Source organism: Anoplopoma fimbria, chromosome 14, assembly GCF_027596085.1.
Source record: "Anoplopoma fimbria isolate UVic2021 breed Golden Eagle Sablefish chromosome 14, Afim_UVic_2022, whole genome shotgun sequence".
Lineage (NCBI taxonomy): Eukaryota > Metazoa > Chordata > Actinopteri > Perciformes > Anoplopomatidae > Anoplopoma > Anoplopoma fimbria.
The window spans coordinates 9,137,103-9,208,848 of record NC_072462.1 but is presented as its reverse complement, the minus strand read 5'-3'; the positions used below and the strand labels follow the sequence as shown (position 1 = coordinate 9,208,848).

The 71,746-nt window shown below is 41.4% G+C and overlaps 4 protein-coding genes across 5 annotated transcripts in view; 1 reads left to right on the top strand and 3 right to left on the bottom strand.

Moving 5' to 3' along the window:
- Window positions 1-17,070: 17,070 nt before the first annotated feature.
- Window positions 17,071-21,363, bottom strand: dpm2 (dolichyl-phosphate mannosyltransferase subunit 2, regulatory). Of its 2 annotated transcripts, none has more exons than XM_054612743.1 (4): window positions 21,283-21,356; window positions 19,773-19,882; window positions 18,417-18,519; window positions 17,071-18,260 (listed from the first exon to the last, which is right to left on the bottom strand). In XM_054612743.1, exons 1-4 carry the CDS (start codon window positions 21,347-21,349, stop codon window positions 18,205-18,207), a joined length of 336 nt encoding a protein of 111 aa, XP_054468718.1. In that variant the 5' UTR covers window positions 21,350-21,356; the 3' UTR covers window positions 17,071-18,204. The 2 variants fall into 2 exon arrangements, with proteins under 2 accessions (XP_054468718.1, XP_054468719.1); XM_054612744.1 differs by having other exon boundaries at window positions 17,072-18,260; window positions 19,773-19,862; window positions 21,283-21,363.
- A 7,807-nt stretch (window positions 21,364-29,170) lies between these two features.
- On the bottom strand, window positions 29,171-48,610 carry LOC129102297 (early estrogen-induced gene 1 protein-like). Its single transcript, XM_054612372.1, has 12 exons — window positions 48,295-48,610; window positions 47,664-47,952; window positions 37,230-37,350; window positions 36,958-36,987; window positions 35,620-35,736; window positions 35,421-35,467; window positions 34,799-34,959; window positions 33,903-34,004; window positions 32,052-32,265; window positions 30,074-30,195; window positions 29,916-29,985; window positions 29,171-29,820 (listed from the first exon to the last, which is right to left on the bottom strand). The coding sequence occupies exons 2-12, from the start codon at window positions 47,807-47,809 to the stop codon at window positions 29,775-29,777; spliced, it is 1,176 nt and encodes a 391-aa protein (XP_054468347.1). The 5' UTR covers window positions 47,810-47,952; window positions 48,295-48,610; the 3' UTR covers window positions 29,171-29,774.
- naif1 (nuclear apoptosis inducing factor 1) lies at window positions 48,603-52,336 on the bottom strand. Its single transcript, XM_054612370.1, has 3 exons — window positions 51,790-52,336; window positions 51,088-51,129; window positions 48,603-50,004 (listed from the first exon to the last, which is right to left on the bottom strand). Exons 1-3 carry the CDS (start codon window positions 52,232-52,234, stop codon window positions 49,454-49,456), a joined length of 1,038 nt encoding a protein of 345 aa, XP_054468345.1. The 5' UTR covers window positions 52,235-52,336; the 3' UTR covers window positions 48,603-49,453.
- Window positions 52,337-64,003: 11,667 nt separating this feature from the next.
- slc25a25b (solute carrier family 25 member 25b) overlaps window positions 64,004-71,746 on the top strand; it is a 15,364-nt gene continuing 7,621 nt past the window's right edge. Inside the window, exons 1-2 of the mRNA XM_054612206.1 lie at window positions 64,004-64,840; window positions 70,896-71,022. Of these exons, the coding sequence (XP_054468181.1) occupies window positions 64,514-64,840; window positions 70,896-71,022 (454 nt within the window). The 5' untranslated portion in view covers window positions 64,004-64,513. The remainder of the gene's footprint in view (window positions 64,841-70,895; window positions 71,023-71,746) is intronic.

The following is a 71,746-nucleotide window of genomic DNA, read 5'->3' as shown; positions in this document are numbered from 1 at the left end:
TGTCTGAGCTCCTCAACCAATCTCTAAGGCTAAGCCAAGCCTTCCTATGAAGGAGGCTCACTTCAGCCCTTGCATCCGCAATCTCATTCTTTCGATCACAACTACTACTCAGTGACCTGGGCTGCTGTCGAAACATGGAGGTGCAACATGAATTCACTAAGTTAAAGAATTTAAGTGATACATTTAAAGCGGCACTGATCAGTGGATGAAATTAGATTGGGAAAAATCTTACAGTTAGTGACTTGACTCTGCAGGTCCCCTCAGCCTTATGTAGCTTTTTATGTCTTTCAGTTCATTGTTTTGGTTTTACGGCCTGCATCTTTACTGTTCAACTGTATAAACATAGTGAAGGATTTAGCAAATTAAAAAACAGATGTTTCCTTCAGGAGTCCCTCAGTGGTTGGTGGAAACTCAATGCAGAGCTGAAGAGTGTAAGAATTACTAGAATTAATACTTCTAAGGGGGCTAGAAACACAGCTTCAAACAAATGCTTATTCAAATCAAAACAGCAGTTATCTCGAGGCCATTTTCATATACAAACCCCAGCAGAAGACAGGTCTGTAATAGAACTGGCAAGAGAATATGTTACTGCATGTCCCTAAGCAAAACATTTAAAAATGTATAACGCTTTTTTTTAAATTTTGTTACTATCAATGCTATTTTCCTTTTATTTTGTTTTGTCATTCACAACTTATGTTTGAATGTTTTTATGTGTTAATGTGTTCATGTGTTCATCACTTTAATGTTGCAGCTGGTAGAGCTCATTTTAATTACTTTATATCCTCCCAATAGCTTAAATGAACTTAATATATAATCTTCATCATTATATTTCATATTAATATTGTTTCAATAATTGATCATTAATAATAATTTCAACATCAAAACAGCATTACATTTCTTAGCAATAGAAACATGACTGTTAATAAAATGAGTTTCGTACCACAGACAGGTTTCATATTAACATTGTTATTGTAGCATCATAAACATTTAAATGGGGAATTAAATTAAATTCTGGGGAAAGATTGATGATCTTTGAACTCAACACCCAAACAAGTACGCCACTCCAGATTTACCATCCCCCTTGCTCACATTGTCCGTCCAGTCATTTAGACGGACTGGAGGCCTTGGAGCGCGTCTGTGACTAGGGGTCGCATGCTGCTGGATTTAACAACAGTGAAGCGTGTTCTTGCAGGATCAGGAAATCCCCTGTACAGTTAGTTTGCAAGGTCGTCTCTCTCATCTGCATTTACGACCATAGTTCTGCACCCATTATTAAACCATGATTTCTTCAGCTGACATAGGTGGAGCCAGAGGCCCTCAGCTTAGTCTTGTAGTTTATTTCTCCTCACACATGCTCACTCATAATATTCTCCCTGTCATTGTTCGGGCCGTCAATCATGATATCAGCTGTTTAGATCAGCGGGTCTCCTCTATCCAATAGCACAGCGACACAATTACATCGTTAGCCTATCATCTTGCTGCTGTCTCTTTTTAAATATGATTGTCTCTCTACATTCAGTACGTTCATGCTGCCGCTACATGCCCCTCCACCACCCCACCTCTGCAGATTCATCAGCTTCATCAACTCATCATTCTATCAGCCTCATCAGCCACCACCACCACCAGTGTCTGGACTCCACGGGGGGGATTTAGCTTGCTGCTGCTCAGGGCAGACACCACTTGATAACAAATCTCCCCATAGAGTCCAAGCGCCAAAGACTCTGTCAAGATCATCACATATCATCTGTTAATAATAAACAACTATCTTTTCCTCATTGAATGGTCTCTCCTGATTTAAATAAAGTCTAGCCCCACTGTAAAGCCAAGGTCCACAAGCAGACAGCATACACCAGTTCACAAACCATAAATGCATAACAAGACAGGGAGGCTCCGACTGCCACAGTTTAGACCATGTCAGCCCTGTGTGGAGGAATCACATCTGTTGCAGAAGAGTGGGGTCTTCAATTCTGTACCTGGTGGTCTCCATGCAGCCCCGCTAAGCAGTTGTGATGGGATTAGAGGTCCCCCATTTCATACATGCGTAAAAATGCCAGATTGACAACAGTTTACCTGCCGTCTAGCACATTTCATATTAAACTAGTTTTGGATGATTCGGATACTTCTTGCAGATAAAAACAGATGAAAGAGCAAGGAGAAGCCAAGGACTCTGCTGCACAGATGTTTTCCCCTGTCACACCCCTGAGGAGAGCCATGCATGAGGATAAAGCTCTTGTGCAGTGTGCCCCGGACACATCTGAAAGGAGGTGGTTAAGACTTTAGTTGTAGTTGAGTGATTTTATTGTAATGCTGCTGTGCTTCCGTTCTATAATAAAAAGGGAGGACAGCAAGACAAACAGCAGTGACTATCTTATTCTATGTCCAGGCTCAGAAGAGGGCTGTCTTGAGAGAAAGCATCTTGAGAGAGATTTGGGCTATTGGCTCAAAAGAGCGTGTAGCACCAACAAATAATCTCACTTTTGTGCTGGATAGCACTCAATGAGTTTCTGTTATCTGACTCCCTTAAAAAAGCTCTTCACCAAAGGATGAACTAAAACTATAGCCTTCGCGGCAGGACGAAATGGCTGCAGCAGACTCTTGAACTAATGATGGGCAAAATTATTATAACCAATGTTTGAAGGTAGGTCAACACAAGCACCATTGAACATGGCATAGGATGCCAGCCTCTCTCCACACACCAGCACTGAAAAGAGAACAATCTATGTTTGTAACATGCTGTAGTAAAATGGACTCTGGTAGCCTGGAGATTGGCCAGGCCCACAGCCGCTGGCCTTTCTCCAGCAGGTGGATGAGCGCACAGTTCCCTGTCATGGGAGAGACCCTGGCAAGATATTAAACCACAGGCATGGTTCAGTACCCAATGGGATGACCAGCGCTCTGATGGGAGTAGGTGCTAGTGAGACCACTGCAGACGGTTCCTGGCTATTTTTAGCAGCCTGGCTGATGTATGCTGTAGCTGTGATGTTGTCTGTTCTCACCATAACATGTCTGTTTATTAGCAGAGGCAAAAGTGGTTTTACTATCTTAATAAAAAATTGGCTTATATTTACGATAACAGAATATATAAGTGGCCACATGCCAAGCTGAATACATTTTGTATAATTGAAAATACCAATAAGAAGAAGTTGGAAAAAAAATGTGCCTGGGGATGTTCACATACGAGCACCCTCATTTAACAGGATGTCACATATATGCAAATATTTTGCTATAATGTTCCATTTGCATGTTTTTCAGCGGACTATTTGACATTAGGTGTAACAGCATGTTGTCCATGTTGTCAACACCGTCCCCTTCACTCAGTCAGCCAGTGATGCTGAGTATGCAGCTTGTTGACAACATCACAAAGGCTGTCTTTTCAAGTCCTGGATGACAGGTTTGATGTGGGTTAAGCCACCAACCTCATTTTGCCCACCATTATACAGTACTCAGTTAATAGTTTATGCATATTTACAAAAAAATATATATTAACAACACATCTAACTTCAACAAAAAGCCAAAATCAGACTCTGTTTGATGACATCTCACACTGTGACACAACATGTGGACCGAATATCAGAGAATGCTCAAAACTAAATAAAAACAAAAAAAAGAATTTATAAAAAGATGCATCGCAATGCAATTCAATGTTGAACTCTCTTACCCGTACCACTGATGGAAAAATGTAACACTCGCCCATGCCAACATAAAAAAAAAATGTATATTAAAGCTCCGAATTTACCAGTTAGATACCCATTAAAGTTGCATATGTACTTGCCTTAGTGTGGCTCGTGGACGCAGAGAAGAGCAGGTCGATGCTTGGTCGCTGGACTCTATTTGCGTGTGTTTGTTTGTGTGTGTGTGGGTGTGTCCTCTGGTCACACCCACACACACACACAAACAACTTGCCGCACTGCACTAGCAGCGAAACCACTGGTGCAGTGATGAAACAGGAAACACAACTTCTGACTTCTATAACATCACGTTTCAAACAACTTTGTCTCCTAGCCCAGCTGTACAAATGAAACAGAGACACATAACAGTGTTTTTTTAATAATATAACCAGAGGATTACCAGTATTGTTGAACAGGATTACATTATTACATTACAGTCATTTAGCAGACGCTTTTATCCAAAGCAACGTAGGTCAAAGATTTTATTACATATCATTACATATCATTCACCCATTCACACACGGATGACAGGCTACCATGCAAGGTGCCAGCTGCCCATCAGAATCTAACTAACATCCATACAACATCCAGTCCACACCGATGGCAAGCCTTCGGGAGCAACTTGGGGACTGCCGAAGCCGGGTAAATGGATGCAGGATGCAATTGAAGACATGGCTGTGTGGGTTTAACGCTCTGGACCCCTAACCCACCGCCGGATTTGAAAAGCTTGTTTCCTTTGAAAAAAAGGGACGAAGAAAAATACACCGTTTATAATTGCTAGAAGCTGTAAAAACAGACATATTTCAACTTTCCGACGGTCTTTGAACACTGTGTCGCTTCCGTCAGAAAAGGCAACCAAAGTCGAAGCTTAAAGGGAGAACTACGGTGGCCTTCAGGAAGGGATTGGTTATCTTTAGGATTTTAGTACAACTAGGAGCTACTCTTATCAATGATCTGCTCTTCTACAGGAAGAAATATTTTTTTTTTTTTTAAAAACATATTTGGAATTTTAAAAACAAACACATTTAGAAAAGGATGAGCAGCCTGGCTGATTTTTTATAAAAATATCTAAATAATGTTTTTAGAGCAGCAACAATAATGTTAACACAGCAAAGTCACTTTATAAAGTCACTAATATCTCACTGGAAACCAAGGTTAAATGTTTATAATATAAAAAAACATTCCTGAGTGAAGATTATAAAGAGTCATTCCTCCTGTGGTCTGTCCTCCTGTCCTCTGTTCTTCTGGCTGCTTTGTCTTTGCCAATAGAGAAGTTTCCCCAAAAAACATAGCGGAGATGGCTGGTTAAATTAGGTTTCCCACTTGTTTACATGGCCGTCCTTGTTGAACAGGCGTATGGGGGGCTGTGGCTCAGTAGTACAGCAGGGTCGGCCTTCAATCAGTGAATTGGCGGTTCAAGCCCCGGCTCTGCTAGTCCATGTTGATGTGTCTTTGGGCAGACAATTAACCCCAAATTGCTCTTGCAGGTTGTCCCTGGGTGTACGAATGGGTATGAATGATTAGATCAGGTGACACCTTGCATGGTGTATGAGTGTATGAATGGGTATGAATGGGTGAATGATGACATGTAGTATTAAAGTGCTTTGAGCGATCTGAAAACTTGAAAAGTCCCATACAAGTACAGAGCATTGTTAAGTATTTACTTTTTACTCGCAAATATTTTATTGCAGGTACAGTAACAAACTTAGTCGCCGTCAACTCGAGTATCCTTCACATCACCTGGTTCACTTAACCACAGCAGCCTCTCTGCTCGCCCTCCGTCTGTGTGTGTGTTTGTGTCTATGTGATTATGTGTGTGTAGCTGGAGGAGCTTAGCCCGACAGAGAGAACAGAGCAGATGTGCTATGCGGTGTGATAATAAATGGCATCAAAACATTAAAAAGTACTAATACAAACATCAATAAAAGCAGTGCTTTACCATACTACGATCATGAATTATTAAGCACCGGGCCCGTTTAACACCGGGATTCGGAATGCATCCCTACCTTCAGATAACGTTAAAGCACAAAAAGCTCTCGTCAGAGTCAGTGTCCATTAGTGTTTTCCTGTTCTGGGCTGCTGTAGAAACATGGCGGTGCAAGATGGTGGACTCCATTGAAGGCGACCTGCTCCCTACGTAGGTATAAATAGATTTTTCTAAGCTAAGCTAGTTTACACCCCTCCTTCCCTTACCCTCCATCCCTTACCCTCATCCCTTCTTCCCACGACCCCTTCCCTACATCCCTTCATTCCTCGACCCCTACCCCTTCATCCCTCGACCCTTATCCCTTCATCCCCTCATCCCTCCAACCCCTTCCCTAACCCATCGCTCTGACTCACATTCGTAATAAATCAGTCATAACCTATCTCGTGATAAGCGTGGTCTTTGTTAGTGAAATGAAGTTTTAAATAACGTAGTTCGGGAACAATGACCACGCCCTGAACACCTAATTGTCTCTGCACAAAGTATTTAAGCATGACGGATCCATCCACTTCCTCCTTGACTCTGTTTCCTCATCCCTCCCCCCAACCCTTTTTTAAAAATTATTTTTATTTCTTTACCATTCATCTTTCTCCCTCTTCTCTCCTTCCTTCTCTCTCTTTCACAGGATTACAGGAACAATGGGGGACTCTGCGCCACCTGACCTTCCGGAGAGACAGCCCCCACCCAAGAGTCTCCAATCCCCCTGTTCCTGCCAGCCACCGGACACCATCTCGTGATAAGCGTGGTCTTTGTTAGTGAAACTGAATTGAATTGAATTGAATGTCCAGTCAGTATTGATGGTAAAAGCAGGCCATTGAAGCAAATATTCCTCAGTGTGTGTTATATTGTGGCACTGTGGAATTGCTTTCAGTACAAACGTGTTGAGAAAACAGCAAGTCCATGTATGACCACCCTAGACTAAGGTTAGCTACTTTGTCAGCCAAAACATAGCGTTTGGTGACAAAAATTCTCATTTAATAGTCATCTGCCCTCTGGGTCCTGCTGTTCTTTGTTGTCTTATCCAATTCATCTTTCGGACCTTCATTAATTTGAGGAATAAAACTTTCATGCAAAGTAACACACACAAAGCTCGCTCTCTCTGGGTTTGTGACAGAGCAGCATCTAAAGCACAACCTCCAGTTACCCGGAGGCGGAGAAATCCAAGCTGAAACAGCTTAGATTTACTTCACTGTCACATCACCAGTATACAGAAGAACAACAGATTTTGCAGGTGCACCCCAGAGACACAGAAAACCTCAGTAGCATTTTTTTAACACTATACCTAAATCTGATAGATAGAAATAAGGTTTAAAATCTGTGAAACGTGGCTGTACCTGGACTGTGGTTGTGCCTCCTGCTGTGGCCCTGCTGACACCAAATGCTACTACCATTATTATTATTATTAGTCACATTACTATTACTATTACCTGTACCATTACGCATATTAGCTTTGCTTCCACCCTGAAGCCCTTTTTGCTTTCTCGCCTCGCAGGTTTCCACGAATCGTTGTGGTCCCTGAACCGTGGTCGTGCCTCCTGCTGTGACCCGGCTGACACCCACTGCTACTTCGATTATTATTATTAGTCACATTACTAATACTATTCCCTATATCATTATTTTAATTCCACTATAGTCATTGCTGCTTTTATAAGTAGTCTTAATTTTTCCCTTCGCTATTCTGCTTACTACTCTTATTACATGAATAATTTATGTCATATACATTGAATGTGTTGTATCTCTGTTATGCTGCTCATTCTGTACACATGACATCTATTGCATTCTGTCCATCCTGGGAGAAGGATCCCTCCTCTGTCGCTCTCCCATAGGTTTCTTCCTTTTTTCTCCCTCGTAAAGGGGTTTACGAGTTTTTCCTCTGTGAGGGTTCTGGGACAGAGGATGTCGCATGTGTACAGATTGTAAAGCCCTCTGAGGCAAATTTGTAATTTGTGATTTTGGGCTATACAAAATAAACTGAATTGAATTGAACAGAATTTTCCCTTTAATATTGAGATATTTCATCAAAATCACTTTTGACTACATGTCTCATTTACAATTTCACCCCCAAAAAATAAACCATATGCATTAACCAGAAGCTTGTAAAGAACATTTCTCAAAAGTGGGAATTAAACACAAGACCCACATATTGTGCTTGAATGAACAATGTGGCCGAGTTTTGTTTCCCATAACTGCAGTAAATTCAGTCGTCATGTTGGGATTACCTGGAACTGTCCAAGAGCGTTGCTGTTCACCAATGAAGAATTTATGAAAATAAGCTAAAACATAAGCTATAACATTAATTAGACAGAGACAAAAGTCTGGGTGCGGCAGCTGATCTTTAGTTAACATTGAACAGCAAGTGTGCCCTCTAGCGACTCTTATATGTAATGCAGAATTGTTGTCAACAGGCGTCATCAAGTGCTGGACATAGTGGACAAATAACAGCGTCTGTATGGCCTGAGGCGCCTAGAGAAATTTGGTCTGAGGCCCCAAATCCTTGAAGACTTCTACCGGGGCACTATAGAGAGCCTTCTAACATTTCTGCTTCATCACCTGGTATGGCACCACAAGTGTGCAAGGCCCAGCACAACACTGAATGCCAGCTGCCCAGCCCACAGCAGCTGTACACCCAGCGGTGAGTCAGGAGGTCCCTGAGGGCCATTAAGAACCCAACACCCGTTTTGGACCTGCCAGTACATGATCACTGGATGGAAATTCTTTTCTCTCAACTCTTTAGTCTTGTTGGTTTGATGGTTGGGGTTGGTGGGGAGCTTAATGAGAAGTTCTGCAGGATCAACCTTGTGGGACATTTCTGTAGGACAGCAGGAAGCTGTTCTGCTGTTGGTGGAGGTAGCCCTGTCCCTGTGAAGCCTCCAAAGCATGTTACAGGCTCTGAGCAAATTATTGGATGGCAAAATGGAGCTATATAAATGTGTTGCACTCCATTTACTGAATGTCTCTCATTCTTGTGTTATCAATCCCAAGTTGGGATCCCAACATTCAACCCAGTTTCTCGATGGTTTATGTGTTTAGGTAGATCTCATATTGACACCTCTGGCCATTTACTATGTGTATCTACTCTCACCTGGAACACCCTCTCTTTGAATGGGCCAGCACAATCAACATGAATGCGTTGCTACAGTTCTTTTGGCAATCCCACGGATGGAGAGGGGCTGGTTAATGCAAACTTGTTGTTCTGACTGCCTCTTCAATTTACTCATCTAGTCCAGGCCACCAGAAGTAGCTTCTAGCAAGTTCTTTCATGCAAACTATCCGAGACTGACCAACATGCTCTGCTGTAGTAGCCTTTTCAGCAACACCTGTAGAATAATCACTGTGCTTCCCCATAGGAGAGATTCTGTTTGTGCAGAGTTTTCTCTCCACAGCCACTTCATCCGATGATCATGACATCCAACAGCACCAAGTCATTCTGGGTGTGCAGTATCACTTGAGCAGAAGTAATGGGTGCTTCCTCCACTTAGCTGAAGGAGAAAATGTCGGCCTGCAGCAGCCCACAATGATCAACATGTAGGGGAAACCAAGAGAGTCCGTCTGCATTTGAATGCATCTCAAACTTCCGGAGCTTGCTGTCATGAAGCTTGGCAGAAGTTCCGTCAAAGAGACTCTCTATGCTCTCTTTCATTCATAAATTCTCTGTCCCCTGCTCTCCAGCTCCTACTCCATAAGCTTGTTCACTCTAAATTTAACAAACCACATTTCGTCACTGTGTCCCTAAGCTTTGCTTTCAAACTTTACAAGTGTTCTCCTCTCTGGTGCCACCACTTCCAGTCTTCAGACATTTTATTGTGCATTTTATATGCATGTAATACATTTATAATTCACTCGAAATAAATTCTCTCCTGATTGAAATAGGTGTGAGCACACAACACAAGGCCTATCTTTGCATTCAATTCAATTCAATTCAATTCAGTTTATTTTGTATAGCCCAGAATCACAAATTACAAATTTGCCTCAGAGGGCTTTACAATCTGTGCACATGCGACATCCTCTGTCCTTCCCTCACATCGGCACAGGAAAAACTCCCCTAAAAAACCCCTTTAACAGGGAGAAAAAAGGAAGAAACCTATGGGAGAACGACAGAGGAGGGATCCTTCTCCCAGGATGGACAGAATGCAATAGATGTCATGTGTACAGAATGAGCAGCATAACAGTTCTTAGATACAACACATTCAATGTATATGACATAAATTATTCATATAATAAGACTACTTATAATAACAGCAGCAATTATTACAGTAGAATTATAGCCATGAAAATAGGGATAGTAATGTGACTAATAATAATAATCGAAGTAGCAGTGGGTGTCAGTCGGCTCACAGCAGGAGGCACGACTACGGTCCAGGTACCACAACGATTCATGGAAACCTGCAGAACGAGAAAGCAAAAGGGCTTCAGGGTGGAAGTAAAGCTAAAATGCTTAATGGTACAGGTAATAGTAATAGTAATGTGACTAGTAATAATAATAATGGTGGTAGCAGTCGGTGTCAGCAGGGCCGTAGCAGGATGCACATCCACGGTCCAGGTACAGCCACGATTTATAGAAGCCTGCGAAGCGAGAAAGCACAAAGACTCCAGGGTAGAAGCAAGTCAATAAGCGTAATAGTACAGGCAATAATAATAGTAATGTGACTAATAATGATAGTGGTAGTAGTAGTGGGTGTCAGCAGGGCCTCAGTAGGTGGCACGATGACAGTCCAAATATAACCCCGATTCCTGGGAACCTGCGAGGCGAGAAAGCACAAGAACTCCGGGGAAGAAGCAAAATCAGTAATGTGCATAAATAGGAGATTAATACATAAAGAAGGAGGGAGAGAAGAGGAGAGAGGAGCTCAGCGTATCCTAGGTAGTCCCCGGCTGTCTAGGCATATAGCAGCATATTTAGGGGCTGGACCAAGGCGAACCTGAACCAGCCCTAACTATAAGCGCTATCAAAAAGGAAGGTCTTAAGCCTGCTCTTGAAAGTGGTGAGTGTGTCTGCCCCCGGACTGAAACTGGAACCTGGTTCCACAGAAGAGGAGCCTGATAACTGAAGGCTCTGGCTCCCATCCTACTTTTATATACTCTAGGAACCACAAGTAACCCTGCATTGATTGAGCGCAGCTCTCTAGTTGGGTAATATGGAACTATAAGTTCCTTAAGATAAGACGGTGCCTGACCAGTTAGAGCTTTGTAGGTAAGTAAAAGAATTTTAAATTCTATTCTTGATTTAACAGGGAGCCAGTGCAGAGAAGCTAATACTGGAGTAATATGATCTCTTTTCTTAGTTTTTGTTAGAACACGTGCTGCAGCATTCTGGATCAACTGTAAAGATCTAAGAGACCTATTAGAGCAGCCTGATAATAAGGAGTTACAGTAATCTAGTCTAGAGGTAACAAATGCATGAACTAGTTTTTCTGCATCACTTTGAGACAGGATTTGCCTGATTTTCGCAATGTTACGTAAATGAAAAAAGGCTGTCCTTGAGATCTGTTTTATATAAGAGTTAAAAGACAGATCCTGGTCAAAGATAACTCCAAGGTTCTTAACGGTAGTGCTGGATGCTAGAGCAATGCCATCTAGAGAAACTATATCGTTAGATAATTGAATTCGAAGGTGATCTGGACCTAGTAGGATAACTTCTGTTTTTTCAGAGTTTAACATTAAAAAGTTACAGGTCATCCAGGTTTTTATGTCCGAAGACATGCTTGAAGTCTAGAGAACTGGTTAGTTTCGTCTGGCTTAATTGATAGATACAACTGGGTATCATCTGCATAACAATGAAAGTTTACTGAGTGTTTTCTGATAATATTCCCCAAGGGAAGCATATATAAAGTAAATAAAATAGGTCCAAGAACAGACCCCTGTGGAACTCCGTGACTAACCCTGGTTTTCATCGAGCTTTCATTGTTTACATATACAAACTGAGATCGGTCTGATAAATACGACTTAAACCAGCTAAGTGCGGTTCCTTTAATGCCTATTAGATGCTCCAATCTCTGTAATAGGATTTGGTGATCAATGGTATCAAATGCAGCACTAAGGTCTAGCAATACAAGTACAGAGACAAGTCCTTTGTCTGAAGCTATTAGAAGGTCATTGGTAATTTTCACCAGTGCCGTCTCTGTGCTATGATTCACTCTAAATCCTGACTGAAAATCCTCAAATAAACTATTGTTATGCATAAAGTCACAGAGCTGATTTGCTACTGCTTTCTCAAGGATCTTAGAGAGGAACGGAAGGTTAGATATAGGTCTATAGTTAGCCAACACCTCTGGATCTAGAGTAGGTTTCTTAAGAAGAGGTTTAATTACAGCTAGTTTGAAGGCCTGTGGTACATGGCCCGTCAGTAAAGACAGATTGATAATTTCTAATAAGGAGTTGCTAATTAAAGGTAAAACTTCCTTAAGCAGCCTAGTCGGAATCGGGTCTAAGAGACAGGTGGAAGGTTTAGACTTAGAAATAGTTAAAGTCAATTGTTGAAGGTCGATGGGAGAAAAGCCATCTAAATATATTTCAGGTTCTACAGCTGTGGATCGATCGGTACTGGTTGAGGGCAGTAGATTATAAATTTTTTCTCTAATAGTTAGAATCTTATCATTAAAGAAGTTCATGAAGTCACTACTACTGAGGTTTATAGGAATACACGGCTCAACAGAGCTGTGACTCTCTGTCAGCCTGGCTACAGTGCTGAAGAGAACCCTAGGGTTGTTCTTATTTTTCTCTATTAATGCTGAATAATAGGCTGCTCTAGCATTACGGAGTGCCTTCTTATATATTTTAAGACTGTCTCGCCAGACTAACCGCGCTTCATCCACATTGGTGGAACGCCATATCCTTTCAAGTTTTCGCGATATTTGCTTTAAATCGCGGGTTTGAGGATTATACCATGGAGCAAACCTTTCTTTTATTAGCTTCTTTTTTAGAGGAGCTATAGAGTCTAGTGTCATTCGCAGTGAGCATGCAGCACTATCAACAAGATGGTCAATCTGAGACGGACTAAAGCTAGCGTAGGAGTCCTCTGTTATATTGAGCAATGGTACTGAATAAAACCCTGAAGAAATCGCTTCTTTAAATTTAGCTACAGCATTATCAGATAGACATCTAGTGTAGAAACTTTTGCCTAATGGCGTACACTCTGGTAGAACAAATTCAAAGGTTATTAGAAAATGGTCCGATAAAAGAGAGTTCTGTTGAGAGACAATTACATTTTCTACTTCAATACCATAAACCAGAACAAGGTCGAGGGTATGGTTAAAAGAGTGAGTCGGTTTATGTACACACTGACAGAAGCCAATAGAATCTAGTAATGAACCAAACGCAGTACTAAGGCTATCATTATACACATCCACATGAATATTAAAATCCCCTACAATAATAACTTTATCTGTCTTAAGGACTAAACTAGATAAAAACTCTGAGAATTCAGATAGGAATTCAGAATACGCACCTGGTGCACGATACACTATAACAAATAAAATTGACTTTAATGCTTTCCCGCTCGGGTTTGAAAGACTAAGAACAAGGCTTTCAAATGAGTTGTAATTTAATTTAGGTTTAGGGTTTATTAATAGGCTTGAGTCAAACATAGCTGCTACTCCACCTCCTCGGCCTGTGCCTCGAGGAATATGAGTATTAATATAACTTGGAGGAGTTGATTCATTAAGGCTAACGTACTCTTCATGACACAGCCAGGTTTCAGTAAGACAAAATAAATCAATATGATTATCTGATATTAAATCATTTACAAGTACACCCTTAGATGACAGAGATCTAATATTTAAGAGTCCACATTTAACTGTCCTGTTTTGATGCACTGTTGCATCAGTTGCCTTAACTTTTATTAAGTTATTTTGTATAACTCCTCTTCTGTTGACTTTAAATAATTGAAGTGGCCGTGGGGCAGACACAGTCTCTATAGGGTTTTGGGTGGGTAAGTGGGTGGGTAACTGCTCCAAAGGAAGCGCAGAGAGGTGTGAAAGACTGCGACTCTGCTTCTGCTTCCTGGTCTGAACTCTGGGTCATGGATTAGGTCCACTAATGAACTGGGTCAGATTTCTAGAGATGAGATCCGCTCCATCCAAAGTAGGATGAATGCCGTCTCTCCTAATCAGACCAGGTTTTCCCCAGAAAGTATGCCAATTGTCTACGAAGCCCACATTGTTTGCAGGACACCACCTCGACAGCCAGCGGCGGAATGATGACATGCGGCTATACATCTCATCATTGACCAGATTAGGGAGAGGGCCAGAGAATACTACGGAGTCCGACATCGTCTTTGCGTACGAACACACCGATTCCACGTTCAATTTAGTGACCTCCGAGCGACGTAATCGGGTGTCATTACCGCCGACGTGAATAACAATCGTACGGTATTTACGTTTAGCCTTAGCCAGCAGTTTCAAATGGGATTCTATGTCGCCCGCTCTGGCCCCGGGGATGCATTTGACTATATATATGTCGATTTCCATGTGCAGTGGTTATCCATCCAGCAGTTGAGAAGCCCAGTATCTTCTGGACCCCTAGTAACTGACAGCATATACACTGTTGCCTCATCTGATGAGCTGTTGCACACAGCCGTAGTTTGGTTTTGTTGTACACTGTGTACAGAACCTGCAGCTTTGGCCTTTTGTTGCAGTGTCTTGGGTTTTTGTCAATCTGTGGCCTTACTCCAACACTCTGCTGCAGAAGTTCTATTTTGTCACGTCTAGTACATTTTCTCTGAGCTCCCTTGACTTCAGTGGAGAGCTTGTCAGTTTATAATTTGCACTGAGCTGATGAATCTCTTTGGCAGTTAATTCCATGGACACACACTTTAATTGCTCCAAGGTAATTGCACTTTCTGTTAGCAGGCATTACTGAGCAGCTTCGTTACTGAGCAGCATCGTCACTGAGCATCTTTGCTCATCGTCATCACTTAGTTGTGTCATTTATAGTGTTTCTCCGACTCCAAGCTACAACATTAATCAGAATGAGACAGACAGCTTAGTGCAGTGGTTTAATCGTAAACAGCAAGTGTGCCCTCTAGTTACTCTTATTTCAGGAGTCATAGCTCTGAAGCCATCATTAGAAGCTGCAGTCTTAAAGTTAACATAAGCTGCAGTCTAACTCAGGACTAGGTCTTCCAACTGTCCCATATTAGCTGGGTTTTCCCGTATATTGGGCTAAATTGGTGTGTCCAATAAGAACCCTTCCTAGTCCTGTATTGACTGTTACTGTACTCTGATCAACAGAGGGCACTCATACAGATCCTAGATCTGATACAACAGTAGTATCAGATCATTTGCTGATCATGTCAAAGGTGAGCTTACCTCTCATCCAATAACAGGTCGCCTTATGTACATTTGGTAACAAAGATCTTCAAGGGAGAAGGCCAGGGAGGAGGCCGTGAGTTAATGAATGACAACCCACAACAATGGTGAAAAGCACAGGTGAACTTCTGTGTCTCATGCAAAATATACCTCCGTAACCAGCTACCAGTGTGGCATCTCAAATAGTTTTCGGCACTGCAGGAAATATTGTTTCCCCACAACGCAGTGTACTGCCACACAATTTTATCGATCAAATGATTTTCCTCCAGAAGAATCTTGACAAGCACAAGCATACAAGAATGTCTTTGCTGTGTATGAGGATTGATATTTATATATTGTTTTATATGTATATATAAGAATACACTTTTAATTAGGTTATTATTCACAGTTAAAGTGCTCCTTAACCTCTGTGTTGAGACGCAAGCCGAGGCCAGGCTGCCACTAGTAGAGCTGTTCAGAGAGGGGACTGAATGTCAGGCAGGCCGGAAGTGCTGATCAATCAAAGCTGACTTGGCTTTTTTGGGAGGGGGGCTTAAAGAGACAGCTGTGAACCAGAGAATCGGCAGTTTGATCCTCGGCTCCGCTAGTATATGTAAATGGTAGGGCCTTTTGGAAAGACACTTAATCCCAAATTGCTCCCAAAGTGTGTTCCTGCGGTGTATGAATGGGTATGAATTTAGAGTCCTGATGGGCATGGTATCTCCTCCAATCAGTTTATGAATGGATTTGAGTGGGTGAATGATGACATGTAGTGTTAAAGCCCTTGGAGTGGTCAGAAGACAAACGCTTTACAGTCCATTTACCATTTACTTTTCTATATGTTCATAATTTAGTGTCTGACTCTGTCCTAAAGGAGTGGTAGGCTTTTGGTTGTTTTATTGTTTTCAAATGTTAAAACAGTGCACAGGCAGGGCACACTTGACTGCTATCTGCCAGTGTTCAAAGTAGTGAACAAACAAGGAACCAGGATGAAGAGGTGACCTTTGTAGCAGAAGATTAGGAGGATGGGTGAGAAGGTGAAGGTACACCAAGTGGTTTGACAACCTTCCAAAATGACCTCTTACTTCAAAACAAGACGACGGCTGTGACAGAACTCTGACCGTTTACTCCAGTGAGCAGTGAGTGGGTCTGCGTTGTCATTTAGAGGCCTGACTGGAACGAAGGTCATTTTTGCATTCATGAAATAAAAACAAACTTCATTGTGGTACGGTTAGCAGTTACATTTTTCATTCTAATGTGGGTCAATGTAACGCACAGTGATTCAATCAGAAGTGTCAGCCTCATGGTGGTGCACGAGAAATGCCAGGAGATCACCGAAGTCAGTTGGATTTTGATGTAAGAAAACATCATGGTAATTAATTCAACAGTTGGTGAGATGCTTTAGTGTGGACCAAAGTGAGGGACTGGCAACCAGGTTTAGTGCCTGCTCTGAGGTTGATACAGAACAGAAACAGTTGAGTAATGTTAGGAAGAATTTGCACAATATTCCTTTTTGCATTGGATGAATGTAAGATTTATGGTAAAGTCAGACTCCAAATTCCATTAGCTATATGTACAGTAATACAGCATATTCAATACTAATTATTATTATTTATTAATATTGTTTATAACTGTGTGTGTTTCTTATGTAGAATATTGAAATACAACTGCTCTGTATGGAAGCCCATTAACCAAAATGTGATGAAAAAATAAAGATTATTTTAGTCATTATTATGAGAAACCTTATATCCTCATAATCATGACTTACTATCTCAGAATTATGATTAAGCATCTCAGAATCACAACTTAGTATCTCATAACTATAACTCAGCATCTTATAATTATGAATTAGTATCTCATTCCATAGGCATTGCGATGTGCAACCTGGTAACAATAACAATAAGTGAAAACTTGAACCTTAATTTTGTCTATGCACTGCTCAGCACTTATTTTCCCCCATCAAACATAGTGAGTAAATACAACCCTAGAAAACAGTACTTGGACAAGTCACCGATCCCATTACTAGAACTAGTCTTTGCTACTGCTTCCAACATACGTATAGTTGCTAATGTCAATATTACCATGACTATTTCTATTAGAGCTACAAGTATGAAGATTAAAAAAAACATTTGTTAAAAAACTCAACACATTTCACAGCATCAACATTTTATTGAACTAAGAAAAGGGACCATTGGCCCCATTACCAGTCTTACTGTAAAATGCTGGTTTGCATACAAAACTATTTACAATCAACATCATCCACACTTTCACACACTACAAAAACTGACAATTAAGTCGTTCTTTCTGTAATTTTCCAGACATTCACACAAATTTCACTTCCCTTCCATCCTGCCATATCATTGTGAATTACCGTATTGGCCCAAATATATAATTGATGGAAATCACATTTCAAGTAGTGGGGGTCGTATTATATTATACAACAAGATATTTACGTATTCACAACATCAGATTTTTTTTTTAGAATGGAAGGAGTACTGGTGTAACACCGGCTCCTTCACAGAGTGATGCATTATAGGTAGTTTGAAGCCTTAATGTTACTGGGTTAGTGATTGTCCTCAAGTCGAGTTAATTCTGTAAAGTGTTTCGTTAGTCTAGCTAAACTCTGACTGCTCATGTTACATGTTTAACTGCGACCGGGGCGTTCTCTTATAATCAAGGCTGTCTCAAATTTGGGCCAATACGGTATCTGAACAGGTATATGCAACATCTAAACAGCTGTGTGGTTCAAAGTACTGACAGTGACACAAGCCCTGCCTTTGCAGTAGTTGCTCTGAGGGTTTATATATGGGATCCCAATGAAATCATTTAGGTCTTTTAAATATGACAATGATATAACTCTTCAGCTAAGGAATTTCTGTTCACATTGGAGGTGAGAACACAGTGACGGATCTAAACACTATGGAACAGGAATAGTAGCAGTGAGCTATGGGAAAATTTAAAGTCAATAATTATTTTTTTTACAATACTAAACTGCCACTTGGGGGCACCGACGTCAAAGGTTTTCAAATCGGACCCATAGCAGCTTTAAAGCTTAATTATCAGCTCAAACCAAATTGGAAATAGAACCAAAATATAAAATAAATATCAGGAACTTTCTTTTTAACGAATCCAATTTTTTAAGCATGAGTGTCAGTGGTTCAGTAACCATTATTAGGTGTGATTTTGCCTGCAGCGCCACCAGACAGTTTAGCATCAAGGCTTTTTTCACAGACATTCCACATATTCCACAGCAGTCACTATCCTGAGATCAGTCTACTTTCTTTGGCTTGCGATTCTTCCACATGATAACTGCAGTGAAGGCTCCTGTGGAGACGAGAGCGGTATTAACTTCAACATAGACACGACACACATTGTCACACTGCGTTATCTTTTATATGTAGAGCTTGAGAGGGGTTGTCTGTGGGGTGCATATTTCAATAAGTGTGTGCTTTGTTTCAGAATGCATAACAGTCTACTCACCAATACAGAGGAGCAGTATTACTGCTGCAATGCCAGGCAGAATGACTGAGTACTCTCGAGGAAGAAAATACTTGTGCAGTATGTGATCATTGTCCACGAAAGGCTGGAAAAGGACAAAATCACACATCATTTATTTAATTTAAAAAATATATATTTGATCCTTTTGTGAAAATGAGACATCACTGTTGCTTAACCCTCCTGTTATGTTGTGGGTACTTTTTCAGTATGAAACTTCTTCTACTTGCCTTAATTAGTGTAATAAATGTTTAAAATAAAAATGGTTCATATCATTTATTTTTGAATTGGACAGAAACAAAAGGATGACAGCCCTGGAGGCTCTGGAACACATCCTTGATCATGACAGTGAAATAGAGGAAGATGTGTCAGAAGACGAAGACCATCTTGAAGTCAATTCAGATTATGATGATACTGATTATGAACCATCAGATGAGTAAATTGATATTCCTATTCCTCCAAGCAAAACATTCATGTCAAAAAATGGTGAAATACAGTAGTCATCCTCACCCAATATACTTCAGTCAAGACTGTCTGCCGAAAACATTATAAACAGTGCCAGGGCCAAACACAAACACACACACACACACACACACACACACACAAACACACACACACACACACACCTCGTTCATTGTGCTCATCTTTTGTAAATTTCTGTTTCTTAACACCATAAATAAACAAAAAATAAAGTTTACTTTCAATACAAATCCTTATAACTCATTTGGCTTGATTTTAAGTGACCGGGTCAATATGAGAAGAGGTGTTTCATCTCTATTTAGCTACATCACCCCATGAAAAAAAGTTTAAAAAAGGAAAAAATAAATGAAAAAAAGACATGTTATAGAAGACTAATGCAATTTATATCTAGGTTTTCCTAATGTACCTAGAAAATGGTTTGAACATGTATTTTTCATGAAAAAGAGTGAGTTATCCTTATGGAACTATAATCTGTGAGGGGTGAATAACACCATTCCACTAAATACTGATTTAATTGTTAGTAATGGTGTTGGTAACAAGGTACAAACTAAGTTTTATTGGGATTTTTTGGTTTCTGACAACTTTTGGATGATTAAACATGCACCGGGTCACTTTGAACCGGAAACATCATTGCTGTTACTGACAAATGAACATAACAGGAGGGTTAAGTGATTTTGACAGAACAATGTATTCAAGGGGACAGATAGGTGATGAAAACTTTAAGCAACAGGTTGTTTTACTAACTGCCTGTGTGGACACAGAAGAAAGGTTTTGGACGACATGGTTAAAGGTCGGAAACACAAGCCTTCTGTTGAAATAAGGGTCTCTGACTGGGATTTTAGAGACATAAACAGAACCTACCAAGATGATGACCCAGACAGAGTAGTATGTAAACAGCAGGAGGCTGAAGACAACAAGACTCATGCCAACAGCTTGATCCACTCCTGTAGCCTGAAAATAAAAATAAGAACCTGAGCAGAAAGCATTTTGGGGGTGTTAGATGTCACACTCATATTTGTTTTTTGGCTTAAAGGAATACTCTGTAAATATTCTAGTTTTGCGCTCTATACAGTTAGTATAACTAACTAAATAAGTAAGTAAGGTGACAATAAAATATAAAACAAAGCAGGAAAACTTTGAGAGGCTACAAACAACATTTCTTTATTTAAAAATTACTTTAACGAAGAATCAATTGTAAAAAAAATAGTTGCAGATAATTATTTTTTCCATCTACTAATCAATTAGTTGACTAATTGTTGCAGCTCCAATTGTTATCTAAGACTTTGATATCCCATTGAAGATAGCATACAACTGTTTTCACAGGAGTAGTACTCCTCCTGATTAGTTAGCTGTCCTTTAACTGTACTGGTTCCTCCTATAAACAAACCTTGACGATAATTTAGTGTGTCACAGAGTAGAGTAGTAAAATGGTTTAGAAATCATCTGCTTCTGTTTGAAGTGGCTGGGCGGATGGATTGAAAAACACCTTTATTCACCTTCACCATGATGTACAAAACTGGTGCCAGGAAAGAGAAAATAAACTTTCCAAGTAAACAGCAAACACACCATTTAATGAATGTGACAAACAGTCAATCCATCGGCATTGTGTTGAGAACTGAGAATGATTCTGTACTTAGGAAATAGCACATTTGTAATTGCAGAATATCTATCAAAATGTAGGATTAGATTACCACTCTCTATATAATATCAGTTCTATGTCATTTACCCTCCACTGACTGAGAGGGAGGGGCTTTGACTGCCCTGCTCTCATACGTCAAGGTCTGCTTTGTACAGAGAGCTTTACCAGACTCTATTCAAATGTCGGTCAAATAACAGTTGATTTGCTTTTTTTTGCAAATATATGCATGTCGTACAACATCAGATAGATTTGGTTTGAGAATAAAAAAATCCTGCATTGTAAATTCGGCGTGTAAAAAAGAAATTTAAGCCATCAAACAATTCATTAAAAACCTATTAGTTTCCACGATTGACTGGCGAAGGAGCATTTGGGATAACCTGTTTAAGAATTGAAAGAATCGTCTTCTGAAGCTGTTTACAGGTTTTGTAACTTACATGTGCAAGTCGGGTATTAAATTGGCTAAAACGTCACAGCAAACCGGAGACGAAAAGCTGACGTAAATAACAATTGCTTTTACGGCAACTGACGTTAATGTTACCGAGCTTACGCTATGCTAACATGTTTCTCATAGTCATAACCGTGAAGAGAAGCTAACGCTGGTTAACTATGCGTTGACTGGGGAAGCTTCTTTATCGGATGAAACTGACTTTCATTCTACCATTTTATGAGTTATGGCTTCAGAGAGCCGCCTTTATGTCATTTGTTTAAATTCAAGCAGCTTATCTCTCTTACCATTTCTGTTTGCTGACGTTTTCTGCTGTTTTTCTTCCTTCTGACAAATACGGCTGACAAGATTCATCTCAGAGTCTCTGCTGCCTCCTACCGGTTGACCTGCAAAACACACGATATAAAGATAATGAAGCCACTGCAACTTCATGTACGGTACATATAATATATATATATATATATATATATATATATATATATATATATAAAAAATGGCTCAGCTAATCACCTGACTTGAATCCAATAGAAAATCTATGGAAAGAACTGAAGATCAGAGTTCATAGAAGAGGCCCACGGAACCTTCAAGATTTGAAGACTGTGTGTGTGTTTGTGTGGAAGAATGGGCCAAAATCACACCTGAGCAATGCATGCAACTAGTTTCTCCATACAGGAGAAGCTGTCATTACCAACAAAGGCTTTTGTACGAAGTATTAAATACATTTCAATAAGCGTGTTCAATACTTTTTCCCTGTGTCATTCCATTTTATTGCACATAACTTCATTTTTTGAACTTATTTGTTTTGTCTTCTTTGTATGTATGGATTACTTGGGTTGTTACCGACATCTGGTGAAAATTTCATGTCAATAGCACCTTTAGAAATATATTTACTGAGAAAAATGGTGACGTGTTCAATACTTATTTTACCCGCTGTGTATATATACAGCTCTGGAAAAACTCCACTCCAAATTTTTCTTAAGTCAGCATCTCTACATGTATGGCAGCCATTCCATTCCAGTGTCTGTTGAATTCCAATACAGGCACACCTGATTCTACTTAATGAGGTACTGTACCAAATCTTATTTAATGAAGAAAAGTATAAAAACCAGTGCTGTGGTCATCACTATCCTCTTGCAATAGGACCAGCTGGATGGCAGAAACAGTGCTAGTAGTACCTCAAAAGTAATTGGAATAAAAAAAGTGACTATTGACCATGCCAAAAGAGTTGAAAAGAAAAGTTTTGTATGAGGAAAAGAAGGGTTCAATTCTGGTTTTACTGGCAGAGGGATACAGTGATCGTCAGGTTGCTTCCATCCTTAAAATTTCAAAGAAGGCAGTTCATAAAAACAAGGTCAAGCAGCAGACATTAGGGACAAGGCTACAGACAGACGAAAACGACTCTCCACTCACCGGGATGACCGCCAACTCATTGGAATGTCACTCAACAACCGTAGGATGACATCAAATGACCTCCAAAAAGATTGGCAAACGGCAGCTGGGGTGAAGTGCACGGCGAGGACGGTTAGAAACAGGCTCCTAGGGGCAGGGCTGAAGTCGTGCAAAGCTAGAAAAAACCCTTCATCAACGAGAAGCAAAGAAGAGCCAGGCTGAGGTTTGCAAAAGACCATAAGGATTGGACCATAGAGGACTGGAGTAAGGTCATCTTCTCTGATGAGTCCAATTTTCAGCTTTGCCCAACACCTGGTCGTCTAATGGTTAGACGGAGACCTGGAGAGGCCTACAAACAGTGTCTCGCACCTACTGTGAAATTTGGTGGAGGATCGGTGATGATCTGGGGGTGCTTCAGCAAGGCTGGAATCGGGCAGATTTGTCTTTGTGAAAGACGCATGAATCAAGCCAAGTACAAAGTTGTCCTGGAAGAAGCTTCCTTCTGCTCTGACAATGTTCCCCAACTCTGAGGAGTGGTTTTTCCAGCTCCATGCCACACAGCCAGGTCAGTGAAAGTGTGGATGAAGGACCACCAGATCAGAACCCTGTCTTAGCCAGCCCAATCTCCAGACCTGAATCCCATTGAAAACCTCTGGAATGTGATCAAGAGGAAGATGGATGGTCACAAGCCATCAAACAAAGCCGAGCTGCTTGAATTTAGTATTCAAGCAACTAGTTAACATTAGTATTGTGTTGTTTAAAAATGAATATGAACTTGTTTTCTTTGCATTATTCGAGATCTGAAAATGCTGCATCTTTTTTGTTATTTTGACCAGTTGTCATTTTCTGCAAATAAATGCTCTAAATGACAATATTTTTATTTGAAATTTGGGAGAAATGTTGTCAGTAGTTTATAGAATAAAACAAAAAAAATAATTTTACTCAAACACATACCAATAAATAGTAAAACCAGAGAAACTGATCATTTTGAAGTGGTCTCTTAATTCTTTCCAGAGCTGTGTGTGTGTATATATATATATATATATATATATATATATATATATATATATATATAGTGTGTGTGTGTATATGTCCAACTGGTAAGAGGCCCCGGGGTAGACCCAGAACACGCTGGAGGGATTACATATCTCATCTGGACTGGGAGCGCCTCGGGGTTCCCCAGGAGGAGCTGGAATGTGTTGCTGGGGAGAAGGACGTCTGGAGGACCCTCCTTGGCTTGCTGCCCCCGCGACCCGCCCCCTCTGTGTGTTAGTATCAGAGCTTCTCTTTCTTGGCTGACAAAGCCAGCCGGCTGCTTGCCTTTTAGTGTATGTTAGTGTGCCCCACTGGTTAGCCGTGCACTGCTCTCATAGGGCGTGTATGGCTGATAACAACATCACAGAAGCATAGCGCCCGAATAAGGGTTCCCCCTAAGGTAAGCACTGTTAGCTCTATCAGCAAGTTTGTCGTAATTTGTACTGCCAGCACTGTTGGCGCCATTAGCTAAATTCCGCCGGCTCAGGCATCACCATTTTGAGAGCCGTTGAGAGGAAATCAAAATGCTCCCAATCTTATAATATACACCTTTACGTTAAGGTCCTTGACCATTTTCAGATTTTACTTTTTTCTATTCTAATAGGCTACACATTTCCTAGTGTATAATAGTAATAAATATAATAATATTATTCATATTCATGTCATATTCATCACAATAAAGTATTTATGTAGGATCTTTTAAAACACGGTTACAAAGTGCTTTACAATAAAAAATTTGAGAGTCAGATCTCCTCCGGCAGGTCCTTCCACAGTACAGCCCTGACTGCAAGGCTCTCTCATTGTTGTGTGAAATTCTAGACTTTGGAACAACAAGGTACGACGCATCTGAAGACCTCAGGGTGCAGGAAGGGACATGGGTCAACAAGAGAGATGATGAAAGCAGGATGGAACTATTGATTTAAGAGGTCTGTTCAAGCTGAGGTTTTAAACGATAATAACACCAAGTTTTCTGCAATGCTGAGTTGTTCATTGGGCCAGAGTGCCAAGACTGTTTGATATTTAGGTGTTTGCACTGTCTTGACCTATGACCAATATATCTCTCTCATCAGCATTAAGCTGCAGGACATTTTGTAAAAATCCACTTACAGATATCATGAAGGCAGTTTAGCTGGTTGACAGGGTTCTGATGGTTGTTTACAGTGTCACAGCTTAGATAGATCTGAGTATCATGAGCTGAACATTTAAATTGATATGATGTCTGTGTGGTCAAGAGGGAGAACGTAAATGGAAAAGAGAACTGGACCCAGCACCGATCCTTGGGTCACCACAGTGAACACATGTTGCCACTGACCTGGCATCAGCAATACCAACGCAAACGCAAATGTCTTTTAGGTATGACCTAAACCATTGCAGAGCAGTGTCGCCGATACTGTCCAAAAGGATAACAATTGGAGTTATGGTCAGCATCAGCTGATAGCAATAAGTCCTTTTGTATGGTTTGGATTGTTGTGTTTGGTTTGTTTTGTTTCTCTCTCTCTCTTTCCCCTCTGTGTTTTTCCTTTCCCTGCAGTGTGTGTGCGGCAGCAGGCCTACCTGAGTTTCTTGCTCGGTTTCTCACTGCTCTCCAGACGCCTTTCATCCCTCATGCCAGCCTGCTTCCTGCCGTCGCCACCGGTACTTTGGGGGGTTTTTTCCCCCTTTTTTCGCTCATTTGTGTTAAACTGCTAAAATATTTAAGAAAGACCCCTGAGTCTGTCTCCGCCTTTGTTGGTCCATAACACTAACCAAAACCATAACACCTTTAAGACAATAAGAACAATAGTTTCATATGTTTTCTCTAAAACCTGATATCATTTTTTCTTTGTGTGCTAAAACCTTAGCTAAAAATGGGAGCCAAGAAATAGGTTTAAAATTGTTAAGATCAGCAGAGTTGGCCTTTTTAGAAGTACTTGAACAGAGTTTTTCTTTTTTTAAGGAAACCCATTAGCCCTGTTTGACCAATCACTGTACACCCCTGTTTACATGTTTAATACATTTGCAAACATTTCCATGAACATGTTTTCACTTTCTCATCAAGTGTAGTTAAGTGTAGATTGATGGTAAAAATGCTGATTTTATCCAATTACATCAACAACAGAATACAGTGTGCAAACCGTAAAGGGGTTTGAATACCTTCTGAAGCCACTGGCTGTATTATCTTGCATTTCTTGTTCATTAAACTCACAATCTTATGTTAATATTTTTATGGTTATAATTTAATATTTCAATATATGAGGTGCATGTGCACCAACCGTGTGTATACGACAAATAAAAAATCCACATCTCATACAGAATGATAATTCCAGGCTTTACCATTTTATTCGGTATGCATGTTTTTGCAAATCATATTTCATTACTCAACACTGGCGCTCCTGTTATTAATAGGACAAAAATATAAACTCTTGATGTGACTTTCACGTGTAAGTAGAGAAAAAGGTTAGAGTTACAATAAAAAAGAAGGAAATCCTCCATTCACATGTTAAGATCCCAGTCTCTTCCTCACAGTGAGGCATACAGCTTATTGATTCAACACTGGAATTGGATCGCTACTCAGTATCGGTCGATGCCAAATGAGCAGGTTTCACTATATGGATCGAAATAGTTGTATTACTGCATCCTTAGTATTTCCCCAGTGGAGAGCTTGATGGAGCAGAGCAAAGATAAAAAGGTCAGTCAAACATGCTTGTCCTGCATGTGGTGGCACATTCACACATACAGTAGTATGAACAAAGAAACGAATATACACACACTGCAGAATGAGTACTGTGTGGTGAGCCTCTTTACTGTCAGTCCTGGTTCAATATGGGCTTTGTGCTGCTGCAGATGTGGGACTGACCTCACCACAGCCTACAGCCGGCTTACAGTATCATTGTTAGCTCTATACACAAAGTGAAACACAAACTATTCAACTATGTCTTGCAGTTCGTTGCAGCACCCTATCAAAGCAAAAACTGGCAAAACTACAAAGAGTTCTAGTTGAAGTTAAATCTTTTTAAATTTGTTTTTAAATACTGTACTTTAATGCTGCACTAATCTTTTTTAATTATGAACAATTGATCAAAATACAATATGTGGAATGTTAAATTGGTCCCCCACAGCATATTGTCACCAACTCTGCAGTTCCCAACAGCCTGCAGAGCTTTTTAGCCTCTTTAAGCTCATTGTTTTGGTTTTCAGACCCACAGACTATGCTCTCATCAACCAAATTTCAAGCAGGCAGCTGTTTTCAGAAAAAAGCACTGATAAACTGTACACTAAATGTGCAAACAGCACAAAGACATGGTTAGAGACTAGCTGGTGAACATAGTGGAGCATTCAGCAGCAAAGGAGACAGCCATTTTCTCAGAAGCTGGTCTAGACCAAAAACAGAGCTAAAAGAGACTAGATGAAAGCTGATGTTGCGCCGTGTTTTGCTGGATGTGTCAACTGTTTGCCAACACATCGGCAGTAACGACTTTATAATATCATAATGTTGGTGCAGAGAATGGACGGCCACATATGGCCAGCCATATGAATACAGGCTTTGTCTCATAAGAGCAACCTTTGACAGATTCACAGAATTACATTTGTCCTATAACACGAGCATTGATATGAAACAAAAACTGAAAAGACACTTAAAAACGGAACATGTCATATGTCATATTAGACAACTGTGCAATCTCCATTTTATTTTAGTGGTTTTTAACAACCCTTAAGAGAAAAAACATGTGCAAACTAGTATATTAAGTATGTATATACAGTGATCAAATGTATCAATATCTAAAAGGAGGATAAAAGTTTTTGTTTCAGTCGTAGGCTGATTTTGTCTCAGCCTGTCTCAAGGATGTGTGTCCTCAGTAAGAGCCTTGCATGCATCTTGTGTTGCATTTGGAGGGTTTTCATCAACTCGTAAAGCCAGGAAAGTATGATTTGATAAAATCATATAAAACCATATTTGACCCCTGTGGACTTCGATCAGAGGTTAAATCTATCACATGAACTGGACCAGTGAAAAAGCCGCAATGGGATGTAAACAATGGTAACAAGCAAAAACGTTTTTGTTATTAGCTCGAGGCATGGTGTCGACTGTAACATGTATTTATACATTATAATAGAGAATTCCAAGTTACATTGATATCAACTGTTTGCAGTCGCCCTTCATGTGTAAAAGTCAAGCACTGGGTATCATGGTCTGTCCTGTATTTTGCATGATAACCAGGTGCTTCTTCCTAATGGTAAACTCAGAAATGTTCAGTTTTATGAGTTGACAAGAGCCTTCTGAACACACCATTATTTCAGTGTTTCACTACAATTTCCACAATGTAGTGGTTTTCAGAGTATTGTAAAGTAATTGGTGGACTAAGCACTGGTCAAAGTTTCACTGGGTGTGTTTCAGACTGGTCACATGTTCAGTAATGCTGGTAGGAAGTCCCTCTACAGTAAACATGATTACTGCATCAGTCAGTGATTTATCAAAGATTATTTGTCCCTGTTTTCACTTCAGTAAAGACAATTTTAAGCTTGAGGCACATAAAAAATGTCTTATTCAGCATTCAGATGTGCTTAGCTCAACACTCTTATGTTGAGAGGCTTCAAAACCGTAGTCCACAAACCAATGGGTGACGTCACGGTGACTACGTCCACCTCTTCTATAGCGTCTATGGTTTACTCTGCCATACAGTAAGTCCCTGCTGCCGTGCAGGAACCCCTATTTCCATCACCACCTTCTCACCTGATCCTCATTTTCCTCCTCCACCCAACACTATACAGCGGGTAAAATAAGTATTGAACACTTCACCATTTTTCTCAGTAAATATATTTCTAAAGGTGCTATTGACATGAAATGTTCACCAGATGTCGGTAACAACCCAAGTAATCCATACATACAAAGAAAACCAAACAAATAAGTTCAGAAATTAAGTTATGTGTAATAAAATGGAATTTGTTACCGACATGGTGAAAATTTCATGTCAATAGCACCTTTAGAAATATATTTACTGAGAAAAATGGTGACGTGTTCAATACTTATTTTACCCGCTGTATATACAGTAAACACTGCCTGCATGACCTGATACACCGATTGATGACCCTTGGCTATTTTTGGACCTCAGTAAACAAGAATTTGATCGTACTGACTGTCTTTGTGTCATGCTTTTGGAAGCTCTTTGTGTTTTTGAGCCATTACAACTTTCACTCTTTTTAAAAAGAACTGTGCATATTTCCATGGGTGACTGTAGATAATGTCTGGCTTAATGAACCTACTGAACCAAAGACTGGTTTGACACACACCCAATAAAGAGGAAGTTAATTTTGCATTACTGTAAATCCTCAAATTGAATCCGGTGCTTTTGACATAAAAATTAATTTGACATAAATGCTCTCAAACTAAAAATGTATGTACATTTATAACCAGAACATAAGGTTAAGCAATATTAACATTACAACAAATATTTTATGGATGTAAAAGATAACAACATTGTTTAACAAGGAAAATCTGAAGTCCTTCCACCGACAACTTTTTAGTGGTCATTTACAACTGCATTATGTACCGAGGCCTGTATAAAAGTTTCCACAGCTGGCATGTAGCGCTGAAATGTAGCATGACAACTGTAAAAAAAAAGGACAAGGACAACTGAAATGAATTCAATGTGTCTGCAATTCAAGTCTCCCAACTGGGATTATAAAGTGAATTAACTGAACTGAACTGAATGTCCACACAATATCAATATAAAGGAGTCAATTCAGTCCTTTTAGGGTACCCCAAATTCCTGCTCTAGAAGTAACTTGTCATTAATTCCAGAGTGCGGATTGCTCTGGAATGTATTTTGTGTACATACATTAGGTATTTTTAGAGCACAAATGACTGATTCCTGTGCATGAGGCTCTGAAGTTCTCACTCGCTGTTGATTCATTCTGGTTCTACTTTGCTGAACGTTGCCAATGTTAAGTTGCCGCAATAAAACTAAACACTTCCCGCAGATGTTCTACAGTGAAACCTTCACAGGAAAGAGGACATAGTATTCCCCCTGGCAGTGTTTTAATGTAACACACATACGTCGAGGACATGTTAAATCTGCATCAACAGCTAACAGCAAGAACTGTGAAATAACAAGGCAACCAGGAGCGTGATCAGAATATTATGTAAATGTATTTACAACATAATTTAATATATAAATAGAGGCCTGGTTCTTTCTTAACTTGACGTAAAAAAGAAAAAGAAAAACAGGTGCTTAATACGGTAATCATATTTTACAGACCTCCCATCACCCGATTAAATAGTATCAAGGGTCCATATCCATATCATAGTAGTCTTATTTCAGACCATGTGCACTGCAGACAAGTATGTACATTCAGTCACAGACATTCGATGTATTCCTCAGTGAGTCTCGATGACCACCGGCTCAAAAATACCAGGTGTTACTCTGGGAAAACACAGAAACACACGATCAGTTGGATAAAAGAAAGTGGCTTGGTAAAAAGATACAGTAAATGAGTGATCCTGTTTAAAAGTGTGTACCTGTTGGAGAGCTGTGTCCCGCTGAGGGCAGTGGTCCCATCTTTACTGACAAACAGTCTCAAGTTGCTGTCTGAAGGAAAACGAAGAGGTGAAGTTACCACTGTGAAACACAAACATGGAGCTGAAACTAAACCCTGGCATCTTAAACTCTGTCCTACCTTCATTGTTGCTGCTGTCAGAAAAGTTCTGACTCTGGACAATCTTGTCCACAATGTCATCTGCATCAATGCGGGTGTCGTCCACACAGCTGGGCTGCCTCTCCACAGTGTCCTTCTTTCTCCTGTTGTTGACAAATAAACACCAAGAGAGAGAGATAAGATTCATATCTGAAATACAACACAACGCAAGAAGCAAAGGAGCAGAACCTTTACTGCTTCATACAGCATCCATCATTTTAATGGATAGGCGTTTGAGAAACATGTGATAAAAACTACAGCTGAGCCCTTTTATAAAATAAAAGTTTGTGAGCCATTTTTAAAGCTTTATGTAGCTAGACTATCACATCATTGACACATAAAGACAGACAACCATTCATGCTCACATTCACACCTAAGGGTGATTTATTCAATTCAATTCAGTTTATTTTATATAGCCCAAAATCACAAATTACAAATATGCCTCAGAGGGCTTTACAATCTGAATACATACGACATCCTCTGTCCCGGAACCCTCACATCGCCACAGGAAAACTCCCCTTGATGTAGAGTCATCCGAATCAGAATCAGAATCAGAATCAGAAGCTGTTTATTGCCAAGTACGTTACACATACAAAGAATTTGGCTAGGTGAGACATAATTCAAAAATATAAATAGGAAAATATACAATAATCAACCCAACTGCAGATGGGAAGTTGCTGTTTGTCCTGCAGCAGTGAGCGGATGATGGTATTGAATGCAGAGCTGCATGCTAAAGGGGGTCCAGGAGTGGGGCGGTGAGGGTTTTGAGGTGGGACAGGACAAGGTGCTCAAAATACTTCATGACCACAGAGGTCAGGGCGACCAGCCTATAGTCATTAAGTCCTCTGATCCTTGTTTTTTGGGGGACGGGGATGATTGTGGAGGCCTTGAAGCAGGCTGGGACGTGGCATGTCTCCAGTGAGATGTTGAAAATGTCTGTGAACACCGGAGACAGCTGATCAGCACAGTGCTTCGGGGTGGAGGGAGAGACAGAGTCTGGACCAGCTGCCTTGTGGGGGTTCTGCCTTCTAAACAGTCTGTGTGCGTCTCTCTCATGAATAGAGAGAGTAGTCATTGTGGTGGGGGTAGGGTGGGCTCTCAATTAACCTGCATGTCTTTGGACTGTGAAAGAAAGCTGGAGAACCTGGAGAGAACCCACACTGACACGGGCAGAACATGCGGTCTCAACACAGAAGGCCTGTCTAGCCCGGGAATCGAACCCAGGCCCCTCTACCTATGAGGCGACACTACCGTGCAGCCCAGGAGGCCTGATAAATTTGAAATCGTTGTAGCTTTGTTTGAATACAGTAGGCTTTTGTTTACACTGAGCTGTGTAACAAAACTAAAAGCTCTTGTCCTAAGTTTCTTGCTCCTAAACGATTATGCCTGTCAATAAAGTTAAAGTTGCGTAGGCTACATTTACAGACAGTGATGGTATTCAAATCCTTTACTGCAGTAAAAGTATCAATACCACACTGTGAAAATAGTCCACAACAAGTAAAAGTCCTGAATTCAAAACCTTCCTGAAGAATAAGTATGTCAGTATTATCTACAAAATCAGTATAAGTATTGATTGATCAGTAAAATGTTTCACTATTTTATCTGATGTTTCTGGATTAATATATATATAGTAGCTCCATGACAACAGCAAATGAAGTGGTGAGAGTATGAAGCTGTTCCATTTTGTCTTTGTACTGGTTGGCGTTCAGTCTGAGGTCCTTGCATGCGACCAACAGAACACTCCTCCTCCCAGAGAGGGAAGAATTCCTGGGAATTTTTGGCATGTAAGTTTACACACGCCTGAGATTCTACCTAAACCTTTATCAGTGTGATGGAGTTCAGACATGCCTCACAGAGAGATTAACTCGTGACAATCCTCAACCCCCTCACTTTTAAGACGGTGTTGAGGAACACATGCAGGAGCAGATATGTTTTGTCAAAAGCGCAGGTGTGTATCTACCTGGAGGATCTGGTGGACATGAGGGCTGCTGCAGAAGGTAGAGGAGGTCTCTCTGGTTTGGTGGTAGTGGCTTGTTGGTGTGGCTCGGTGGGGGTGGAGGGGGGTAGCTGGGAGGGTTGAGCCAACCCACAGGAGATACTGCTGCTGGAGGACGTGTTCCTATGGTGACTGAGGTCAGTCAGGCTGGAGCAGCAAGAGTGAGCTGTGCTGTAACCTGGAGAGGAGAAGAGAGGAGAGGAGAGAAAAGAGTAGCAGCGAGAAAGAGGAGGAAGGACAGGGGAGGAGAGGGGAGGAGAGGAGAGAAGGAGAGCAGTATCATTAACCCCCATTACTCCACACTGAAATACTAGCAGGCTTCGATTTGTTCCGTAGGAAAACCATTTCTGGTTCCTGAAGTTCCACCTGGAACCTTTTCAGAAAGTTTTATCTAGAAACAGCTGTGAAAGGTTTGACCCAGAGCCCATCTACATGGTTCCACCCAGAATCCTCTCTGGAAGTTCTATCCAGAATCTTTCCACCTCCCAAGGGTGCTAACAAGAACACACCCAGGGGGGTTCTAGTGGGTTCTAATAGTTTCACATTAAAAGTCTTCCAGTGGCTCTTGTTCCTGGTAAGTTCTAAATTAAAAACATCTACAGGATGTTTTGTTTCAATTACTGAATGATAACCATATATCTGTTAAGTTTTTTTTTAATTGCTTACACAAACATGACACATAAAGCACAATTCAAAACACTCAGAGAGCAAAACAACAGCTCAAGTCTCCAAACCTTGAAACGCATTTTCTGCTTGCACCCAAGTTGCAACTCAACAAGACACTTTTTGCAGAAACATTTGATACAGGATTCTGACACAAAGCCACTTATTTTCATTTCAAACACTGCCCTTCAAAATGCCACACCCGTGTATTTATTGATTTTGCAATGTGGATAGAAAAAGTTATTTATACCAAGAGACCCACCACAAGACCACCAGAGAACCCAACCCAACTCTCTCTGGTTCTTTTGCAGAGGAGCAAAGCACAGAGGGGCTTGTTGGAGGAGAACCAGAGGGAAGGGGAAAGGTATTAATCAGTATTGAACTCGCGAGCGGACGTGCTCCGATGTTCACACACTGAAAGCACACTGGCTTCCTATTAACCACTGAAGACATCGTCGACATGTCGCAATTTATGTGCAATCAGGAGCCAAGGAAAATAATTGTTTCTGAACGACTCAGTAGAGGGGGCAGATATGATGTGTAGACAAATAACAGAGTCTCAAAAAGAACTCTGAAATTGACAGGGAGCCAGTGGAGGGAGGCAAGTATGCTGGAAACATGTTCAATTTACAGGAACCAGTTAGAAACCAGTTAGAAACCAGTTAGAAACCAATTAGAAACCAGTTAGAAACCTCACAGCAGCGTTCTGCACATACTGCAGATATGAGAGTGAAGATTGACTGACTCCCATATACAAGGAGTAACAGTGATCAAGGTGAGTGGTAATAAAAGCATTGATTACTTTTTCACATTCTTGGAATAATAAAAAGGGTTTCACTTTTCGCTGCCAAACTTAATTGAAGATTCAAAGATTATTCCAAGGTTTTTTGCATACTGTTTCAGAAAGATTCCAGTGGGCAGAGCTTCTCAAACATAACACTGGTGGACTTTGGGGAGGGGGGTGGCAATTCGTTTAGCATCAAGAGCTTTTGAGACATCCGGTCTTTAATGTCTTGGAAACAAAACCCAAGGTCCCAAGGTTGGTCATAACACTCTCAGGTTGAAGAGCATTTTCTATCAGAGCATCCCTGGTCTTAGCACAAGGAAGTAAAAGCTCCTGACCTTGGTTGTAGCATGATGAAGCTCTCTGACCTGAGATCTTGCTGTGCTGGCTGGCATAGCTGGAGCTGCGGATATGACCAGTGTGCAAGGCCTCATCTGGGCTGGACACACCCTCTCCCTCCTCAGGAAGCCCTGCGGAAAACACACAGTACACACACACACGCACACCTGACTTCAGGATATGAATCAGAGACATTATCACGTCAATTCTAAAGACTATCTCTAATAGTGTCACTTTGTTGGCTTTAGTGGCATATAACTTTCCCTTGATACTTTCAAAAATTCTAAATCCGTGGGAGCCCCGATGGTTCACCTGGTGGAGCCACGGCTTGGAGTCTTGAATCCGATCCACGGCTTTTTGCTCTCTCCCTCCCCCTTTCCTGACTATCACTATTAAACAAAGTAAGAAAAACTCTTTCCAAAAACAGTAACCCTGTTCACACTTTATTGGATTTGGTCTTTTTGTGGGTTTTTGTTGACAATCAGAAAACCATAGAATAATTACACTGTTATCCTTCTATCGGTTTTGGATATCATTCAGATATGTGTATGCTAAATTTGAATTGAAAAAGAAACACGAGCAGTCATATGATCAGATCCCAGGTAAGAACAAGTATTTTGTATTACCATATAGTGCACACACAGTTTTTCCAAGCAATGAGGGATTATTATCAACAGGTGCATTCACTTTAAGGTTGCCCTCCACATAAGAAAATCCGTTGCCTCGGTTACAACATGTCTAACAGTCTGACCGCTCATGTTTCCTTCCCCATGACTTCACTCTTACCATGTCACTGTGTTCCCAAATCTCATAACTGAAATTTTTGAACTGCAAAAAATTTGACCCAAATTGTAATGAGTTTTTTTTACCCTTCAATTCCAGTTGGTTACGAAGGACACAGGGAACAATAATGCTGAGCAGTTACCTGAGCTACGTGCTGACGAATGTCTGGGTTTGAAGACTCGAGGACCCTCCACGGTGCCCCCCAGTGGCTGCATAGAGGAACCATTGCTCTCACCCTTACAGTCCAGCTGCAGGGTGGGGTCCTTCTCCCCAATGGAGACAGATTTGGCCGTGCTGGGAGGCCTGATGGTGAAAACACAGGTATAAAAAAGAAAATGACTACTACAAAAAGTCAGGAGCAGGTGCATGCTGGGATTCTAAATAAAAAAGGAAGTTAGATATGGAAGTTTGGCTGCTATTTGGCCCAATTATCAACAAGGTCAGAAGCGGCTGTGACACACTGCTCAAAGAGGTTATTAAGGAGCTTTGAAACACTTTGCATCAGAATCCTACTGAGTCATAAGTTCATCAAATCTGAACGCACAGTCATGATACACATCTTTTTAGATTCAGTGTGGCTTACACTCTCTGAGAAATTAATTATCTGTGATGTCCATAACAAGGCACTGAACTTGACATTATAGAAAGAAGACCCGAATCATGGGAAAACATGGCGTAGTGGGTGTTTGGGGGAGGGGGGAGGGTGTCTAACTTTTTTCTGAGGGGGGGCACAGTGCCAGGATCACTGAAATAGAGGAACTCACGTTTTAAAGCAGGGATCCCCAGACAGAAGAGTCATGCCAATTGTTACCTTAAAGAAAAAAGATGTTACTAAACCTTAGTGTTGATCAGTTGTGTGTGTGTGTGTGTGTGTGTGTGTGTGTGTGTGTGTGTGTGTGTGTGTGTGTGTGTGTGTGTGTGTGTGTGTGTGTGTTTGTGTGTTGTATGGTGTATTATCCCTGCCTTGAGGATAGAGTTGTCCTGTCGAATGTTTTTGGTGTCATAACCCTCCAGGATGCAGCAGCGAACTGTGGAGCCTGAACCAGCAAACTCTGCAATGTTGAGATCAGCAAATCCTAGCTGGAAACAGACAGACAGACAGACAGACAGACAGACAGACAGACAGACATATGGACAGAAACACATGAGAAAACAACAGAAAAGGTCAAGTCTGGTCCACTTCTTTTGTAGGAAGTGAATGAGGGGAAACAGAGTGAATCTACGTCGAACTCAATGACCTCCTTTAACCTCCTCATTCATGATTTTCTGCTTAGTCAGCACTGCTTCTCACCGAGGGGTCAGTTTGTGATGGTGGTGTGTGTGTGTGAACTTGTGTGTAAGTGTACTTCATGTCATTGTACATTCAATTAACATATGTTTGTTCCACAATTTTTTCCATTTGTGCTTTGAGTGAATCTGAAAATGACGTTAAACTCACTTTTTGATTTTGGACATTCCATGAGATTTCATCTTGTGCTCTTATCAGGTAAAAATGTCAACTTTGTACAAAGCTATCTGATTATTGAAGAAATTTGATCATCCTGTCAAGATATTGTCTGAACACTACTGTGCTCAATAGCACAGAGGATGACCAAATTACCCTTCAATCCAATCAAGTGTTAGTCTTTATTTGTTTTATTTTATTATTTAAAGCAGACATTTCAGAAAAGTGAGATAAAATAGTAAGTTCATTTTGGGATCACAAACTGCAGGTTACGTCCCCAGCACATCCCTCAAGACATTTACATTTCAGGATGTATTTGATCAATCATACAGACTGATGTCCTTTTTATTATGTTTTAACAGAAGACAGAGCAGGCATACAGCTTCAAAGTTCTATTGCAAACACATTACTCAACATGGAGTTGCCCTAGTAATTAACCTGGAAAGATTAAATGGTCCCTATCATCAGGGTATGACATGATAAAACTTTATTATGTAGCTCAAACAGCTGATTTTTTCTTTTTAACGACAGGACTGGTGCTTCAAGTTCAGCTGTTACTACACACACACAGACACACACAGACACACAATGTAGTAAACACTGCGTGATCTGTTACTGGCTACTTCTCACACTCATTACCTCTGACTGTGCCCTGTCACATGCCTCTGTAAAAAGACCTGTGAGGTTGACATGGCTGATATTTAACACAGCTTTTAAATCACTGACAACTCAGCTCTATGAACCAGAGTTCACAGGTCAAACACATTAGCTAAACAGCTCTGAACTGGATTAATGATGGGTTTGATGTCTTGTGTTTTTTACTAGTTGCTATTCACATCATCAGAAAATAACCTTACCTTTGAGAAGGCCTTTCCTCCTTTGAGCTCCTGGAGAGATAGAAAGCACAACAGTTTATCAGAACAGTCTGTGTCAGACTGCTAACACTGTTTCCACAATCCTATCTATAAACATATACCATTACATCATATGGAACCTAGGACAGGTGCTGTGGGACAAAACCAGTACTTTTCATCATGCAGCGTATAATCATTCCTGAATTATGGGTGGTGAGCCTTTAAATTATGACCAAGAAAAGCAAGAGAGGTGGCTGCTGGGAATTGTGGTTTACCTTACGTACAGAGACCCGGCAGATGCAGGGGTCCACCACCCCAGTGATCGGACTGGCACTCATTTTACAGACAAAAGAGAACTTCTTCCTCCATCGAACACAGTTCTGCTGCACCTCCTCCCTACACACACACACACACACACACACACACACACACACACACACACACACACACACACACACACACACACACACACACACACTCAGTTTAGACAGTATGGGTGACAAATATGTGTAAACAGATAGCTTGACAAATAAAACTCAATAATCCCTGGCATGTTCTAGGGTCCCTGTCTAGCGCAAGGCCCCCTGGACCCTGGGGCCAATGATCCTGGGGCCAATGATTCTACATTAATGGTCCACCTGATAATGTGCCAGGTTTACAGACTGCATAACATCAGACACAGAATATGATATTGTGTGGATTCTAATTTTAAGCAATTACATGGTGCACATTTGCTCAAATGATATGCCAGATGATTCCAATGTGATCTAACGCCATCCATCCATTTTCTTCCACTTATCGCGGTGGCAGCAGACTAAGGAGGTTGTTCCAGACGTCCCTCTCCCCAGCAACACTTTCCAGCTCCTCCTGGGGAACCCTGAGGCGTTCCCAGGCCAGACGAGATATGTAATTCCTCCAGCCTGTTCTGGGTCTACCCCGGGGCCTCTTACCAGTTGGACGTGCCCGGTACACCTCTAAAGAGAGATGTCCAGGAGGCATCCTGAACAGATGCCCGAACCACCTAAGCTTTCCCCTTTCAACGCGAATGAGCAGCGGCTGTACTCCGATCTCCCTCCAGATGTCTGAGCTCCTCACCCTATATCTAAGGCTGAGCCCAGCCCCCCTCCGAAGGAAGCTCATTGAGAGCTTAGCCTTACGGCTCAGCTCCCTCTTCACCACAACGGTCCAGTACAACGCCCTCAATATGCTGACGCTGCACCGAACCGCCTGTCCATCTCACGCTCCATTTTACCCTCACTCCTCACCCTGAGACCCCATGTAAAACAAAATAAAAACAACAATTATGCTCCCATAATCCCCGCAGGGGGAGCTCTATTTCTCAGGGGTACAGACTACAGTTCACTATGAAATCACCCAGATTCAACGGTGTTAGTTTCAGTGGCCAAGGGGGATTCAGCACGAGTCCGTGCAAGAACTACATGCCATTTGGTCCAAATGGCATCCTTGCTAAACAAACAAGCAATCATAGCTGTCCCAAGCGAGGAAGCTCAACAAGATTTTTACTCCCGTTACTTCCTCATCCTGAAGAAGGGGAGTTCATTCCTCCACCCTATTTTAGACCTCTGTCTGTTTAACAAACACTTACGCAAATACACGTTCAGGATGTTAACACACAAAGTACTCTGTCTTTCGATTCGTCCAGGGGATTGGTTTGTAACAATCGATCTCTCGGATGCTTATTTTCATATTTTCACATTGCCATTTATCCCGCACACCAGAAGTTTCTCAGGTTTGCTTATCAGGGCAGAGCCTACGAGTACCAAGCCATCCCGTTCGGGCTGTCATTAGCCCCGAGGGAGTTCAGCAAGTGTATGGAGGCAGCTCGGTCTCCGTTAAGGAACAGCGGCATCAGAATACTCTCGTACATAGATGACTATCTGATATGCTCCCACTCACGGGAGCATCAAAGATTCAGCTACAGTGATAAATCATCTCATGGATCTTGGGTTCAATATAAACTGGACGAAGAGTCGAGTAGAACCCGCACAATGTACAGAATACTTGGGTCTCAATATAAACTCCCTCTCTTATCGCATCACACTGTCGGAGGCGAGAGTAGCGTCTCTAACTCAGTCTCTCACTCGCTGGGTCGCAGCTTTGCGCCTGTGCCCACGCCGTCATCTCAGCCGCAGAGTGAAAATATCGCCGCCGTGCTAATAGTGCTCCGCCTTTGGGGAGACTCAACGTTTCTTGCGTCAGGTGTTCCACTGGGGGTGGTGTCATCCAGGGATACCTTGACAACGGATGCGTCCCTATCAGGGTGGGGAGCGACCATGTTGGGCAGAGCAGTGAATGGCACCTGGAGCCCGAGGCTGGCTCAGACTCACATACACCTCTTAGAGCTGTGTTTTGTGCACTAAAGCATTTTCTGAAATGTCTCCAAGTCCCTTCGAGCAACTCATGTCCCGGGCGTTTTGAACAGGGGTGCAGATCTTCTGTCCCGAGGAAACCGTCTGTAGGGAGAGTGAACTCTCCACCCGCAGGTGGGGGAACAAGTTTGGCAGAAATACGGCCAGGCAGGCATAGATCTCTTCACCTCGCAAGAAAACGCTCACTGTCCGCTGTTTTTCTCCCTGTCGGATGTGAATGTACCCATGGGGGGATGCGCTGGCGCACTCCTGGCCAAAAATGCTGCTCTATACATTCCCTCCTCAACTCTAGCCAGGGTTTGTCCTTAATCTTGATTGCGCCACGGTGGCCGTCCAAGCATTGGGTAACAGAAATAATACAGCTTCTAGCGGGCGAGCCGTGGCCTCTCCCCATATGCAGGGACCTTCTTTCCCAGGCGCACGGAGAGATCTACCACCCTCACCCAGACCGGATAGCGCTCTGGGCTAGATGAGAGATGGAACCTTAACACAGCAGGCCTGCCTCCATGAGTCAGACACTATTCAGAGTGCAAGGGCCTCCTCCACTCGTTCTCTTTACAGTGGTAAGTGGCGGCTTTTCGAGGAGTGGTGTGAGCTGAGGCACACCATTATTTTTCAGTGTTCAGTGGTTGACTTGCTGTGTTTCTTGCAAGAACTAGTAGATAAGGGCAAGGCCTTTTCTACAATAAAAGTTTATTTAGTGGCTATCTCAGCCTGTCATTTAGGCTTTGGGGCAGCATCCTTTAGTATGTCGTTTCATGAAGGGTGCACGCCGTAAGCTCCCTGTTTCCAGGCCCCTGGTTCCTCTGTGGGATCTGTTGGCTGTGTTGGAGGCCCTCGCTCATCACCCATTTGAGCCTATAGAGGCGGTGGGGATAAAGTTTATTTCACTTAAAACTGTGTTGCTCTTAGCTTTAACAACAGCAAAGCGTGTGAGTGACTGATAGGCTTTATCCATTCGCCCTTCCTGCTTGCAGTTTGCTCGAGGGCTCGCCAAGGTCTGTCTGCGGCCCAACCTGGCCTTTGTGCCTAAGGTGGTTGAGTCAGCCTACAGATGTCCCGCCAGGGGTTGTCCCACTGGATTGTGGAGGCCATATCTCTGGCCTATAGCTATAGGGGTTTGCAGCCCCCCCCCCCCCCAGGGTTTGAGGGCTCATTCCAAGGAGTATGGCCACTTCATGGGCCCTTTTCAAGGGTTTTTCAGCGCAGGGTATTTGTGCTGCAGCGATCTAGGCTACACATCACACTTTTGTAAGGTTTTACAGGCACGATGTCTCGGGGTCATCCTTGGCACATGCTGTGCTAGAGGCAACGTGCCAGAGTCCCTGTGATGATCTCTGCTGCATTGACACAGAAAGAAATCGGTCTAGAATGATTTGGGAGGGGCGGTCGACTGTGGAAATATGAGGGGGCGGGGCCCCAGCACAGTTCCACCCGTCTGTCAGTGACAGACGTGGTGTCATTGGAGCTTCCATAGTTGGTCACGCCGAGGCGATTCCCATAGTGAAACGACGTTAGAAAAAGAACCAAAGTTTACAAACATTGCTCTTATTTAATTGCAATATATGAATTAAAAAGATGCCGAAATAACGACACAATAATGTCGGATTTTGACTTCATAGTGGATTTGTATTCAATAAAATGATAAAATCAAACCACATCTTTTGATACTAGATCCAACTAAGTAGGATTACCTTCTTGACTTTTACGTGAAAGTGACTCAGGTGCTTATTCAGACATAAGACTGATGTTTTAACTTGGAATTCCATAAACGTATGACATGCATGTCATGTTTGCGAAGCCAGGGAGGGAAATGAGGACTCATGGGATTGATCCAGTGTGTCCCTCCCTCAGTCTATCACAGGCTTTTCTGAATATAGCAATGAATACAGAGCAAAGGTGAGCTATAACAGCCGAGATCAGGGAACTAATACTAAAGCTGTCAAGAGGGTTTACTAACTTCTCTAAACTTTATTCTCACAACACACACAGGCCATCAGCCTGCTTGGCTTGTTCCGACTTGGCTGATGCTATCTGTTCCTGCCCAGCTCATGCCAGAGGAAACTTTACGTGAGAATAGTCCAGCTCTCTACATGATCAGCATTTCAGTTAAACAAATCACACACACATATGCAGACTTAGTCCAACATTCTGGTTGTTCTACCACAGGAATAATTCTTGAAAATGTTTAAAACTGCAAAGCTTCAGGTTTTTTAGTGTCCCTCCCTCCCAATAAAGCTAAATTAAAGCTGCATTAACCTGCTTTTGGCGCAAAAATATAGTATGATCTTTTAAATTTGTTTCCTTTAGCATATCCAGGAGACACATACGTGTTCATTTGGAGGGCTGTTTGTGACCACCTGATTATCTCCAATAATCACTCTCCTTTTAGCTCTGGTTTGGACTCCACCAACTCCAACTTTGCCTGAGCAGGGAGTGTTTTCTTGTTTTTACGTCATCTTAAAGGTGACCTGACGTTTACAGCCCTTAAAACAACAGGTCTGGAGTCTGTTGGCGGCCTGGGAGGGGCAGAAAATGGCCAGACAGGTTCTGCCACTTCTTTTCTTACAGCCTAAGCTGCCTGCCTTCACAAACACACCATTGTACAAGTAGATACAAGCAATGCTTTCTCTCACAATGAAGCTATGCTTCTATAAGGCTAGGTCAAAGGACTTTCAAAGGACTGGCACAGTCTGACTCAGTGACCAATACATGCTTTTTAATTTCAGTGGATATTGATGGCTGATTTAAGAAATGATAGTAATAACCCAGAAAGAAAGTTGACAACAGAAATGTGGTAGGATTAGAGAGGACATGTCAGTGTTGAGAGTGGTGAGATGGACACAGATAGGTTTGTGTGATTGGACTATTATATGGTTAGTTACGACACCACACAGTTCCACACAGATCTGATGTTTTTGTCTCTTCAGTGGAATCATAGTAGCAGGTCTAAGTCACATACTGTACTGTATGTCTTTTGCTTTAACAATATATAATGTTCCACCTCAGGCAAGCATAAAAACTTTTTTGTTCTGGTGCTTTTATGCACAAATTAAAATTGTGCATAAAACAGGTGGATGGATACACACTTAATGTCAGGCTGAATGAATGCAGTGAAAGGAGGCAGTATTATACGGGTAATACTGGTATTGTCTGCATGGTTGGCTTTAATTGCTTTTTATTTTAAGTCCCTGTCCTTCAAGCTTCAATGTGTGAGAATAGTTTGGCATTAGAGGGCTGTAAACTACCCCAACTGTAACTTCACTACAGCGCCACCTTGGCACCACACAGCATCTGCACTTGTCTGCTTTTATTCGAAGCAAAAATTTACCTGTGTTGCATGCGTATCAATTTGTTTTCAAGAACACTAAAATCCTGCTACAAATGTCTTTGGGTTAAAAACTCCCACTTGACAAACTCTGTCCTCTTATTGGTTACTCTGTCTTTTTTTCTAGTGGAAGAATCTGAGGAATGAGAGAAAGTTGCAAATGAACCTGATATACGCACACTCACACAAGCAGACACAAGCAAACACACACACATCTACAGTTCAAACCTCCTGACGCAGACATTAAAATTTTAATCATTTGAGACAACATGACAGATGGTTTGTGTTTGTTTTTATTAGAGTATGTTAGCAGGTGTATGTCTAAGGTGATAGTGGCTTTAAGGTTCAACGTGGGATTGAGAGTGATGTATTGGCTGATCCCAAATATGCCAGTCTGTAATCTTGTGAAAGAGAATGTGAAGCATGTATGAAACGTACTTGTGTGAGCATGAAGTAGAGGGCTCCAAGTAAAAACTACAGAATTAGTAGAAGAGGGGTCAGCAGCGAGGGTTAGTGAAATTGTACAGTATTATCTTGAAACTAAAGAGAATGTTTGGAACATTAGGGAGGATTCATTTCAGCATAATAAGATGGTTATCAACTTTTACAACCATTGCCGTCAAAATGCCGGACAATGAGAAAGTCTAACACAACCACTGCTGCCCACCACAGTTGGCTACACTATAGGTCTATAGGTACAGAGCTGCAAAGTCAGATGGGCAATCTTGCTGCAGCAAGAACATCAGCTCAAGTCAATGTAAACAAAACTTGGTCGAAACCCAGTGTATGGCTAAGCCTGTCACAATCACTACGTTTGTCAGACCATATATTGACCCAGAAATGATTGTGATAAATACTAGTGTCATTTTAAACCACTTTATTCCACTGATTTAATGATAGTATTATAGCATAGGAATGGAAGTACACCTGTTCAAAGATCAAGGAATTTTTAATCCCTTAGAACAATCAGACATCGGAAAAACATTATAATATACTGTAATTACGTACCACCAATTATATATGAAACGACACCGCCAAAATAATAAATAAAAGGGTTTCTTAGGCTCTGTAAACAACAATTGCACTTAACTCAACATTAAAAATGTAACACACATGTAAAGAGATAGTTACTGATTCCTTTACAGCCAATATATTGTCAATCCAGTTTTGCAAGATTAGGATCATTTCTAAGAACAAAGTAACAACATACTAGCTATAAATTAGTTATAAGTACAAACCACACCACATACCTCTCTCACTCAGCTTGAACCCAAAAACCTTTGGATCGTGTTTTTGAAACCAAGTCCATTTTGACTAATTCTTCCAAACTTTCTGGTTGGTCATTATCCATCAAGAAAAACAGCATGACCAGAAATGACAGCAAAATGTGTCTCAGCATAGTTTTTATTCTACTCATTCAGTTTAGGTGCGGTGAAAAAAAAGAGTTTATACGCTTCTCCCAAGTCTTAAAATGGTAGGGAAACCCTGCTTATGTTAACACAACTAGCAATATCTTGTTCAGAAAAAATGTACTTACCCCACAAAATTTGCTTTTAACAGATGGTTGTGTTAATTAATTTATTGCAATGGTTAACATTTTGGGGACATAGGCTTATTTGCAGAGTTAAATGAGATTGGCACCACTTTATGTCTAAATATGTCTTAATATGAAGCTATACTCAGCAGGCTATAAGTGCTTAGCAGAAACAGCTAGTCTGTCCAGCAAAATTCACTATAAAACCACAACTTTTTACTTTTAATTTCTTCTACATATTAAAGAACTTTAGCTCAGACCATGGATGTGTAATAAGATGGCTCAGACTCCAGCAGGAACTCCGGCAGGGACCAGCGTGGACCGACCAGATCCTGCTTCACTGCTGCCTTCCAACTGCAAGTAAGCTGAAGTCTGGGAGCTTACAGATCTTAACCAGAGCTCATCGAAACACTGCCGCTTTTGTCCACAGAGGACACCAAAATTCACAAAAAGACAGAGAAAGTATACTGTGAAGGATCCTATTGATATAATCAGTCACTTGTTGTGTTGTGCTTTGAGGTTGGTGTTCTCTATTGGACAGATCTCCCAGATTGTCCATTGTGTAACAGTGCTCAGTGTCTTGGGAAACTCCTTTGTTCTATTAAATCAGGTGTGGGAGAGGAATTGTTTCAAGTGTTGCTGCTCTCAATTCCTCTCTGACTTTGCTGTTGGTAGAAGACGGACAGTATCACGACTTTCGGGATACCAGCCCCATTGCACACTTTTGACTCTGGAAGGAGTTCATTAAAGACTGATTGTTAAATTGAGGAATTGGACAAATACCAGTGGGCCCTAACCATCAAAACAAGGTAATGGGGAAAGAAGGGATTCAATAAATACATTACATGCAACCACGACAAGTTAGGTAACTATCTGCCTAAAATACCTGGTGTCACTGTTACTGAGTTATTTGCATGCAGACAAGTGTGCTGGCCGTTCAGTTAAGCACTGACCTACAGAACTGGTTATCTGGATGAACTTTTGATCCCATGCAGGAGCCTCCTGACCACGCCTGTGTCCAGGTTCGTAGCTAAAGGTGACAGGGCTTCTACTCTGCAGCTTGCCTGTGGAGAGTTGGAAACTCATACAAGTCCTTTTTTTAAATCCTTTTTCATTTCATCCTTATCTGTTATTTATTCCGTATGCCTCACCCTCAGCTGAGTGTATTTGTACCATTTCAATTCATTGTTCTATCTTTCAACGGCTTATTTCTTTCCTACCTTTGCAAAGTGTTGTTATAAATAAGAATTACTGGTATGGGACGTACCAGTGTTCTTGCATGTTTTGGCAAGTTTACTACATGCCACATAGACTTTACATTACTGTTAAACATATTTCCCAGAGAGCCTTGTTTCCATTCACTTCACTTTAATATGGAAATGTGCCTTTCTTGGGGAAATGCTTCAGATCTGCATTTGGAAAATACACTGTTTCACTTTCTGATCAAGGGTTAGATCAATATCACTCTCATTTCAATGCAGAGTTGGAGCCTAGCTCAGCTTACAGACTGGAAGCAGGGGGAAGCACCTAGCTTTACCAACAGCAGTATTTATTATTTAACTCTACATGTCGCTTTTATTTAATCCAAACAAACAGAATAGTAAAAGAGACAATTTGTGTTTTTAAGACGCGTTACCTTCTTGTCTATTTCTAGGCAAACAACAGACAGGTTTCCTGGAGTATTGTCGTCACAGTGAGGTACCGCTGAGCTTGTACCAAGATCCACTGTGCTCACAGACCATAGCAGGCAACCTACTCTATGGCTGGAGAACCTCCACAGAAGTACTGGGCAGATAAAAAAAAACTGTTGTTTTTAAAAAAAAAATACTTACTACGCAACTCTCGCCCTGAACCTGAAACACATAATCTTTTTTTTTTTTTAAATAAAAGGAATGAAATACAATGTGTTCATTTGCAAGCTTTAGAGGTGTTGGTAAGTGCATTTGTTAGCTTTAGAGATAGCCTGGAAAGCGCCCCCCCACCCCGTCTTAGTAATAGTTTAGTCCATGCAACCTGGTTTCCTAACTGTACAGAAAAGAATAAAAACCAGGGGAGAAAAAAAATATACTGGACATTATGGTATGCTCCTAATGTGAAATTGAACCTGGAGACACTTCCCAGCAGCTTATTCGTATTGAACCACAACTTTAATTAGAGTGAGTCTTACTGATAACAACGCAAACAGAATTCCATATTTAACAAATTAAAGTTGAAAAACACAACAGCAGCCTGAATTTTAGAAACATTGTCCTAGTTATTGAGATTATTAAAAGACCTCACAGTGAACCACTTTTATTGGATCTACTTTCTTACAAAGATAAAGTCCCTATTTTTGTGTAGTTTTACTGAGCAGAAAGGTTGCCTTTGAGTTACATTGAAGGTTACATTGAATGTGTTGTATCTCTGTTATGCTGCTCATTCTGTACACATGACATCTATTGCATTCTGTCCATCCTGGGAGAAGGATCCCTCCTCTGTCGTTCTCCCATAGGTTTCTTCCTTTTTTCTCCCTGTTAAAGGGGTTTCTTAGGGGAGTTTTTCCTGTGCCGATGTGAGGGAAGGACAGAGGATGTCGCATGTGCACAGATTGTAAAGCCCTCTGAGGCAAATTTGTAATTTGTGATTCTGGGCTATACAAAATAAACTGAATTGAAAATAAACTGAATTGCCCCCCCCCCAATTTAATAAGTAGACTACTTGGTCATTTTAGTCTTAGTTGACTTAGATTTCTTTAGTCAATTAGTTGGACATTCCAAAACCAACATCCCCACATCCAATATGGCTACGGCCAAAAACCAACATGGCAACAGCCAAAAACCAACATGGCTATGGCCAAAAAAACAGGATGGCAAAGAGTGTTAAACAACCAATTTATTTGATCCAGGACAATCGTAGAGAACAGACCCTGCACAGGTTTAGACGTTAAGAGAAGCTGGACGGTTTGAATCCTAGCAGAAGAGTGAATGATTTTTGCTCCTACAAATACTTTGCCATGGACCCATTAAGCAAACTACTTATCCTCAACATAGTCACAAAGAGAGCTTCAAAGACAAGACTGTGTGTGCAGTTACCAGTGTGAATGTACGCCAGGGTGGAGTTGAGAAACAGCACAAAGGAAACTTGCAGGAGACATGAGGGTGAAAAAACATAAACTCTGGTGAAATAAAGGTTGAACTGCAAGACATGCAGTTTCATACCAGTTTTACAGCTGTACCACCCCTTATCTGAGGTGGAAAACTAACAGCAGAGGTCACGTATCAGCTCCCTACATAACCTAGTCCTGCTGTATTTGTAGAAAACTGCGTCAACTATTGAAATGGGGAAAAATGCATTTAAATCTCTGGTAGACATGTCAGTAAGTTTCCATTTGAAGCAGATTAACCGCAAGTGTCGATTGCATGCAATATAGGTTTAAGTAGGTTAAAACAAGGAAGTGAACAGATTATGTTCCAAATACCTGGATGACAAAGTGGCAAAGTCCCCACCATCAATCAGCCGGATTTTGCAGAAAAGCACTCCATTGACGAAAGGCACTGCTGTAAGCTCCTCCAATGTAAAATACACTTGAAACTTGAACTTCTTCTTTTTCATCAAAAAAGACATAGTTCACAGCTACTCATGGTATGATGACAACCAATGAATGAAAACTGGGAAAAAAATATATATATACTGTATGTCTATTTAAAGTGGAGGCTGAAAATCCCGCTTTGCTTCAAGGTGAGTCATCCCTGAAGAATTGTTTAGACCTGGAAATGAAAAAATATACACTTGTAAAAGTTATAGCCACAAGTGAACTTGGTTTCATTTGCAACTGCGTGATAAGTGTTTTGCAGCGATGACAGCTGTGGAAATCATGTGCTCCGTATATTTCTCTATCCCACATTGTAGAAATACGACAACACCTCCCCTACTCTTATAGTCATTTTGTCTTTTCTAATAGTTTAGACGCTGTCTCCAAAAAAACACAAGGCTGCTGGTCTTTCTCTAACACGAACAGACTCTCCCGGTGCATGAAGCTTGCCACGCAAACACCGAAACCACTCGGTGACTCTACAACAGCCTTCAGTATAAACTTCACCAAAGCTTACCGTTCCATCGGTCTGAGGCTCCTCATACTGAACAAAACGCTTCACAGAACTGGAGTCCCTGGCAGTTGTCTCGGTTTCAGTGCATCTTCACCAACTTTTCTCTCTCAAGCAAAGAGTTCACAAGAAGTCAGTGAGATCGGCTCCGTGAACGTCTCAGATCACACGGGGCCAGTTAGGGACCGTCCACAAAGTCTGAGCAGAGGTGTGTAAGGAAGAGAATCCTCTCTATGGAACTCCAACTCTCTATGGACAATTTTTTTCTCATGTTGAATTTTTAATGTGAAGATGTCAGCCATAATATCCGCAGAGAGAATTGTTTTTGTCGATGATGTTTATATTCCTTGTGATGCAAATTCAAAACATGCACTACAGGAATATACTACTGTTTTTGTTTTGTTTTGTCATGTGTTTGATGTTTTACAAATTGGCTACAACTTCATTTTGTTGTGCACCCGTGTTGCAAAATGACAATAAAATATCCTTGAATTTCAAATGACAGACAAATAATTTTACATGACACACAGATTTCATCCCAATTTGTAAATTAATATAAAAGATAAATATAAAACTACAATGCTGGTCCACCAGTGATGCAACTTGCTTGTACACACTGACCTCTTCTGGTAAATGAATAGTGATGCAGCCAGTAGTAAAAATACAGGCTGATGCTTTTCTGTCATATTTTATTCAGTTCTGAAGACATAGTGCACACTAACTGAAGACCCTGTCTGACTCTGGTCTTAAAAACAAGACTCATTATTTTTCTTCAGGGTAAACTGCAGGATGACTTGAACTAAGAATGACATTGTTGAATGTCTGCAGCTTTGCATTAAAAACCTTATTTCAATATTAAACCCAAAGTATTAAATAACATGAACTTGCTGCGAATTAATGACACTTTGTAAAAAGTAAAAAAAAAAAATTCAAGAAAACCTTTTCACTGCTTCTGCTACTGTTTTTCAGAATCATAAAACATAAGTAAAAGTCTTCACATATTCACCCCAAGGCAACTTTTGACAAATCTCTATCGTCTGTGTGCATGGACTCCTCTATGTACAAGGCACACACACGCACGCGCACGCGCACACACACACACACACACACACACACACACACACACACACACACACACACACACACACACACACACACACAGTGTCTATTGTGCCTCCTCCGCTTGCTGTGGAGGAGGTGGAGGTGTTTTGGGCCTGCTCTGCTCCTCTGTTCCTGCCCCGTCAGCTGTTCCTCCTGCTGCTGAGCTACTGGGGTTGGCCACCTCATTCCCACTCTGTAGGAATTTGCGTAGGTCTTTGAGTGCGGGCCTGAGCATCTGCACTAATGCTAGCAGAGCAGCCTGGGTACCTTCCAGGGCCTGGGCCTGTCTTTCTTGGGCGAATGCCTGAGCCTCCTGGGAGCGCCGCATCATATGCAGCAGCTCGTTCTGGCCCTCCAGGTGCTGGGCGATCTGTCGGATGTGAACGTTGGTGACTCTCTGCTCCTGCAGCAGGCGGGCTGAGTTGAGGGCGATGCGGCTCTTCAGCTCCTGAGGTTTGGCCTGACCCTGAGGAGGAGGTGGGGAAGCTGAGGATGAGGCCAGCATCTCCACTGGAGCCTCGACGGCCGCCACCATAGTGGGAGTGGAGTCGCTTACAGTGGTGGTGCAGTACTCCACCACGCCTCCATCCTCCAGGGTGTGGTAAGTTGTTTCAGCTGGAAACAAAACAGTAGTTTTGTAGTTATGACTAACTTTGGCAGAGCAGTCTGCAAGTTTCCATTCAAACCCCAAAAGTGTATAGTAGTGACCTACCAAACCCCCTGGCACTCACAGCAACAGTTAGTAGTTCAACCTTTTGGGGAATGTGTAAATGTGCTATTTTGCTGATTTTAAAACGACAAGATCAATAGCACTCTCCTGTATGTGTATGAAGAATGGAGGTGGAGTCAAGATGTGGTCTAAGATGGAGCAGGGGGATGGATTTAGGGTTTGAATGGTTTATATTTGATGGTCATAATATGCAAGTTCATTCATTCTGACGTTACATTTAAACCCTTCTGTTTGTTGAACACACTGACTTCCTACCCATATTTTAATCACATTACTAACTTTGTGTACACGTGTTTACATTTGCCAGATCAGTTGGTTCTTAAAATCTCAGAATGAATGATGTCATTGGGAATGACAAGAGGAGCGAGTGAGGCTTCACCCAGGGTCGCTTATCTTTCATAGATGGATCCAGAAAACGCACGAATCAGTGGCAGCAGGAGGATGGCATGCTTACTGCCCACTGCTAAACTGAAGCTCTAGGATCCGAATGTTTCCTGTAAGCCACTAAAGAACAGAAATCGCTGCTGACTGACCTTTAGAGTTCCAAAACAGAACAGTAAATTAGCAGTAATTGATTTGGACATGCCCCTGCTCAAAATTTTGCATAGAACATCAAGACTTCTAAAAACTGCATTCCAAACCTCTTTTCAACCTCCCTAAATTATATACATGTTCTACCATATTAAAATCCTTTTAGTTCAGATGACAAGAAACAGTAGTGACTGGTAACATAGGAGAGGACAACCTAGTAAATGATGAAATAAATTGTCAACCAGTTAAAAGAACAGACTCTTCTCTAATGTATCTTCATATAAACCTTTTTGCCTATGTGTGTCTGCTATCACAGTTTACAATTATCAGAAATCGTAATGTCCTTTCAGCTAAGAAAAAAACTGAATGATCTGCATGTGTCAGGTGTATAATATCATGCAGGTAGGGAGGGATTTCCAGCAGAAAAAAAAACTTACCATTCAGTGGCTTTGCTTCATCACAGACTGTTCCTGAGCCAGCTGGAAGAGATAAAAGATACACACAGAATATGATGCTAAAAACATAACAAAACAACCAACATCAAACAAAAGAAAGAAAATCTAAATGCAATTGTTAGGCTAAAACTTGCAAAAACATGTATAAGGTCTCTCATCAACCCTTCTTTATCAAGTCTGCTTTCATTGAGTCTATCAATGATCCTTTGGAATTCAGTGGCTCAACGTAAACTATTATCAAGTGCTTGTCTTCTCTTAAGCCAAGTGTCAGGTTGCATGTTTCCTACTGTAAGTTACACAGCATCTTTTCCACTGCTGGATATTGAATTTCATCTTCCATAACACACGTTCATTTTGCACAAGCAGTGTGTCTCATCCTCTCAGTTCACTTTTAGCGAGATCTTTTTCAGTGAGCTCTGAGGATGAATCCGTGGCTCTCTGTACTTATCAGAAGTGTGAGGAACAGCCCGGTGCTCGAGACGTTGCACAGTGATAAACCTTTCTACCAGGAGCTATTGAGTGTGTTACTTCTGCTGGATCTGGCTATGATCCAGCACGCATTTGGATGTGCGCATCTGTCTTATAGTTTCTGGGAGACACATGCACTTTTCCTGCTTATTATCGCAGCATTACCTCTGTAATTGTAACTGAGCATGCTCAGAGTAAACACTTCGGTCAACTTACTCTCTGCTAGTGTGACGGTGGTGGCGGTGGTCACTGTTACAGGTAAGCTCATCTCAGCATCCGAGTCCCCTGCAGGTAAGCTGATGATGGTGGCCTCCCCAAGGAGGTTACAGATCCTCTGCTGCATAGCAGTGAGGATGACGGGAACTGGAGTGCAGTCGGCGGAGGTTCCCTCTATAGCGGCCCGCGCCTGAGCCACTTTCCGGCGGACCTCCGTCTTCATGTCGGACCACTTCTTTTTCACCTCGGGCAGCTCTCTGGGACAGGTGGTGACAGCGTTTACCTTTTTCAGGATGTCCACCCACGCGTTATTCTTTGCCATGTGGGTGACTCCAGCATTGTAATGGTTAACCAGTGTGTGTTTTTGTTTCTCTATTTCTTCCACAATAATTTCCACCTCTCTCTCCGAGAAATTCATTTTTCTCTTTTTCGCGATCGATGCCATTACTACGGAAATTCCTCTTTTGTTGAAGTAATTGTGCGTATTGTACGCAAAAATAGTAGGATTGACTCAATTGATGTGCGCAACGTAATGGCTTCCAGAATCGGCTTCTTCTTCCTACTAACAACGCTTACGTTAGCTGGGCGTGTAGTCCCGCCCACTGACACCCCATTGGTTGAATTTCTCGCGGTCATGCTCTGTTCTCTGTGACTATTGGCTTAATCAAATCCCAATAATCAATGAGCTGAATAACCGAAATCATTCCCTTACCTCACATTGTAGTCGTAGCTGGTTACTATTAGTTGTTTTATTCAATTTGTTTTCATTTCAACATTTCTGTAACAGCATGCAGGCTTTGCAGGGAGATGAACACATCAAAAAAAATGAAAGGGCATATAAAACATAAATAGACAGAAGTAAGGGATGAAAAACCCTGACATTTCCCTTTAGCTTGTTATTTAATTTTCTTTCAGTGTTCTCAGTGATGTGTTGCCTTACATTTGTACAGTGCTGAGTGAAATGTTAAACTGTGAACCAGTTATTTGTGGAATCAAGAAAGAAATGAATCAGTTTATCTCATTCTTGATACCATAAAACTGAGGATCTGTGTTGTTTCTGCTTGAAGCCCTAAAATACTTTGTTGAACATTTTTAGATATTAAAAGAACTGACTCTTCTCTAATGTATCTTATTATAAACGCATTTGCCTCTGCGTGTCTGCTATCACAGTTTATGATGAGCAGAAATCTTAATTCATAATCAATTACATTTTGTTTGTTCGTGTGTTTTTATGTGTGTGTGTGTGTGTGTGTGTGTGTGTGTTTGTGTGTAAAGCAAAACCCAAGATAAACATATATTTACACAATCTTAAGGCATTTTTTTACAGTTTAATTTCAGTTTTTTAAATAAAAAAATGTATGAAACTGTAAAAGAAATGTATTATTTGAAAAAGAAAAACTCCATCAATTAAGATAAAATAAGATAATCCTTTATTAGTCGCACAGCGGGGAAATTTGCAGGATAACAGCAGCAGAGAGGGTAGTGCAAACAAGAGACATAAGTAAAAAAACAAGATCAAAACAAGTATTATAAAAGTTTATTGTACATCCATTCAAAAGCTAAAACTATTGTAGTAAACTTTGCAAATTGAAATTTATGTATGTAGAAGATACCTAATTAAAAACATGAATAATAACAAGTCAAGAACCAGAGTAAACACCTTTAATATCTAGATAATTCAAAATATTGGACACTGTATTTCAAGTGTCCTGAGCCACAGTGACACAAATATCCATAGAGCCATTGTCACTGTTTGGGGATGTACAATCTGTATGATTTTCAAATATACTTAATAAACCTGAAGTCACACAAAAGGGGCACATAAATCCATACAAACTTTGTTGCAGCCAGGTCGCTTTGCTTTCTTATATAATCAATAAAGGGACCCCAAATCTTAACAAATGTATTTTATGAGTGAAATGCAGTGTCTCCTCCAAATAAAGACAGGACACCTTATCATTGAGCCATACAAACATTAAAGCCTGCTGGGTCTCATATGGCAGTTTAATGGAGCTTTTAGAACAACCCAAAACATCAAGGAAACAGTCTGGATCTACTTAAGGCATTTAATGTTCTAACAGAATAACAGTTAGTGTATTGATGTACAGAAGTATTGAATGCTATTCAAGTTTGGATTTTGGTTAGTTACTGAATAAACTTAAAAGCAAAATTATGGATTTGCCTTTATGAGTTATAAAACCTCCGAAATGAGGCAGCATTTTTGCCCTTTAATTCCCTCATCTCAAGGTCATGGTGTATCTTGAATGTGTTTTTGGTGAGATGTCTGAAATCTGATCTGTGGTACAAGCTGAAGAGTTTATATCGTTTTGTTTTACAATATGAAATAGGTCAGGAAATACCCCTCTGGTGAATTTAGAAGCTTTTACGTGTCTTCTAAATGAGAAGACTTAACATCCTCACTAGAACAGTAGCCCTCCTTTAGCTTAGTGGGGGAGACGTGAAGTCACGTGACCGTGGTGTAGTTCCTTTATAGCCTAACGTTAGCTTTTTACTACTGCTGATTGTATTCACGCTTCAAAAACCATAAAAGTGTAGTTCATTTGTGAAGATTATCTTGTTGAACAAAATATGTAGGTATCATAACCTTTTGTTTGCCACAGAGATTAGTTTCTGCATAGTCCAAAATCCAATGGGATTTTTGTGGAGGGAACCAGTGATGCTAACTTCCTGTTGGCCTACAAAAATACGTCAGATCAGCCTTGAGGAGGGTCCACGGTGAGGACATTGCTGTCCAGCCAGGGAGGCGCTCCAGCCCACAGCCCTCTAGCTCTGGCCAAAAGGTATAGCTAGATGACACATTTAGTCATTATAGCTTCAGCCTTAGGTTACAAGGCTGAAGCGTAGCATAAAATAATTGAAATTTAAAACCTAACTCTTTTTTATTTCCATCTATACTTTCTTCGAAAAAGGTAAATGTAATCCTTTTACAGAAAAATAACATAAACACTCCAACACAGGGAGAAACGCTTAGAATTTAATTCATATAGGCCAGAAAGGACTAGGTCTACTTGCTAGATTCCATCCCAGCATGTTTTTCAGTTTAAAGACTGATCTTTTTTAATTGATTGTATCTTAGACTCATTTCAGTCAAGTCAACAGGTCGGGAACGCACAGGTTTTTAAGCGGTTGTAAAATCTTAATTTGTTAATCTGACATCCTGTTGTCATTTAGTTTAAGTCATAGCCAGCCTGTTTTACCTGTAGCTATATTAAAGGACGTGAAATGCATCTGCATTAATAGGAATGTAATTATGGACTTGATAAACAGTTAAAGTGGCCCTATTATGCTTTCCACTTTTTCCCTCTCCTTTAGTGTGTTATATATATTTTTTTACATGTATAAGGTCCGTAGAGTGTAAAACCTGATGTCCACACCTAAAAGGGGTTACCCTCCCCCTCAGAATCACTGCTCCTGAGCTGTCTGAAACGGCTCCATTCAATTCTCTCCTTCACTTCCGTAACTTTATGGGGTAAAAGATAAAAGAGTTAAAAAATATGCACCGAAAAATACCATAATAGGGCCTGTTTAAGACATTATGATGAGTTTAAAGGTACCCTGTAGACTTTTCTTGTAAACAATATTTATATCCAGTGTTCAGTGTCTCACCCAAACACATTGTGTGTATCCTTGAGTCCACTTAATTTAGAAATAAAAAGGGGTAGATGAGACATTCACATTCAAATCCTCGTAGCTGGATGGTCAGAGCTTTCGTCATGATGTCACCCATTGGTAAGTGGACTTGAAGCCTTGAGTAAGGCAGTCTGTCCATTGCAATCTTGGATATTGTCTGTCACAATAATTTTTTATTGCAACTAGTGAACAGAAGCAACCATATTTAGACTACGGAGAAGTGACACCATGTTCGAGGCGCTGTATACGGCTCTGGTAGAGACCTGTCAATCACTGTGTAGCCCCGCCCCAAAGCATACCCTTCTTTATGATCTATTTGACTCTAAATGGACCATAATTTACTAAATGAACATCATGCTGTATTGAATAAGACTTGAAGAACTAGATATTGAGACCATAAACACATGTTAACAATGTTTACTGAGGTAATAAATCAAGTCACTTTATCATAGACTTCTATACAACCAGAGAAGTCGCCCCCTGGTTAGCTGGCTCGCTAAGTCCGCCATGCTATACTGGTAACAGAGAATGAGTCAAACAGAGGTCTGCTCCCAAGTGGCTGCTCTGAGTCCATCAGTCCCTCTTCCTCACTCTCTGTGGCTCTGGAGAAGGACAAGCTAGTTATTTAGCTAACTAGCCAGTCATTTGTCTTTGATGCTGCATCTGTTCTCTTCAAGCTGAGACAACACTTTACAGCCCCACTGACATGGTTGTCTCTGTAACAACCAATAACTATCGCCATTTTCATTTTTAATTGTCAAATGACCACAGAAAAGTTAAGTCAGTAGTAGCTGTTGGAGTCATCCTCACTCCAGCACACACTTTGCTCTGTCCCTGATCTTAAGAAATTAGCAAAACTTCAAAGTTTGAAAGAAAATCTAAATGCTTTAGTTAAACAGGCCCTATTATGCTCTTTTTCAGGTGCATAGTTTTATCTCAAGTTACAGTTATAACATGTTTACATGCGTTAATGCTCAAAACCTCTTTATCTAAGAAGCTAAGAATTACACTCACGTTGCTTGTAAGTTAGTTACTAACACCTGTTCCCTGTAAAAATACTAATGTGTTTTATTAGTGACTTTGGTTATATTATGTAGAGCACAGCAGATTTAGAGATTACAGATTTGTGTTGTATACAGTAAAACAACTAGTTTTACATAGTAACAACAACAGTACTATAAAATGTCATCTTAACTGTAACCTCTGCAAAAATGTAGCTGCATTTAACAATCCACTCCTGGCTGTTATTATGTTTGTAAACAACAATATGATCACAGCATTTTATTTAAAGTAAAATCTTTGCTTCCTGGATTAATATTTGTCCCATGCAGTGATGTTGCCTCCTGAGTCATTATTTGCTTTATTATAACACAGTATTTCTTGTAAATCAGTGTCTTTTTTCCTCGTCCTCTCTCATTAGGTTTTGAAACAAATGTACCAGGTTCTAGTCCCTCCTACATGCATGGTTCACCATCCTGACCTCGATCCAAACTGTTTGAATCCATACAACCTTAAGATTATCCACTATGGACGTTTGAGGCGTAGTATAGAAGCGGAGTAAATTGTTATTACATATAATGAAATCTGTGTAAACTACATCTGAACACAATTGTTTCATTATAACACAAGATCAAAAGAACTAATGAAGAAATGAGAATTGTTTATTTTCCTCCAAATTACTTTATTTATTTTCAAATATAAAAACATTTAAATAAAAAAGAAACATTTGTTAATACTGTAGTACTGTATAGATAGTTTTTAGCTGCAATGGTAATGATGTGTGATCCTCTCCATACAGGCGATACCGGCCTCTCGACTACTGCAGCTTTTTCAGCTGGTGATATTTAGGACAACACATGAGGCTCGCAATCCCGCCATGTGTTGTATTTCAGAAACGCAGGGAGTTTCCTGATCCAGCTGGTCAGAATGTTGGCTTCAGGCTGCTCCTTGACAGAAGAGGGACACATGGCGGCCAACACTTTCTCCTTTGAGGGTTTCTCACACTAGGACAGCAATTTATTCATTAAAACTAATTTGCATCAGATTCAATTCAATTCAATTCAGTTTATTTTGTATAGCCCAAAATCACAAATGACAAATTTGCCTCAGAGGGCTTTACAATCTGTACACATGCGACATCCTCTGTCCCGGAACCCTCACATCGGCACAGGAAAAACTCCCCTAAAAAAACTTCAACAGGGAGAAAAAAGTAAGAAACCTATGGGAGAGCGACAGAGGAGGGATCCTTCTCCCAGGGTGGACAGAATGCAATAGATGTCGTGTACAGAATAAACAACATAACAGAGTTACAACACATTCAATGTATATGACATAAATTATTCATATAATAAGAGTAGTAAGCAGAGTAATGAAGGAAAAAATTAAGACTACTTATAATAAAAGCAGCAATGACTATAGTAGAATTAAAATAATGATTTAGGGAATAGTAGTAGTAATGTGACTAATAATAATAATCGAAGTAGCAGTGGGTGTCAGCCGGGTCACAGGTCATCAGATGAAAACAGTCAACATCTATCAAGCTAAACAGTCATGTCCCGTGAAAAATCAGCAGACAACAAATATGCATGTAAGCACATGCACAAAGACTCACAATATTATTTTATGACTACTATAGCTATGAGTAAAATTTACATTGTTCGCCTTATGCTGGGATGCGTCTACTGGAACTATTGGCAGTTTAATGAAAGGAGCCCAGTGGATCAGAGCAGAAACAGCGGGGTAACAGTCATGAAAATAGCTGCAAAGTTAGCCAAACCAAAGTGGATAGTGGCAGTAACATTACAGCTTGTAATCACAAACATACCTCCTCACTTGAACACTATTCACGATGGACATATATTCAGTCCTCATATTTTACACAGTGGGGCTAAAGTTGATTAGCAGGGCCATTAGAACACAATAATGTTAGCTGCCAACGTTAGCCGAGGCTACAGCTGAGCACTGTGTTAACATTTGAACCCCGGCTAGTAACGTTAGCTACCTTTGTTGTGTTAAACATTAATCATCCACAAATAATAAATCTACATACAGGTTGTGATCCTGAACCGCCATCATCTTTTAGCAGTAAGCGTTTCGAAAATCCAGCCGTGAACTGTGTCCAGTTTTGAAATGCATTAAAAAATGAAGTTTAGCCACTTATTCTTCAAGTCATCTTCCTTTGGGGGTTCATACACAGAACATTTCCTTTCTGAGAGCAGAACACAGTGTCTTTTCGACATGACGGTAGCTAAACAAAGTCTTCCTCCAGAGCTCCAGCTCCGTCTCACTGTAGCTTTGTTTGAGGGCGGGCCAAACTAGCCTGAGGTTTATGCAATTTATTTCCGTAACATTTTGACCTCATAAAGTTACGGAAGTGAAGGAGAGAATTCAGTCGAGACGTTTCAGGCAGCTCATGAGCAGTGATTCTGAGGGGGAGGATAACTTATTTTAGGCGTGGACTTCAGGTTTTACACTCTACGGACCTTTTACATGTAAAAAAATAAATATATAACACACTAAAGGAGAGGGAAAAAGTGGAAAAGCATAATAGGGCCACTTTAACTGTTTATCAAGTCCATAATTACATTCCTATTAATGCAGATGCATTTCACGTCCTTTGATATAGCTACAGGTAAAACAGGCTGGCTATGACTTAAACTAAATGACAACAGGATGCCAGATTAACAAATTAAGATTTTACAACCGCTTAAAAACCTGTGCATTCCCGACCTGTTGACTTGACTGACTTGACTATACACTCACCGGCCACTTTATTAGGTACACCTTGCTAGTACCGGGTTGGACCCCCTTTTGCCTTCAGAACTGCCTTACTTCTTCGTAGCATAGATTCAACAAGGTGTTGGAAACACTCCTCAGATATTTTGGTCCATATTGACATGATAGCATCACGCAGTTGCTGCAGATTTGTCGGCTGCACATCCATGATGCGAATCTCCCGTTCCACCACATACCAAAGGTGCTCTATTGGATTGAGATCTGGTGACTTTGGAGGCCATTGGAGTACAGTGAACTCATTGTGATGTTCAAGAAACCAGTTTGAGATGATGTGAGCTTTGTGACATGGTGCATTATCCTGCTGGAAGTAGCCATCAGAAGATGGGTACACTGTGGTCATAAAGGGATGGACATGGTCAGCAACAATACTCAGGTAGGCCGTGGCATTTAAACAATGCTCAATTGGTACCAAGGGGCCCAAAGTGTGCCAAGAAAATATCCCCTACACCATTACACCACCACCACCAGCCTGAACCTTTGATACAAGGCAGGATGGATCCATGCTTTCATGTTGTTTACGCCAAATTCTGACCCTACCATCTGAATGTCACAGCTGAAATCGAGACTCATCACTACAGGCAACGTTTTTCCAATCTTCTATTGTCCAATTTTGGTGAGCCTGTGCGAATTGTATCCTCAGTTTCCTGTTCTTAGCTGACAGTAGTGGCACCCGGTGCAGTTTTCTGCTGCTGTAGCCCATCTGCTTCAAGGTTCGACGTGTTCAGAGATGGTATTCTGCATATCTTGGTTGTAACGAGTGGTTATTTGAGTTACTGTTGCCTTTCTATCATCTCGAACCACTCTGCCCATTCTCCTCTGACCTCTGACATCAACAAGGCATTTTCGTCCACACAATTGCCGCTCACTGGATATTTTCTCTTTTTTGGACCATTCTCTGTAAACCCTAGAGATGGTTGTGAGTGAAAATCCCAGTAGATCAGCAATTTTTGAAATACTCAGACCAGCCCGTCTGGCACCAACAACCATGCCACGTTCAAAGTCACTTAAATCCCCTTTCTTCCCCATTCTGATGCTCGGTTTGAACTTCAGCAAGTCGTCTTCACCACATCTAGATGCCTAAATGCATTGAGTTGCTGCCATGTGATTGGCTGATTAGCTATTTATGTTAACAAGCAATTGAACAGGTGTGCCTAATAAAGTGGCCGGTGAGTGTATATAACACACTTAAGGAGAGTGAAAAAGTGGAAAAGCATAATAGGGCCACTTTAAAAGTAGCGTTTGCAGCACCATAATAGTACTAAAAAAATCTTTTCTCACGAAATTGTAATTAATTCAGCCACAATGGTTTCTGCTGGGACTTAAAAGACATTTAATTATGACAATGTTATGCAGCTTGAAAAGACATTAAATGACTGTATTTGATTGACATAACTTAAAAGAAGAGAAATGATCCACCGCATCGCAAACAATGCTGGGGGGCGGGTTCAGCACAAGGCTACTCCCTGTAGAAATCTGATAAGGTTGGTTTATTATAGGCCTAGTGTAACATGCATGAAAATTGTTGTCACCAGGTTTTTCCATTGGCTCAACATTGTAAATCTGATTTATAAGGTCGTCTAGCATTACACATCTGAAACAAAAAATGGCGGCAGTTTGGTGTGCCATTTATATGCTTTCGCCACCTTATCATGGTGGAGGGGTTTGTGTGCCCCAGTGATCCTGAGAGCTGTGTTGTCGGGGGCAATAGCTCCTGGTAGGGTCTCCCAAGGCAAAGTGGTCTCGGGGGAGGGGTCAGACTAAGAGCGATTCACCAAACCCCAATGAATCGGACGATGCAAGGTTGTGGCACCTCGCCCGGAATAGGGAAACCGGGGCCCCCTCCTGGAGCCAGACCTGGTAGGGGAGCTCGCCGGCGGCGTCTGGTGGCCGGGCCTTGGCACATGGGGCCCGGCCGGGCCCAGCCCGAAAAAGCTACATCGTGCCGCCACCCTGTGCGCCCACCACCCGCAGGGATAGGCATTGGGGTCGGGTGCAATGTGAGCTGGGCGGCAGGCTGGGGCGGAAACCTGGGCGTGCTGACCCCCGGCATCACAGACTAGCTCTAGGGACGTGGAATGTCACCTCTCTGGCGGGGAAGGAACCGGAGCTGGTGCGGGAGGTGGAACGCTACCAGCTAGATATAGTTGGGCTCACCTCCACGCATAGCACCGGTTCTGGAACCAAACTCCTGGAGAGGGGCTGGACTTTTTCCTTTTCCGGAGTTGCCCAGGGCTGAGAATGATTTTGAAGCTTGCGTGTGAGAGGCGCCGGGCGGGTGTGGGGATACTCACAAGCCCTCCTGAGCGACAGGATTTCAAGGCGCAGCCGGGGGGAGGAGAGTTTCCGGTTTGGGGACCTCAGAATCGCATCCCTGCTTTTTGCAGATGATGTGGTTCTGTTGGCTTCTTCAGAACGTGACCTTCAGCACGCACTGGGGCGGTTCACAGCCGAGTGTGAAGCGGTCGGGATGAGAGTCAGTACCTCCAAGTCTGAGGCCATGGTTCTCTTCCGGAAAACGGTGGATTGCACCCTCTGGGTTGGGAGTGAGTCACTGCCCCAAGCGAGGGAGTTCAAGTATCTCGGGATCTTATTCACGAGTGAGGGTAAAATGGAGCGGGAGATGGACAGGCGGTTCGGTGCAGCGTCAGCAGTGATGCGGGCGTTGTAGCGGACCGTTTTGGTGAAGAAGGAGCTGAGCCGAAAGGCAAAGCTCTCGATTTACCAGTCCATCTACGTTCCAACCCTCACCTATGGTCATGAGCTTTGGGTAGTGACCGAAAGAATGAGATCGCGAATACAAGCGGCCGAAATGAGCTTCCTTCGTAGGGTGGCTGGGCTCAGCCTTAGAGATAGGGTGAGGAGCTCAGACATCCGGAGGGAGCTCGGAGTAGAGCCGCTGCTCCTTCGCGTCGAAAGGGGCCAGCTGAGGTGGCTCGGGCATCTGATCAGGATGCCTCCTGGACGCCTCCCTTTAGAGGTTTTCCAGGCACGTCCAACTGGTAAGAGGCCCCGGGGTAGACCCAGAACACGCTGGAGAGATTATATATCTCGTCTGGCCTGGGAACAGGAGGAGCTGGAAAGTGTTGCTGGGGAGAAGGACGTCTGGAGGACCCTCCTTAGCTTGCTGCCCCCGCGACCCGGCCCCGGATAAGCGGAAGGAAATGGATGGATGGATGGATGTAAATCTGATTTATAAGGTCGTCTAGCATTACACATCTGAAACAAAAAATGGCGGCAGTTTGGTGTGCCATTTATATGCTTTACTCAATTTACTTAGATGGACATTCTATCGTACGGTCATAGAATATGAGGAGGATTGATTCAGTTCACTGAGGGAAGGTGTCATATGGATGAGAATAACTCTGCAATAATTTAATATTTTTAATAAGAGACCATATTACACATGACAAATGTTTTCTATTTGAATACATTTTATTGTAAATACCGGCCACCATTCAGCGGACACCACCCCTTTATTTCTAGTCGTCTGCTGTAACCCTCCAACATCTCCAGTTACACTGAGCATGTGTCATACCCCGTAGCTCAAGACCATCGGCCTTCCTCATTTTCCATTTTGTACCTCCTCAATTATTTTCCTTGCCTCCTATCCTTGCGTCCACAGCTTAACTACGGATTAGTTTAAGGGTAGGAATATCATTGTAAGAGCCATTTTGTCATTGTTTTGTTTTGTAAAACCTCGCACCACTTTGGGGCGTAGTGCTGCTCTCAATTAGGCAAGAGGTCAATATAATCAGTGAGGGTTACCTGATGCAGGTGCTGCTGAAATGGGAGAAGCAAATAGTTTTTTAGCGTGCAATAGTGAACGAGGATGAACGGTATGATTTCTTTTGACTATGATTAAGTAAAGGAACTTATGATAGAGAAACTGTCTGTGCTCTGTTCGTTTTATGAAACCCTGTGTTTGTAAATAATAAATTGGATTTAATTTGGAAGCTGGACATTTCGTCAGTTATTGGCACGCGTCTAAACAAAGCAATCAGCAGCCATAGTGGCCTTTTTTGATAGGCAACCGGGACACTACAATCAGGCTAAACCAATCAGAGGCAGAGTAGGGCTTACCAGAAGCCGTAAGAGAATAGTGAACTTGTCGACATATTTTAGGCAAACGCTGCCATTCAAGATCAATTACATCCTAAATTATATTTTTAGAGGGAGGGAAAATTTTAAAACTTTAGATTAGATTAATTATCCACCAAATATTTAATTCATGGTGGTTTCAGTAATAGCCCCTTAATGAGGGTCACATCATCTCTGTTCACTCCAATGGATCCTTTTGTTTTTCTTCACAGCAATTGCAGATCATGGAGCCTAAATAGTTTGCGGAAGTTAGCAGCAAATACTAGCATAGAATTACAGCTGATGATGCACTTTTTAAAGGTAGGAATTTTATTTGTATGTAACTACATACATGTGTCGGTATTCTATATGAATATTGTAAATCATTAATGCTTAATTAATTTATTGACTACTAATTACCAAAGAAACTCAGTTCTGTCTCTCTGTTTGTAAAGCTTTCCAGGCAATCAAACTGAACCCCCAAGTACTTCCTGGAAGTATATGACGTCTACCTGAATCACGTGAAAATCGAGCATTTTGGACTTCCGTTGACGCGACTCTCTTTATACGGCTCTGCCACACCTCATGCCTAAACCTACCTTATCCAACCAACGAAAATAACGACAACCAGCCAATCAGAGGCAGCGTAGGGCGGGTCATGTCTTAGACATAGCAGGATTCCACATTCAGCCAACGGGCCACCGGCTCATCGCTTACTAGTATGTTTGTATTATCCTTAGGCAAGTTTAAAACGGTCTTTTTAACTGGAACTTCATCTTCCGTGTCGGGCGATACACGAGCTCTGTATAAACTCCAACGTTCGATGCTGTGAAGTTTGTTTTGTTTTTACCATGGTCAAAGCGCTGACAGCGAAGGATCCTCATATTATCACCACGTAACGTTTCATCTGCATCTTTCATTTCGGTTAGCTTTGCGTGGGAAACTCTAGCTAGCTGAACTCATTTAATCAAGTAAAATGATATAGAAGAACCATTTTTCGTCGCAAGTAAACTCCGCAAATGTGTTGGTGCTGAAAAGTCGGGTTTCTAAGCTAACCGGCTTCTGACAGCTTTTCCATTCAGTGCCGGCTGAAGAGGAGGGCAATGTGACGTGGTAGTCGGGCTCGAGATACTGTGTAACAGCTGCCTCCAGGTGCTCTCTGACAGCGTGGACACTTAGGATACACCAGCAGGGTTCGTTGATGCCTCCTTTGCTCAGCGATGTAATCTGCCAGTGCCGATCGGGCGAGATCCACCCAGGGATCGACCCGGGCGGACGCGCGGAAGGAGAACCCTCCTCAGCTCCCCCATCTAAAGCAGTCCCCCGACAGCCCGTCGACGGGGACTGCCACGCGGACCCCGGCCAGTCAGCACACCCATGTGACATATGTGGAGGTCCCGAGCAGGAGCACAGACTGAAAGTGTTGTTCCAAGTCCTGGATGTGAACGGCGATGGAGGCATTTGTGTCAACGACCTGACAATTGGGCTGAAGAAACTAGGAGTGCATCGCACCGAACATGAGCTCATGGTAAGTGGACATGTGTCTGCTCAACTGTATGGGCTGTATAGTTTTTTATAAAACAAAAGACAAGAAAGACATCACAGCCCGTAGGGAGAAGTGCCAAACTCAAAGTCATACGCTAATCAAATTTAAAATGTAGTTACCGTGCAAGCAGTAATGTGTAGGGGAAAGACATCTGGACGTCTCAGATAAAACTATGGTTGGTCGCAAAGTGAAAAGTGTTTTTTGATGTCTAGGACAGTGGTTCTCAAATGGGGGTACGTGAAGGCACTCCAGGGGGTACGTGAGATTTTTCTTTTTTAAATATATTCAAAATTAGCATCCATTCAAAAATCCTTTAGAAATAGTTATTTAATAAATATTCAATAAAATATAAGTTTAAGTTCATAAAACTGAATTCAATGCAACAATGCAATCTTCAGTGTTGACAGTTTAATAAATCAGACACTGATGGCAGAGCGCTGTGTTTTCCAACCAAAAATGCATTGCGCGGGTTAGGGGGTACGTGGCTGAAAAAAGGTTGAGAACCACTGGTCTAGGATAAAGCCTTTGTTTCAACCGAATTACAGTGGCAATATTTTAAGGTGAAGCAGGTTGGTGAAAGCAGTTCGAAACATCCTTTTTTCCTACATCAGGGTCCACCCTGATGAAACCAAGATGGATAGTGTACAGGTGGGGCTGGCGATATTTCAATATGAAAATTCATCGTCTTTCAATGGAGTCATATTGTGATGAAACGATACATTGATATATTGCGATACACAATTTCGTCGTCTAAATTGATAACAAGCACTCACTTGACTCAAATTTCTCAGAAAGGTTGACTACTTTGACCCAAGGTTCTTAATAATGAAGACAATTTCTGACACATCAAGCAGCAACTGTAGTAGCGAGCTACTTTGCAGAAACAGTAAGTGAGTACGGGAGTCTCCCCCGATCTCATTTGACAGTGGACTGGAAGCTTGAAATCTCTGATGCTCTGAAAATGTCTCTCTTTGTTTCTGGAGGGTAGTTGCATAATCCTGAATAATGTTACCTTCTACATTGCCAGTTGGAAATGTTCAAGACCTCAGAGTCCCAGAATGAACCTCTAATAACAACCCTAGCTCCTCTCTCTACACAATATGAAACTGTCAGACTTCAGAGTATCTCAAAATAATATTTACTGTATCATTTGACAATGAATATAAATGCCTATATGCAAGGTACAACAGCTCATTAATACTTTTGCAGTTACTTTTAATCAGTTAATGAGAACTTTCAGTCGTCATAAAGTCAAAAGGGTTCCCGTTACATAAAAATTAGCAATATGTTCAAGCTAACAGGAAATATGCAGGTATATAAAAAAAACAGCTTGTACAGCTTTGAACATTCATAGTGTTGTTAAAGCATTGGCTACAGCAGCACAAAACCATGCGGTGTCAACTAATAAGAGGCATTAAGTCAGCATGACTGACCCACCCTGCATCGAATGACGGGTGGTAATTAAATGGTGTGTGGAGAATGGCTCTCTGAAGGAGTTTGTTTGGAGCAGTGAGAGAGCGAGAGACAGAGCATGTCAAGCCAAGAACAATCTAAAATGAGCTAGAATTAGTCATTCAAGAGCACAAATCTTTAAATCCACTGCACTACTTTTAATTTGAGAACAGGAATTAATAAACCAAGAGCAAGAATTACTCATTTGAAAAACACAAATTAATACATTTAGAGCAAAGATTTTTAATTTGAGAGCATGAACTATTAATTCACAAGAACAAATAAATTGAGATTCCAGATTTTTAAATTGAGTTCACAAATTACTTATTTGAGAGCAGGTATTATTAAATGGAGAGCACAAATTACTTCGTTTTTTTTTCATTGACACCTCCTGGGCTTCGTACTGATGAGAAGCAGGCTTTCTGTCTTTCACTGTCTGTTGGTTTGGATTTAGTCCAGTTTACCACTAGCAGTCCACTCCCCAGTGGTCCAAGACATCTGGGAGGGTTTTAATGCTAGAACATTTCAGTGATGTATTTAGGGCCAGCTCCGTGTTGATATTCATAGAAGAGTAATAAGATAAGATAAGAGAATATGATTTTGTGCTTGCTTTTACATGACTGTTATAACTTTGGTCCGATTTACTTAAAACACCAAGGTTCCACAAGTTAGCAACAAAATAATCCGTGCCCTTCATGTATCATTTCAGACATGTTAAAATTCCCCAGAAAGTCCAACCTAGTTTTACAATATGTGTAAAAGTGTACCATGATCAACGGTATTAACACTTGAAATAAGGAAGTGTGCAAACTGTCTTCTTTATAGTTTTATCTTAAAAGGGTAAGTTTGAGATGGGTCAGAAGTTGCTTAAAGTAATATCTAGTTCGCAATGAAACTCCATTTGGCCGCATCATTCTTTCACATAGCCAAGGCTAGCTTTGACGTTATTGGTAGGTACCTGGCAATTGTGTCATATCTCATAATTATTTGTAAGTGTGCAAGTAAAAATTGAATGTGGTTGCATTCATGCGAGTGCATAATATCACTGGTGCCGCCAGTGCAAAATACCAGTTCGGTGGAAAAGCAGCTGGAAGTCAGGAGCCGTTAAACACTGTAGTTTTCCCAGCAGCAGGGACCCGGTACTTGTTGAGAATTCTAATACAGTGGAGCTCTGTTGTGGGGTGGATGGGATCGCCTGCTGGATGCTGACGGAGTGACTCAGGGAGTGCAGGAGGAGAATGAGGGAGGGAGGGAGGAGGGAGGCATCACTCAGCAGATTTTCTAGTGTAAGGGAGGTGCAACTGAGGGGAAACCCTGCTTCTCCCCCCCTGCTATTCTGGCTGCCAATCCAAGGCATGAATTCATTTCCATCCTGCAATTTCGTCCTCCATTGGCTGAGGTGCTCGTTTCATGACTCGACAGGGGAACCTGCTACTCTGGGCTGCAGTGATTGGTCAGGCTCAGCTGCAGTGAGGATGCAGGTTTCTGGAGCCTCTCTTTGCTGCATTTGTCTGGCTGCTGATACTGAAGCCAGCTAAGTCTGCTGGTGCCATCATTTAATCATTCTCAACATGAGATACTTTCAGTGTGGGATTCTACGTCAAATGGAGAATTGATCATGCCTCAGAAGTGTATGACAAGAGTTAGATAGGAGCATTTAGTTTTATCTGCTTCTTTTGTTGGATGTCTGTGGACCTGAGCCTGGACGTCTGTCAACTGAGTGATTTTTATTTTATAATGAGAAAAAGATCCAGTTGGAAGATAAGACCGAGACACTGAGCTGAAGGTGCCCTCTCTACTGGACCATGTTGTCCTCAGTTGACCTTTCTGCAAGCTCAACTCTTTGATTTCAGCTAACAGAACCCGTTAAGAGTTGTTGTCTTTGAGTAGTGGGCAATCAACCAGACACCCTTAGCCCCAGTTTGAGGATGATGAAGACTTTCCTGTGCCAGAGCCTTTTTAGCAGGACGCAGTGTAAGCCTGCCCAAACTCCGTTGCCAGGGGAAAAAGAGACTGAGGCTCCTGGGAACTGCAGAGAGCTGCAAGCTGTTCTCCAGGAAAACACTGCACACTCCTCTGAGAGTCAAACAATCGGCAGTAGAAGTGTAACTCCAAAGAAGACCACAGAATTAATTGTGATGGCACCACCTACGGATCAGGTAGGATAAAGCAGATGGCTTGACCTCTGACTTTTATACCAAGCACCACCATCAAGTAAGGGATTTTAAATTTATTGATAAATTGATGGGCACATGTGGTCCTTATTGCGTCTAAGCACCACTGTGCTAAGTGCAGCGTCACTGAGCTGCTGACTCAGTGTTGTTAACCTGTGCTGACCCAGTGTCACTGGGTTAAGGCTCTTTTCCAGAAAGACACAGCTTTTTCTACACTTGGACGCTGCCAAGAACAACCGCACTCTTTTTTTTTGGCAGCTGAGCAGCTCCGCTGGAGCTGATACCAGATAGTGCCTTGCCTTGCTCATGGGTACCTCAGTTTTCTCTTAATTTAGCATGGTTTTATCAGCCAGTTCAGAGCAGTCAATGCAAACTGAAAATGTGCAGTTGCTTACAGTGCGTTGGATGTCCTATGATTAAGTGTGCTACTGCTACACATGGGAAATGCATTTGCTTCCATCTTATTTAGTTCCTTATAGCAAATCGTTGTTTCACTGGGGAATACCTACATTTAGAGGTAAAAGTCACTATAACAAACACGGTGACACTGTTGGATATAATATATTTGATTAAGTTATTCATTTTACTGTTCCTGAGAAAAGGCTCGGCCCATTTAACTGCTTAATGTCAAACTTAAAGACTGTATTCCCCCTTGGTCTGCTTACCAACAGCAGAGTATCCCGTCAATGTTACTGCTTACTGCTCACAGGGGCATATTCACAAAAGGATTGTGCGGTTTTGCAGCTCCTCATTCTGTGCAAATACGACCAAAGGAAACCGAGAACTTCTCAAAACACCTTCAAAAGGGAGAAATGTACCTCTAACTGTTCTGCCAAGCCAATGTCTTTGTGCTCCTGTGCTATTTGCACATATTTAATATGCAGACATGTGGCGCAAAATTGGCCCCTATCATTTCAAATGAGCCTCTTCACAAAGCAGTTACAGTGAATTTGTTAGTTTCTTAAGAGAGTTGGTGGTGACCAAAGCACATAAGGGTTTTCTGCTCAAAACTCCCAAAAATTATTTTGGAATGCAGTGATGGCTGTGACATGAAAATGTATGTCATTATTTCATCCACCCACATATGTGTGCTCTGCAGCCCAAAGGCCCATATGGGTACGATTAAAGAAAATAAGTTAAATGAGCCTGAGACCGGCTCGATTAGACTCATGCATTGCAGTATAATCATATACTGCAACAGCTAATCATTATTGTGCGTGTGCAGCATAGGGCCAAGACTAATTCTACTCAGGTATTCATACCTTTTAAATGCCAGTTTTTGAGACGATGCCACTATGTTTTTAAAACTGTAACAACACAAAAGTTATTTTCTGTCTAAGTCCTAAGCGGTATTTATAGTTTAATTTTTTCACTAAAACACACGTACAAACATACACACACATAGGTACATTAATGAAACCGCTAAGGGGCTCATCTTTTTATTTTTAATAATGCACCATGTTAGAGGGTTTCTGTTCCTACAGTTTTCAGCTTTAGTTCTCTGAAAGTCTCTTTCATCTCCAAGAAATATTGGTATTATAGAGGAAATATCCCTAATCTTATAGTAATCAAAACAAATCGATTAGGGAAATCGGTGTAGACCTCCACCTGCTGTGTCTGCAATGACCACTGCGAACACAACCCACAACGGTCTAACCCCCTGTCCAGACCCCATGTGTATTAGATGGGGGTTTTTTTCACTGGCAAATATGCTCTCAATTTAATTCAGTTCAATCAACTTTATTTGTATAACCCAATATCACAAATTTGCAGGGGAAGGACTAAAGCATGCAAAGCTGCTGCTTTGATAGCTGTTCGGTGGGATGGTTCCCTCAAACAGTGGCCTATGGACTGGCCTCCATTCTGTGAGTCGCACATGGTTGAATCTTTTTTTAACATGCTCAGTCAGTTTTGCCTTTTCGCTAGCAGAGCACATCACTTGACAGTGTATTGCTCAGGTTCATTCAGTGAGAGACAAACATGCATATTTCCTCTCCGGCCGGCACACCCAGCTGTTCCTTCCCTTGGGATCCATTTCCTGCTAGTAAGAGTAAATTCATGCTCCAGCTAACTCTAATTCTGTGTAGAAATCCTTCCAGTTGGCTTGGCAGCTATATTGGCATAAAGTGCCGTGGACTAACAACCCGATGTGTGTGATGACTGCAAAGTGGTCCAAACTGCAGGCTCAGTCAACAGTGCACAGATGGCACCTACAGTCAGTCCACAAAGCTATAGGGCTGTTTTTAATAACAGCGGCAAATGAGTTCAAGTCAATATCCTTTAAAGATAATGTTACTATATATACAGTCAATGCATCAGGCTTACTGAAATGTCTTAAGCTCACATAAATACAAAAATTACCCGAAAATGAAGTCGCTCAAAGGTTTCTCCTGTCTCTTGTCTCCTTCCAGAAAATAGTGAAAGCAGGAGACAAAGACCTGGACGGACAGTTAGACTTTGAGGAGTTTGTTCATTATCTCCGGGACCATGAGAAGAAACTGCGGCTGGTATTCAAGAGTCTGGACAAGAAGAACGATGGTAAGGAATCCTGTTGCATATGATGACTTTTTTTAGTCTGCTGTGTGGTACTGAGAAAAGACAGAACCAACACGTTTTCTTCCGCTCAGCCCTTTTGGCCCGAGCTCCAGATGAGTTACACTCCGACAAAAGCGTCCAACATGAGGGCTCTGGCTTGGCTCGTCTCCATGACGTGACCCAAGAAGCTGAGATGGACGACATAGCTGCACCTTGGCCTTGCTGTAATTTAAGGGCAATCTTTTTAAAGCATTTTTATTTGTTATTAAAAAAAAGCATTTTCCAAAAGGTTTGGTGTGTTTTATCAGTGTTTGTAATCCAGAAAGGTTAAAAAAACAAAGAAACAAAACAGAATATCTGAATACCAAAAATTGAAAACCTGAATAGCCTAAATGTACTTGGTTCTAATCCACCACTGTTATAACAAGAGCACAGAACTGTTTAAAGGAGCACAAAGGTGTTCTTAGATATATCCTCTTCATCTTTGCTCTCAACATGCAACAGTTGGTTGCATTTAGCTTTAAAATATACAAAGTATTGTTGAGTGAGTCTGGGCTGAACATGCTAACTGTAGAATTAGCGCCTTGTAGCTGAATGTGGTCCGAGAAATCTGCGAGGGACTACACACTGCAGAAAACACGATGACGGACAACAATAATCCAGTTCCACTTCAAATATGCATTTGACACTTTATTCTTCCTCTGAGCACATCAAATACAGCGGGCAC

Excerpts from the sequence above, each read along its gene's own strand:
- dpm2 (XM_054612743.1), bottom strand. The coding sequence starts at position 21,349 with ATGAATCTTGTCAGCCGTATTTGTCAGAAGGAAGAAAAACAGCAGAAA. Across the intron at positions 19,883-21,282 it reads AACGTCAGCAAACAGAAATG|GTTCTTATTTTTATTTTCAG; the intron begins GTAAGAGAGATA and ends CTTTCTGCTCAG. Across the intron at positions 18,520-19,772 it reads CTGTCTGGGTCATCATCTTG|CCTTTCGTGGACAATGATCA; the intron begins GTAGGTTCTGTT and ends GTCCTTTTCCAG.
- LOC129102297 (XM_054612372.1), bottom strand. The coding sequence starts at position 47,809 with ATGTCTTTTTTGATGAAAAAGAAGAAGTTCAAGTTTCAAGTGTATTTT. Across the intron at positions 34,960-35,420 it reads GGGGATCCCTGCTTTAAAAC|GCCTCCCAGCACGGCCAAAT; the intron begins GTGAGTTCCTCT and ends TTTCACCATCAG. Across the intron at positions 34,005-34,798 it reads TTCGTCAGCACGTAGCTCAG|GGCTTCCTGAGGAGGGAGAG; the intron begins GTAACTGCTCAG and ends TGTTTTCCGCAG.
- naif1 (XM_054612370.1), bottom strand. The coding sequence starts at position 52,234 with ATGGCATCGATCGCGAAAAAGAGAAAAATGAATTTCTCGGAGAGAGAG. Across the intron at positions 51,130-51,789 it reads CACCGTCACACTAGCAGAGA|CTGGCTCAGGAACAGTCTGT; the intron begins GTAAGTTGACCG and ends TATCTCTTCCAG. Across the intron at positions 50,005-51,087 it reads TGAAGCAAAGCCACTGAATG|CTGAAACAACTTACCACACC; the intron begins GTAAGTTTTTTT and ends TTTTGTTTCCAG.